This window comes from Uloborus diversus, chromosome 3 (genome assembly GCF_026930045.1).
Source record: "Uloborus diversus isolate 005 chromosome 3, Udiv.v.3.1, whole genome shotgun sequence".
In the NCBI taxonomy this organism is placed as follows: domain Eukaryota; kingdom Metazoa; phylum Arthropoda; class Arachnida; order Araneae; family Uloboridae; genus Uloborus; species Uloborus diversus.
In genome coordinates, this window is record NC_072733.1 from 107,062,532 (window position 1) to 107,133,379 (window position 70,848).

The window sequence follows — 70,848 nt, forward strand, 5'->3', positions numbered from 1 at the left end:
ATTTTTATGATCGAAGACCGAATGCCCTCCTATTGTTCATCCGAGTAAGGAATTTTCAGAAAAGATGATAACAAAGGTGGGTCTCCATTCTTACTTCAGCCTGCCCCGTTAGCCGGAGAAGGCAGCTGACAGAGACATTTCGAAAATAAATGAAAGCGATGCATTTTTATCGCTTCAGAAAGTAATTTACCGCATCCCTGATTTCGATCGGAATGCTGCAATAGGCATTATAAGGGAGACGGTGTTCAATAACATCTAAAATATTTAGATTGAATATTCGTATGAGAAAAAAAAGCCGCAATTTTTGAGGAAATATGGAATAAATTAGGGAATTTAAGAAACTGCTTGTAGGTACATAGTAGTTTGATTTTTTTTTTTTTTTAAGAAACGGAAACCAAATGAAAGAGATGAAAATTGTCTTAATTTTTTTTATCATAGAAACATTTTGTTTTTTTAATTTATGTTCTCAAAACACATTCGTCAGTTATACAATTTTATATAATTGTAAATCTTTCACTGTCCAAACATGGATAATACACCTTTTTGCAGTTCCGAAGAGTTGAAAATAACATTTAATTAAAAAATAATATCATAATATGTTGCAATGAAAAATTATTTTTTATTGTAGAAATTATGTAAAATCAAATCTTAAAATTAGCTATGATCGAGCACATTTGGCAATATATCAAAATTCTGTTGTGTCTAAACGTTTTATCAGAATTTTCAGTGTGACTCCCCCCCCCCCCCTGAAATACCACTCCTTATTTTCAACCGTATTTACACCACATTATTTTTTTTCCCCCTTCTTTCAGATTTTTGAAAAATACACTTTTGAAATTATTCAAGACCAAATAAGGCTTTTCAAGGCCTTAAAATATTTAAGTCGCATAACCTTACTGACTTACCATATAACGGCCTATTTCAAGAGCTTTAAAGCGACACCACGTGAAATGTTCTAGCTTCTACAGGAACTGAGAAAAAAAAAATGTTGTGAATACCGAGTTTCCATTTTTGCAGTTTTTCGAGTTATTTAGGAAGTAATACAGAAAAAAAACCTCTTAGATCGCTATCTTTGACAAGACATGAATAGAATCATACCTGAAGCTTTAGAATTACTAGACATGACTGTAAAATATTGTTTCGGTAATTTGACATCGAACGACCAATATGCTCGTTTCTAACGTTATAATATTTCTTATAATTTCTATAAAAAGTTTGTTGATTTGGTATTTTCGTTAAGATTATCTGTAAAACTGGCGAAAAATTCATTTGAAATTAATGAAAATATCCGTCTATATCAATGGTGCTCATGAATGTGTAAAACGGAAATTACTTAACAGTCTGTGCAATCCTTTTCATACTTTATATGTAACTATTAGAAATACCCTTCAGCTATTCTATAAACAGCTTATTATAAAACTTATGGTTTAGTCTTTGTATTAGTGGTGTAAACGACCCAAACAGCTATAGGTAACATATTTCAAAGATGAGAAACTGAATTCTTGCGGTTATCAAGATCCAGCAATGTATTATCGTGACTTCTTCAGTAGTATATAGGTGACTAATGTTTTTGGGCACTAAGCAATGGCTCCTGCAGGTGCAGGTAAAAACGCCCTAGCCTATTCCAAAAGCCCCTACAGAATAAGGAATGGGCAGATTGGGCACGGGCATTGCTGAAGTCTTGAAAAAATCGACTGTTTCTATATCGCAGTATAGCAAATAATTTAAATTTAGAAAACAACTCCCCTTAAAATATTAATTACTCATATAAATCCCAAATCCCCAGGATTAACACTATTTTTAAACAATCATTAAATTTGAAAGTTATACAATGCATACTTTTGATACTTTTTGTCCTTTTGTAATGAGGAAAAATTTTATGGCATCTTCATTATTATGTATATTTATCAAATATATTATTTCTATTTTTATGGTCACTATTCTTACTTATATTACTAAAATCATGTGATGTAATACAAAACATCTCTAAATTAGACCTCGTTCCTATATAACCCATAGGGATCAAAGTCGTTTATTACTTCGTTGCACATAACGTTGGGAGAAGGTAGGCTTGCCAGACGTCCCGGTTTTGAAAAAAAAAATCCCGGTGTCCCGGCCGGTTTACTTCACGTCCCGGTAAAATAGTAGATGGGCTATGGTAGAAAATATAGTCGGAAACTGCATTTTGTGATCAAATCATGAATCTTTGCATGCATGTAGACAATGTATTTACAAACATTTTTGGAAGGGGTGACATTTGAAAATCCCCCCAAATCCCCCTGGCGGCCAGTTTTGGTCAAGAATAAAAAACTTCTTTTATTTTTAGAAAAACGCCCACTGTATCTTCTTGTGTGAGTTCTATTATGCTTACTAAAGCGTAAAAAGCCATCCAAATATTTCTAAACCTCCTAATTTTAATAATAGTAATTTCAAAAACTTTAATTTTTTTAACAAAACTTTAACACTTAAGTCTTTAAAATTTCTGGAAAGGTTGTTTAATAAATGTTTTTTAATGTCTTTTAAAGCACTATGTTAAAGAATATTAATTCATAGTAGAACTCAATAATCCGAATCCCAAAAATCTGAAACATTTGAAAATCCGAACATGTGTTTTCAAATTTACTGATAAAAATTGTGATTATAAAAATAAAAATAAAACTAGGAAAAAAAATCATAAACAAAGCTAGTATTTTTTTCAAAACTTGAAAAAAAAAACATTTGAATTATTGAATGAATACAATACCTTGATTAGTGAAAAAGAAATCAAATTTCATTATTGGCAAAAAAAAAAAAAAAAAAGGAAACTTCAAACACATTTTTCACATTTTTTTGGAAGTTTGACTCACATTGGGCAGTTTTATAAGCCATATTTGCACTAGCAAAAGGGGGGGGGGGGGCACGGATCATTTGTTCATAGAACTTCAAAATTTATTATCGAATACTTTAACAAAAAAAATTTTTTTTTCTCATTAGACGATTTGAAGTGTTTGTTCTATGTTTTGAACGATGTAAGAATAATAAGTTATTGATAACAGCAATAAGAAGTTTAGTGCTATGTTAATAAAACTAACAATATTGTGACTATTAATAGAATTGTTATTGATTGAAATATAACTCACTATTACAAAAACTACAACTAAAACTTCAACAAATCTGAGTAAATGATGCGTACAATGATTATATAGTAGAAGGTATTTTAAAACGCTTGAATTTACTAGTAATTTACACAGATACATAGCATTTTCCATTGCAGTACTTACACATCGCTCAGCAAATAAGTCCATTTTTGAAGCACCCACAAGTTATTTGAGAGAAGTTGTTTTTTTACACTTGCATGACGTAAATTCACTTGAAACTGCGCGCAAACTCAAACAAACAAGAACGTGCTTCTCATCAGTTACTGTAAATCTCAATCATGAATTTACGTTCGGGCTAAATTTTGAGGCATACTGCCCCATTGACATCTACCTTGATAAGCCTTAAAAGAGTTGTCTAAGAGCTTAAATTGTGGATGATAAGTTAATCATTGATCTTTGTTTACTGGTGGAAAAGCATTTTCTAGCTTCATTTACGGACGGAAGTTGCATGAGGACGAGTAGCAAAGAAATTGAATTTTTGAAGATGTTTGAAACTTTTAATCAGGTATGTTTTTTTTTTTTTCTTATGTTAGGATAAGCATAAAAATGCACCAATAACGTCAGGATAGTCTTTCCTTCTTTTCCACATCGTCACTTTTCTCTGACCTGCAAAAAAAAAAAAAAAAAAAAAGATCGTGTCACATCCTGAGAATGAGTGGAACCGTCTTCGAGCAACTGCTTTTTGCTGACCGAATCTGTGAGCAAAATCTTGGACTAGTATAAATCAAAAGTGTTTTCCAGCTACAAATTTAAACCCTATCTTTTTTCTCTCATTTTTATATAGCTCATGGAAATATGATATGTCTAAAATAACAGCAGGGGCCAACAGCTCCTATGCAGGTGCGCCTGTATCCTCTTTCTGCAGCATCCAAAACATGTACGAAGATCCTGCAATCAGCTTCGTCTTGATTTGATGGATCTAGAGGTGTGGTATTCAATGAAAATCACCGTCGAATCATCAAGAAGAGAACAAGATGGTATAGGCAGTGCAATGATGAAAAACAATTCTGTCTTCTTATCTACGTTCCAGAGAAAACTGATCCAGTTCTCAGGAATAGGTTTTCTCCAAAATATCTTTCTAATATTCCTCTTATATGTCTTGCATCTGTATCCTAAATAGACTTCAGATACTCTACCAAAAAATTTTCGGTCATAGGTCGTTTTATGTGAACGATGAAAGAACCATCACAGACAATAGCATTACAATGTATCTCTGCACTTATTCTAAAACTAGCATTCATCATTTTCATCTTCGGCAACCCTTCTCAACTCGTTTTCGTCTTCTCTCGAGTAGTCTTCATCAGTAAGAATACTATTACTTAATTCATTGAGCAGGAATGTAAATGACTGCACTTATTTCTCGTTCAAAGAGCTCCAATTATTGAAATCGACGGAGGGTGCGGTTGATTTTCATAGTGGAGAAATTCATCCAGGTTTAAATTTACGATATTGCAAATAATGAAAAGCTTTGAAAATGAATCTGCATCGAATCTTAATCTTTTCATTAAGCAGACTTATTGTTTTTTTTTTTTTTTTTTGTAAAAATGAAAGACTAAAAAAGTTTTTTTTTCTACCCGTGAATATGAAGTGACTTTTGAGTCACAATTCTTTTCTCTATGAATTTGTTGTAACTGTTTTTTGTCCCAACTTGCCCAATCTTCATGCGTTGCTCCACATATTCTTCGTCTACTGCTGTATTCGTCTCTAATGAGAACAATTCTTTCGAAGTTTCTAAAAATGGATTTCCATTTTCAGCTACTTCTCTTCAAGGCCTGACTCTTCAAGACCCTTCTTGAAAACAGGCTTTGGAAACTTAACATTTCTTCAATTCAAATGTATAGCGTTTCCTTAAATGAGTAGAGGTAACTTTTTCAAATTGTGTAACTAAATCGATAACTTCAAGATCAACTAACATCCATATTCCTAACGCAGTTGAATCTGTGATAGACCAATTATACCCCCGTCTCCTTCCACCACCGCATTGTTTTGCTTGTAAGCATGGTACAATCCAATTACAGAAAACACGTTCATTGTCTTTTTTACAACAAGCGTTCCTTCTTCTAAGGCTTTGTGTACGTCTGGAAGGTTTGTGGGTTACAGAACATCTTTTATGAAAACTGGTAACCATCGAGCATATAGTTACTAAAAAGTATATGTACATCGTTTAGTATAGCGATAAAATGGAAAAAAAAAACACAGAATGAACTCCTTCAAAGTTTCAGTCAAGATACTAAAGTTGGTTGAAAGCTGTGATCTAATAAACATTAACATTAAAATCCCCAGCTTTAATACAGTGCTTCAAAATTTGAACATTGTGATGGTGCTTTCTTTCTCGGATTTTTAAGTTATAAAAACTTCTCTGTCAGAAGTGTCTTCATTGCATCGATGTGAATGTTGTAGTTAGAAACATTTTATTATACACTTTAGGCATGTTTTTCTTTCTTTTTTTATAAAATGAGTAAAAGCTTACTAATGGTCAATCGGGTAACGGAGAATGAACAACAGCAACAATAGTAATAATAGTAATAAGAAGAAGAAATTAAAAATTCAAACTTTAAATTTCTTTCTATTAGAATTATGTTGTCTTGACATTAATTTCACCCATTTTCCTTGAAGTCCTTACTCTCTTATACCCTTTGGAAATAGTTTCGATTATGCGTGTTCAGTCATAAAAAACGAGGTATATCATGGCCGGATAATTGGACAGTTCGAGCAATAATAGTTCGGATAACTGGAACTCTACTTTGATATAACCCTAATTAAATGTATTTTTAAATTCAGAAACCATTAATTATGTTATGAGGGGGGGGGGGAATTCACGTCGGAGAATTTACAATTTAAAAATATTGATATTTTTTTAAAAACCACTATTCGTGAAGTTATTTCTAAAACTGGACGTTTCATGGAGCTTTAAACGGTAAAAAATACAACTAACATCTATGGAGTGACACAACCAATGATTTAAAAATTATAGTAAAATTAAAAAAAAAAATCTCCATTTTTCGTTTTGGACCAAAAATGGCCGACAGGGGGGTTTGGGGGGGATTTTTGAATGTCTCCCCTTCCTAAAATTTTTGTATATAAAATGTCTACAAACATGCCAAGTTTCATAATTGTGTCACAAAATGCAGTTTCTTCCCCCGTAGACCCCTGACTAAAAGATTAATTTGGTTACCGATGACCAAAAAAGTCCAATAATATATAACTGTAAAGGATTATTCATGATAAATAATTTGTCATTTGTAACATTAATTTGTAGAACTAATATCAAATTAGATTGTGACCATTTTTACAAGAGGATAAAAAACGAAAAATGACTTTGTAAAAAAAAGTGCTATCCAATCAAAATTACGTGTACATTTTGTTCACATCTTTATTCATCATTCAAAGTGTTTCTTCTTAGTTCTATCATTTATTATACATATGTAATTAACATGTAGTATACCCGTGATTAACATTCATATTAACCATTTATTCATAGCATTAAGAATGAACTGTCCTCTAAAAGAGCCTAAAAAACAGCCAAGGGTGTGTACCCTTTTCAATACTCAAAACGTTGGAGGTGGGGAAGGGGGGGGGGGTATTCCTGTGTCCCAGTTAAACATTTCATAATTGTGGCAAGCCTAGGAGAAAGGTACTAAGTTACAATTCGTGCCCAGTGTTCTCCGAAATCATAATCGGACCTGTAGATGCCGCTGGAATATTCGGCGGCGAGTTTGGCCGTTATACAATGTGAAAAGCGGGTCCTGATACGAACGAGCAATTCAGTTAGGAAAGAAAAAAAACATTTAGTTAATTAAGGCGTAACTAAATTGAATATTTACATCATATAAAGTGTTAAGGAAATATGAATTATAAAATAAACGTAAAAAAGCTTTTATGTTTTCTGCTACAATTAAGAAATCACTTAAAATTTCTCAATACCTCAAGGTTTTTTTTTTTTTTTCATTATTCTCCCGGTTGTGAAAAGCATATTTATTTTCTAAGTCATCGGAGAACTCTTTCCCGTTACTCTCGTAAATAACATAATTCTCAACTGTTACATTAAGTGAAGCGTAAATAAATAAGTGCTTATTTTGATGAATCTCTTTCGCTCTAGAAATGAAACGAAGCATGAAATCCGCAAATATTTAAATATAAATATATACTGAAATTAATACGCATTGTGTGTTTGAGGAGTTAAAGTTATCTCAACGCCTCAGAACATAATCAGTAGACGTTGATAATTTCTTACTCAAACTTACATGTTCGGAAAGATACACGGTAATTTTAATTATCTGAATAGTTTCAGAGTGTTGGCATTCGAATTAACATTCGATGGGGAGAAGCTCTCGAAAGTTTAACGATAAACACTTTTAAATCGCGTGAAGAAGGTAGACGTTTCTTAGCTCTCAGATTAACATTTTAGAATGTAGTCTTTAATATAGTGTGGTTTAAGGAGTGCATTAATGAATAGGAGAGTTTATTTCCAGGATCTTTTGAATAATTAAAATGTTTTGTCGCTTGAAAACGGCAAAATAACTTCAAGTAATAATTTTAGTCATGAATAAATTGCACTCAGTTTATTTTCCCCCATTTTACGAATGCGTTTGTTTTACAGAAATTATAAATTAATTGCAAGAACATGAAATTGGTTAAAAACTTAGTAATTTAATAAAGGAAAAGATTGAATTTTAAAATGACGACATGTTCTGCTTTTAACTCTAACAGTTTAAACAATTTAAATGTAAGAGGTTTGAAGTAGGTAAAGCTTCTATAAGTTCGTGCATTTGTGGTTTTTTGCTGTAGTCATTTTCTAGCAGTGTCCTTTTCTTCAAATTAAGGAGCAAAGAATTTTTTTATTTTGTGTTTTATTAAGTTGTATAATACACAGAGTTGCATTAAAGCGGTAATAAAAATGTATTGTATACCGGAAACAAATAAAAGGAATGATTTGTGTTTTAAATGTTAACAATAGAATTCAATTTTTACAGTAACACATGTTTTTTTTTTTTTTTTTTAATCTAATGGAACTGCAAAAGTATAACCGATTATTAATGTTTTGCAGTATGTTTTGGGCAGCTAACAATAATCTAACTTTAGATTGCAAAATTCTAGACCGTTATAAGTCATCAAACAAACAACTCTACCCTAAATAACGGGTACAGTTTAGAGCTTCATTTCGTAGGATTTAATCTCATCATAAACAACCCTGTTGTAAAAATTTCCCCGCCAAGAAACCCTTTAACTTTTCCGCACAAAAAAGAAAACCTGCATCCTAAACCCAAAAACCCTCAGTCATAAAAAGTTATGATACCTAGTTTGCCCGCCAAGTATCTGCCAAACTATCATCCTCCCTCTTCTCCTTTTTCATCACAGCTACTTCCATTAGAACTTCCTCCCACCTTCAACTCCTCAGAAATATGGATAGATCTTTTAAATTGTTTATCTTGTTTGGCGGGAAGCTTTTCAAAGTGAAGTGGTTGCTTGGTGAGCAAAAAGCTTCCCGCCAAACAAGATAAACAATTTAAAAGATCTATCCATATTTCTGAGGAGTTGAAGGTGGGAGGAAGTTCTAATGGAAGTAGCTGTGATGAAAAAGGAGAAGAGGGAGGATGATAGTTTGGCAGATACTTGGCGGGCAAACTAGATATCATAACTTTTTATGGCTGCGGGTATTTGGGTTTAGGATGCAGGTTTTCTTTTTTGTGCGGAAAAGTTAAAGGTTTTCTTGGCGGGGAAATTTTTACAACAGGGTTGTTTTTGATGAGATATCACATCTTTTTGCATTGATATTATCACTTTGTCTGTATTTTTAGAATTGAGAACTTCAAGTCAGAAAATTTTCAATTGAAACAACGCTGTTTTGTGTTTTTAAGGAACAATAATGGCTAGCATAATTTTACGTCAAGTTATTTTCTGACTATTAAGATTCTATGCTCATTTTGCGAGAATTGGGTGGTTTAAATTTTATTGCAATTCTTGTATCCTCTCTGTTGCAAAGAAAACTTCTTGGATAATAAAATACTATATTTTAAATTATATTGTTTTGGAGTATTTTACAACTTCGCAATAAATTCTATTACAGTTTCTTTATTTGACAGATTATTCAACATTTTCATGAAGGTTACTTTAAATGTTTTACAGCTTGAGGACTATTTTAATCTAGCTTTTCACTTCTTGTTTAATTACATTTTTTTCTTAAATCGTGGATTATTTTACGTTTTATGGGATAATTTTAATTGTTTGGTGATTTATCTTTTTCTTGATAGAAGTCTTTGTCTTGTTTAATACCTAGTTTTGTTTAACAGTTCATTTAAAAAACGAAATAACGCATGTTATCACCAAGCAAAAAAAAAAAAAAAAAAACTAAGCCATTAAATATTTTAAATTTGAATGTGTCAGAAGATCTATACAACTTTACTCGATGTCAAATCGTGGATATCCCAAATTTGCCATAGCCATTTTTCCAGTGCTATTTTTTGCTTTCAATTAAAAAGTTATATGTGCCGTATTCATACGCGTACAGTTTCGTATAACTTGTCACGTAAAATATTGTAATGGTTTAACCCCAGTTTCGCGCCGACATTTAAAATTTCTTCCCTCCATAAATATATCAAAACTGAAAAACAGTGGGAAGAAAATTTCGTATTGGCAAAACTTTGGGGGGGGGGGGGGCGGAGGACAGCATTCTAATCTCATTCATTAATTTGTTTCTCTGCTTAAGTATAAACAAATAACGTAGAATCTGAAAACAGAAAGCCCAATGAGCTAAGTCTGCGCGCATGCGCAGTCGCTGTGGCAAATTTGGGATATCCGCGATTTAACGTCTATATGCAACTGTTAGATATGTCTTGATTGAATTTCATTTCCTAAGACAATTTTGGAATTCTGTTCTAACCTTGCAATTGCAGTCCGAGATAAACAAACCGTATGAGCTGAGAGTAAGTACATAAGAATTTAGGGAAAATTAGTGATTTTCGAACTTCAATTACTCCGGCCCATGATGTCCCTGGGGGTTGAATTTTTGTATATGTGCTCAATGGCCCCCCAAGAATATGTATACAAAAAATCATTACAATAGCCCCCCGGGGGGCTGTGATAGAACCCCGGGAAGGTACAATTTGGGGGTAAAAACGAGGGGGGAAAGGGAGGGGGGGTCAAATGGCACATCAGTAAGGCACAAGGAATGTATGTGCGAAATTTCAGCTTGATTCCTTTTTTCGTCTGAGCTGTAGCCCTGTCAAAGAAAGCGAAAACTTTTTTGAACAGCGATTTTATAACTTTAATACCTCCTCCCCCTGATGGTCCAGGGGATTGTATTTTGGTTTATGTTTTCAGGGGTCCCTAGAGATTGAGTTTACCAAAAATCAACTCCGGGGGTCTTCATGGGGCTGAGATACAGAGGGTTGAAAAACCCAAAAAAACCCAACTTATTCTGTCGTGTAATCTTGTTCTTGGTCGCTTTTATTTCTTTCGCCTTTGGCGGTGGATTTGCTTCTGTTGGCTGCTGACGTTTGGTTTCCTTGGCGGGGCGGGACGCTCCCGCGTCCCGTGATCTTGGTCGCTTTTATTTCTTTCGTCTTTGGCGGTGGATTTGCTTCTGTTGGCTGCTGACGTTTGGTTTCCTTGGCTGGGCGGGACGCTCCCCCGTCCCGTGATAAATTTAACAATATCTTTAGCTTCTTACTTATTTATCGAAGGGAAAACAACTAGCTACCGCATATGTCTTGTCATCAATTTCAAAGAAACATTTAGCAACACCTTTGGTAATTACTGGACTGGTCTCCGCAGCTATTGACACATAGGAACACCCCTAAAGGATATTTAATGACCAACACTTTTAATTCGGTTAAATGGTCCTAGTATTCGGTTGAAAGGTCCTTTAAATTAGAGTAATATAAAATTGCTGACACGTGCGAAGTATTTGCACTTTATCACGCTTCGTGTACTCTTACTCCCAGTACACAGTGCGTGTGGGAATAAATCTGATATGGAGTACTTGTACCTGAAGAATACAAAATAACACATTTTTTTCTAAATCCAATAAACATTTTAACAATTATTTAAATCATTTACACAGTTACAGCACTTTTCTTATGACAAAACTGATTAGCTTTACCTTCACGAAATTACTTTTACCGTTATTGCTACTCCCTATATGATACTTTTGATCTGCCTCTCAAAAAACAGTCCAGATGTGAAATGCTTCTTTATTTGTGGCAAATAGCAGGGACTTTAAAATGATGCCTTAGAACTGACATTTTCAGAAGTATTAAGGAAATTATGGCACACCCACAAAAAATAAATAAATAAATCTATGTAAATAAAACAGAGAATATATATGTATGTGTGTATGTTCCCTATGCAAATCTACAGTTTACGTCAGATCTCGACCAAATTTGGCAAGAAGGTACATGAGTAAGAGGGTATTTGAAGGAGGGGGCACTTAAAGGAACGTAGGGAGGGTTTTGAAAGCCAAAAATGAACCGAACCGTTCGAACTTTAATTTTAGGGGTCGAAAACGGCATTAAATGGCTCTTTCTACCCGAAATAATTATCCGAGAAGTTCGATTTGGGCGCAATCCGAAAGCACGTGAAAAGTACCCATAAAGACCATTCATTTCCTTCGAATTTAAAAAAAAGACTAAAATCACCGGGAAAAAATCAAAAAGCACTGCAAAGCCTAATGGAACACATATTTTAAATCAGAAAATTTTCGTTTGAGCGATCTAATTTTAAATTAGCGTTCAGAAGGTTACCACGTTTTTTTTTTCTCGGCTGTGACTAAATAAATTTTGTTTTCGTTTCGAGATAAAAATTTCCCCTTTAGATTATTATTTGGTGATTTATCTTCTTTTTACTTCTTTTTACAAAAAAGGAAGTATTGTATTCGCGAAAAAATTTCACTCAAAAATCGGCCTTAATTTTCATTTTTCTCACCCCGAATGAATGTCGAGTTTTTTTTTTTTTTTTTTCGACCCGATCACACGTGGATATATGCCTAAGAACGTACAGACACCCGAAATATCCATTTTGACGACTCCCGAGTTAATTACAACGAATTTTCTCGTGACGTTCGTATGTACATATGTATGTGCGTATGTGTGTGTGTGTGTATGTATCTCGCATAACTCAAAAACGGTACGTCCTAGAAAGTTGAAAATTAGTACGTAGACTCCTAGTGGGGACTAGTAGTGCACCTTCCCTTTTGGTTCCACTCGGATGTTCCTAAGGGGGTCTTTTGCCCCTTTTTGGGGGGAAATCATTGTTAATTTCGATGTAAACTCAAGTTGTGTTATAATTTGTCGGACACTTGTCGTTATAGAGCCAGTCTTTTGGTCGCCAAGTTTTGTCGCCAACTTGGTGATAAATTTGGAGATAATTCTTTTTTTTAACTTGGTTTCACTTTGTCCACTGTTGGTGATATTTAGAGAGTAAACAATTGAATCACATTAAAATTGCCAATAATGTGGAAATGACATTAAATTGGAGTAAAAGGAAGTCATGTGATGCACACATCAGCTCGTTTTTTTTTAAGGATTTTAGCTGTATTTATGAAGGGTTGCGTTTAATTTTTTCGCGAACTTTTGATTTACCGTTTTCTTTCTTTGAGAATGATCACTGACGAGAAATTTAAAAGTATTTTTTTTTTCTCTAATTGAAGCCTGATTGTTGAACACGCGTCACTTGACATAGCGTTTATTTTCGAGATAGACCGTGTGAAGCAGGACAATGCAGCCAAAAAAAAAAAAAAAAAATAGAAGGAAATAAATCTTGATCAATAATATAGGTAATAGGTAGTAGGTATAGGTAATAGGTAAATGATTCTAGGGGACAACGGGATTTCAGAAAGCATATTTTGAGACGCGAATCCTTTTCCCAATCTTTCGCTTAAAATTTGTAAATTGGATATAAATAAAACTTTCTTCTCTACTTTTACTTACTTTGAGGTTTACATAGGGGAATATCCAGGGAATTAGATATTGATTGTTTCATTTTTCTGCTCACTAATATAAAACACTCTAATCAAAACAATACCAAATTATACTCTTAAATTTGGAAATTTTAAAGATAGATAATATGAAAAGGAACTCGGCTTCTGCAAGCCTCTGTGGCGCAATCGGCTCGTGCGTTCGGCTCTTAACTGAAAGATTGGTAGAGCGAACCAACTCGGGAGTGTGAAATGGTTTTTATTTCTTAAAACTTTCATAAATATTTTTCTTAAGAACCAATTGAGCAATTCAGCTTCTGAAATCCTCCGTGGCATAATCGACTTCCCCATTTGGCTGTTTACCGAAAGGTTGGTGGTTCGAGCCCACCCGAGAGGTTAAATGTGTTTTTATGCTTTAAAACTTGCATTAATATTTTTTTAAGAACAAGTTTAGGCATTCAGCTTCTGCAAACCTCACTGGCGCAATGGGGTGGTTCGAGCTCACACGGGGGCGTGCAATACATTTTCATGCTTTAGAACTGCCATAAATATTTTTCTTTTACCAACCAATTAAGAATTTCATTTTCTTTAAGTATCTGTGGCACAATTGGCTAGCGCATTCGACTGTTAACCGAAAGGTTGGCGGTTCGAGCAAACCTGGGGGGGTGTTATGTTCTTTACGCTTTAAAACATGCGTTAATAGTTTTTTAAGAACAAGTTTAGGAAATCTGCTTCTGAAAACCTCCGTGGCGCAATCGGTTAGCGCGTTCGGATGTTAAGCCAAAGGGTGGTGGTTCGAGCTCACACGGGGGCGTGCAATGTATTTTGATGCTTTAGAACTGTCAGAAATATATTTTTTTACGAACCAATGAAGGATTTCAACTTATGGAAGCATCTGTGGCACAATTAGCTACTGCATTCGGCAGTTAACCAAAAGGTTGGTGGGTCGAGTCCACCCGGTGGAGTGTTATGTCTTTTTAATACTTTACAACTGTCATAAATATTTTTTTATGAAACTATTAAGATTTCTGCTCCTGCAAGCCTCCGTGGAGCAATCGGCAAGCTTGTTCTGCTCTTATCTGAAAGGAGGGAGGTTCGAGCTCATCCCGCGGCTTGCAATGTTTTTTTATTGCTTCGGAACTGTCGTAAATGTTTTTTTTTTCTCGAAACGATCATTGAGCCCACCCGGGCTTGTGTAATGTAATTTTCATGCCTTAAAATTTTCATAAATATTTTTTTAGAAACATATTAACCATTTCAGCTTTGCAAACCTCCTTGGCGCAATCGGCAAGCGTTCGGCTGTAAACCGAAAGGTTGGTGGTTCGAGCCCACCCGGGGGCGTGCAGTGTTTTTTTATGCTTTAAAACTTTCATTAATATTTTTTAAGGAAACACATTATGATTTTAATTTCGCAAGTCTCCGTGGCACAATCGGCTATCGCTTTCGGCTTTTAACCAATAGGTTGGTCGTTCGAGTCCACCCGGGGGCGTTAGGGATTTCGTATACCGGTATTTTTTTATTAATATATTTTTTTAAGGAATAAATTTTGGATTTTCGCTTTTAAAAGCCGCCGTGGCACAATCGGCTATAGCTTTCGGCTGTTAACCGAAAGGTTGGTGGTTCGAGCCCACCCGGGGGCGTGTAGGGTTTTTATAAGCCTTAAATCTTTCATTAACATTTTTTAAGGAAACAAATTAGGGTTTTAACGCGAGAAACTTCCGTGGTGCAATCGGCTAGCGCGGTCGACTGTTAACCGAAAATTTGGTGGTTCGAACCCTCCCGGGGGCGGGTTATATTTTTTTATGCCTCAAAACTCTCATTAGTACTTTTTAAGAGCCTAAAATAATATTTAAGTTTCACAAGCCTCCTTGGCGCCATCGGCTAGCGCGTTTTGCTGGTAATAGAAAGGTTGGTGGCTCCAGCCCATCCGGGGGCATGTAGTGTTTTTTCTCCCTTAAAACTTTTATTAACATTTCTTGGAGAACTAAATTAATATTTAAGTTTCGCAAGCCTCCGTGGCGCAATCGGTTAGCGCGGTGGACTGTTAACCGAAAGGTTGGTGGTTCGAGCCTACCCGGGGGGCGTGTAGTGTTTTTTTTTATGCCTTAAAATGTTCATTAATATTTTTTAAGGAACGAAATTAATATTTTAGCTTCGCAAACCTCCGAGGCGCAATCGGATATTGCGTTCGGCTGCTAACCGCAAGGTTTGTGTTTTTAGCCCACCCGAGGGCGTGTAAAGCTTTTTACGACTTAAAACTTTCAATCAGTTTTTTTAAAAAACCAAATTAGGTACTTATTTTCGAAAGCCTCTGTGGCGCAATTGGTTAGCGCGTTCGGCTGTTATACGAAAGGTTGCTTGTTCGAGCCCACTCGGGGGCGTGTAGTGTTGTTTTATTCCTTAAAACTTTTATTAACATTTTTTAAGGAACTAAATTAATATTTTCCGTTTCGCAAGATTCCGTGGCGCAATCGGCTAGCGCGTTCGGCTGTTAACCGAAAGGTTGGTGGTTCGAGCCCACCCCGGTGCATGTAGTGTTTTTTATGCCTTAAAACTCTTATTAACATTTTTTAAGGAACTAAATTAATATTTTAGCTTCGCAAGCCTTCGTGGCGCAATCGGATAGAGCGTTCGGCTGTTAACCGCGAGATTTGTGTTTCGAGCTCACCCGAGGGCGTGTAATGATTTTTTACCGACTTAAAACTTTCATTAATATTTTTAAGAAACCAAATTAGGATTTAAATTTCGAAAGCCTCCGTGGCGCACTTGGTTAGCGCGTTCGGCTGTTAATCGAAAGGTTGGTGGTTCGAGCCCACCCGGCGGCACGTGGTGTTTTTTCTGCCTTAAAACTTTTATTGACATTTTTTAAGAAACCAAATTACGATTTTATTTTCGAAAGCCTCCGGGGAGCAATTGGTTAGCGCGTTCGGCTGTTAAACGAAAGGTTGCAGGTTCGAGCCCACTCGGGGGCGTGTAGTGTTGTTTTATGCCTTAAAACTTTCATTAATATTTTTTAAGAAACCAAATTAGGACTTAAATTGCGCGAGCCTCCGTGGCGCAAGCGGCTAGCGCGTTCGGCTGTGAACCAAAAGGTAGGTGGTTCGAATCCAGCCAAAGACGTGTAATGTTTTTTTATGCCTTAAAACTTCCATTAATAGTTTTTAAGGAAATAAACTTCGCCAGTCTCCATGGCGCCTTCGGCTAACGCGTTTGGCTGTCAACCGAAAGGTTGGTAGTTCGAGCCCACCCGGGGGCGTGTAGTGTTTTTTTCTGCCTTAAAATTTTCATTAATATTTTTTAAGTAACCAATTTAGGACTTTCGTGGCGCAATCGGTTAGCGCGTTCAGCTGGTAACCGAAAGGGTGGTGGTTCGAACTCATTGGGGGGCGTGTAGTGTTTTTTTATGCCTTAAAACTTTCATTAATAGTTTTTAAGGAAATAAACTTCGCAAGTCTCCATGGCGCCTTCTGCTAAGGCGTTTGGCTGTCAACCGAAAGGTTGGTAGTTCGAACCCACTCGGGGACGTGTATGGTTTTTTTGATGCATTAAAACTTTTATTAATATTTTTTAAGAATCTAAATTAATATTTTAGTTTTGCAAGCCTCCGTGGCGCCATCGGCTAACGCGTTCGGCTGTTAACCGCAAGATTTGTGTTTCGAGCCCACCCGAGGGCGTGTAATGTTTTTTTACGACTTAAAACTTTCATTATTATTTTTAAGAAACCAAATTAGGATTTTACATTCGAAAGCCTCCGTGACGCAATTGGTTAGCGCGTTCGGCTGTTAACCGAAAGGTTGGTGGTTCGTGCGCACCCGAGGGCGAGTAATGTTTTTTTATGCCTTAAAACGTTCATTAACATTTTTTTTAGAAACCAAATTGGGATTTTAGCTCCGGCAGCCTCCGTTACGCAATCGGCTTGTGCGTTTGGCTGTTAACCGAAAGGTCGCTAGTTCGATCCCAATCGGGGCGCGTTGTTTTATGCCTTAAAACTTTTATTAAACTAAATTAGGACGTAAATTTCGCAAGCCTCCGCGGCGCAATCGGCTAGCGCGTTTGGCTGTTAACCAAAATGTAGGTGGCTCGAAGCCAGGCTTGGACGTGTAATGTTTTTTTATGCCTTAAAACATTCATTAATATTTTTTAAGGAACTAAATTAATATTTGCTTTCGCAAGCCTCCGTGGCGCAATCGGATAGAGCGTTCGGCTGTTAACCGAGAGGTTGGTGGTTCGAGCCCATTTGAGGGCGTGTTGTGATTTTTTATGTCTTAAAACTTTCATTATTATTTTTTAAGGAACCAAATTAGGACTTTAACTTCGCAAGCCTCCGTGACGCTTTCGGCTTCCGTGTTCGGCTGTTAACCGAAAGGTTGGTAGTTTGAGTCATCCGGGGCGTGTAATGTTTTTTTATGCCTTAAAACTTTCATTAACATTTTTTAAAAAACCAAATTAGGTATTTAGAACCGAAAGCCTGCGTTGCGCGATCGGCTAGCGCATTCGGCTGATAACCGAAAGGTTCTTGGTTTGAACCCAACCGGGGCGTGTGAGTTGTTTTATGCCTTAAAACCTTTATTAATTTTTTCTAAGGAACCAAATTAGGATTTTAGCTTCGCAAGCCTCCGTGGCGCAATCGGCTAGCTCGTTCGTCTGTTAACAGAAAGGTTTGTTTGTCGAGCTCACCCGAGGGAGCTTAATGTTTTATTACGACTTAAACCTTTCATTAATAGTTTTTAAGAAACCGAATTAGGGATTTAGCACTGGAAGCCTCCGCGGCGCAATCGGCTAGCGCGTTCGACTGTTAACCGAATGATTGGTGGTTCGAGCCCACGCGGGGGCGTGGTGTGCTTTTTTATGCCTTAGAACCTTCATTAATATTTTGTAAGGAACCAAATTTGGATTTTAACTTTGCAAGCCTCCGTGACGCAATCGCCTAGCGCGTTCGGCAGTTAACCGAAAGTTTGGTGATTCGAGTGCACTCGGGGGCGTGTAATTTTTTTTTTTTTTTTGCCCTAAAAACATTCCTTCTTTTTTAAGGAACCAAATTCGAACTTTAACTTCGCAAGTCTCCGTGGAGCAGTCGGCTATCGCGTTTCGATGTTAACCGAAAGGTTGAAGGTTCGAACCCATTTGGAGGCGTGTAGTGTTTTTTATTTCTTAAAACCTTGATTAATATTTTTTAAGGAACCAAATTAGGATTTTAGCTTCGCAAGTCTTCGTTGCGCTATCGTCTAGCGCGTTCGTCTGTTAGGTTTTATGTCTGTTAAGGTTTATGTGTCGATTCCAACCGGGGGCGTGTAATGTTTTCTTATGACTTAAAACTTTCACTAATATTTTGTAAGGAACTAAATTAATATTTTTGCTTCGCAAGCCTCCGTGGCGCAATGGGCTAGCGCGTTCGGAGGTTGACCAAAAGGTTGGTGGTTCGAGCCCACCCGGGTGCGTGTAATGTTTTTTTTTTTTATTTTGCCTTAAAACTTTCATTTTTTTAAGGAACCATATTAGGACGTTAACTTCTCAAGCCTCCTTGACGGAATTGGCTAGCGCGGTCCTGCGGTTAACAGAAAGGTTGGTGGTTCGCGTCCAACCGGAGGCGTGTAATGATTTTTTTATGCCTTACACATTTAATTAATATTTTTTATGGAACTAAATTAATATTTCAGCTTTGCAAGCCTCCGTAGCGCAATCAGCTAGCGCGTTCGCCTGTTAACCGAAAGGTTGGTGGTTCGAGCCCACCCGGGGGCGTGTAATATTTTTTTATGCCTTAAAACTTTCATTAATATTTTTTAAGGAACCAAATTAAGGCTTTAGCTTCGGAAGCCTCCATTGCGAAATCGGCTAGCGCGTTCGGCTGTTAACCGAAAGGTTTGTGTTTCGAGTCTACCTGAGGGCGTGTATTGTTTTTTGTGACTTAAAACTTTCATTAATATCAATAAGGGACCAAAATAGGATTTTGGCTCCGCAAGCCTCCATGGCGCAATCGGTTAGCGCGCTCGGCAGTTAACCGTAAGGTTGGTGTTTCGATTCTAGCCGGGGGCGTGTATTGTTTTTATATGCCTTAAAATCTTCATTTATATTTTTTAAGGAACCAAATTAGGATTTTAGCTCCGCAAGCCTCCTTGGCGCAATGGGCTAGCGCGTTTGGCTGTCAACCGGAGGGTTGGTTGTTCTAGTCCCCCCCCCCGGGGGCGTGTACTGTTTTTTTCTGCCTTAAAAGTCTCATTAATATTTTTTAACGAAATTAATTAATATTTTAGCTCCGGCAGCCTCCGTTGCGCAATCGGCTTGCGCGTTCGGCTGTTAACCGAAAGGTTGGTGTTTCGAGCCCACCCATGGGAACGTAGTGATTTTTATGCCTTAAAACTTTCATTAATATTGTAAAGAATCACTAATGTATTCGCTCTGAATACGCAGCTCGAATCAGGAAGTACTCAGCATTACAGACACCATTTATTGAAAGACTAGCCCAATAAAACATAAAGACTATTTACAAACTTGAAATGAACCAACATAAATTCTCGAAACCTTCTTAGAGGTGTTAATATCTTAATCACATCACCTTTTAAAAATCGGAAATGTAGCTCAAAACTCTGAATGAATTACCTCCGCTCGCTCAACATTGGAATTCTATGAAAAACAAAATTAAAACTCTCCGCCGTTGCCAAATAGCGATAGCAAAACTTTCGGCGGCTTAAAAAAGTGAGATATCAAAAGATGGAGGCGTAGCTCAACATCCTCCCACCTAAGTTAATGTTTATTAACTTAAAGTTCTACACATGATTGTTCTCTCAGCAAGGTCACAAACAAAGTCTTTGAGGTATTCTAACAGTACGTCCGGATCTAGTTTTTCTAGACTCAGAGATGTTATCATCAGGGACAACAGTCTCAGGAGCCGGATTTCTCGCGAATTGTCCTGATTTCTGCACAATGGGATCAGAAGAAGAAATCTCTAAAGGGTAAAGTCTTTGCACGGGCCTTAATATCTGTCCATGAGCTGTTTGAAGTTTAACCAGTCTAACAACTTCTTCTTTGCTCGGTATAACTTCAATAACTTTGCCAAGAGGCCAGTTAATACGCTTCATGTTGTCACTTCCAACTAAAACGATATCACCCACGGATATGTTCAGTTTACTTTTATGCTTGCTTCTTTGTATTAATGCTCCTAAGTATCCTGCTCTAAATCTTTGTCTCAAATCCCTTTGTACATTTTGACGGTATTTAATACGTTTATTAAGACTTTGATGGTCGAGAGCATCAATGTCAGGAACACCAGAGGTTTTAATGTCTTGCAGAAACAAATTAGGACTGAGAGAAAGCAGTTCAGCATCATCCCCAGGCATATACGTCAATGGTCGAGAGTTGATTGTAGATTCACAATCACAAAGCACTGTGATCATTTCTTCATAGGTTAAAGAAGAGCGGACTAAAACTCTCCTCGGTAGCTTCTTCAGAACACCTATCATTCTCTCCCAAAAACCTCCCCACCAAGCAGCGGAGGGAGGGTTGAATTTCCACTGAATAGGAAGGAGAGCAGTGCTAGTGACAATTTTATCCCAGTCCAAATTTCTCAATAAATTTGAAGCTCCTACGAAGTTTGTGCCATTGTCACAGTAAATTAGATTACAACGGCCTCGACGTGAGATAAATCTTCGCAGGGACAACAAAAACGCTTTGGTTGAGAGAGCAGTTACCAACTCAAAGTGTACCGCCCTGTACACCGCACAAGTGAAGATACAAACCCATGATTTTTGATTGTCCTTCAGGTACAAAGGACCAGCTAAATCTATTCCACAAATTTCAAATACTGCAGCATCTCGTATCCTATTCTCGGGAAGGGGAGCTGTAACAGTATCAAGATGGTTTGAAGAGAATCTTTTGCACACAATGCACTTAAACACAACAGATCTCACTGTTTTCCTCCCATTAAGTACCCAAAAACGTTCTCTTAGAATATTAAGCAACATTTGAGTACCTGCATGTGCATTTTTTACGTGGTAATAGAATATTAACCGTTTTACAACTTCATGCTCTGATGGAAGAATTGCTAGCATTCTAAACTCCTCGGTGTCATCTCGAAAAACAAGTTTGGTTTTCAGTCGAATAATATCGTGTTCATCCTTGAAAACTTTTAGGGTCTTCAATTTTTCGTCGTTTTCATTAACGAAACACTCTTTTTGAATCATTCCTATTATTTTCTCTTCAGATTTCATAATTTCTTCTTGATCAAGATTACCATGTTTTCTGTTCTGTTTCAAAGAACGGCAATTGAAAACAAACCGAAGGAGCCAGGCCACGAGATTTACAATCTGGTTATATTTAGAAAAATAGCGATAGTACAAATCTGTCGAAGTGGCAGTGGAAATCAAGTAGTTTGATGATACCACACTCTTCTTTTTCTCTTGGATAACTTCGTTCTCATTAAACTCAATACTACCAGAAGGCCATTCTTCACACGGCAAATATAACCAACTAGGTCCTTCGTGCCATTTCGATCTCAGCAAATATAAAGCTGTACACCCTCTACTCGGTAAGTCCCCTGGGTTTAGTGATCCAGGTACGTGGAGCCATGATTTCACATCGGTTAACTCTCTGATTTCTTTTACTCTGTTGTGAACGAAGATGCCCCATGATTCTTCTTTAGTGATCCACGCTAAAACAGTGGACGAGTCAGTCCAGAAATAAACTTTGTTGCATTCTACTTCAGCCAGAATAGTTACGGAAAGTCGAGCTGAAATTGTGGCAGCAAGTAACTCTAATCTTGCAATTGTAATTTCTCCTTTTCCAGTTGGCGCAGCTCTACTTCTTGCCTGAAGTAATTGGACTTTCACAGAGGCACAGGTTTCTATTCTTATGTAGGCGACTGCAGCATAAGCATTTTTGCTTGCATCGCAAAAGAAATGAATTGAACAGTTCTGAATGTTACTCTTAGCGCCAAAATATCTTGGGAAACGCAGAGAATCAAGATTACGACTATCCGTCACCCATTTCAAAAATTCTTTTCTAGTGTCGGAATCAACTTCATCATCCCAATTCAAGTTAGTTTTCCATGTCTTTTGAAGTAACAATTTAGGTGATAGACTAAAAGGACATGTCACTCCTATAGGATCAAACAATCGATGCGCTGCGGACAAAATAGTTCTTTTCGTTACTTTTTCAAAGCACAACTCTTTCAGACGGGCTGTATTTACACGCAACGTGTCAGATTTTTTGTCCCAAATCATACCGAGCACGTTGGAATCAACGGGCTCTGTAACATTAGGATCATTATGCTCCCACCCTCTAAATATGAATTTTCTCTCAGACATTATCTCAGTTGACACTCTTACAAAAATATCAAGCTCCTTTTCATTTTCAACACTATTAACACAATTGTCTACGTAAAAACTGTTTAAGAGTTTTTCAACAACAGACTTTGGAAACGAACTTTCACCTTTTTCAATTTCACTCAAAATGTATTTCAAATGATGCTGAAGACAAAAACTCAGTAGGAAAGGGCTGCTTGAAACTCCAAAAACTACACGGCAATGCCTCCGCACCTTCAATTCACCATCACTCGTAACCCAAAGAAACCTAAGAAAATTTCTGTCTGCAGGTGAAATTCCGATTTGCGGAAATGCTTTGAGAATATTAGATATTACGCCTATCTTCTCTTTTCGGAAACGTGTTAAAATATTTGGAATCAACTCGATAAGATTTTGTCCTTTCTCCAGATAATCGTTAAGACTAGGCAAGTCTCTTGTTTTGGCAGACGCGTCAAACACCGGTCTGATTTTGGTAGAAGAGTTCTCTTTGACAACTGCTCTGTGGGGAAGGTAAAGTGATGGAACTTGTTCATCATCTTTTACCTCTTCTATGATGCCTTCTTTCAGCCATTCATTTAAAACTGTTTCATAGACTGCATACAAGGACTCTGATTTAAGACGCTTAATTGTACTCTTCAGTCTTTTTAAAGCTAATTCGTAGTAGTCTGGCAGCAATGCATGATTTTCTAACCACGGAAGGTGCACTACAAAACGATTATCCTGTACTGAAACAGTGTCCAAAAAATGCTGCTTAGCTACTTCTTGCAGTTTCATTTGAGTTTTCTTCGTAGAAGGATCTGTAATACCAAGCGTATCAAGTGTCCACAAATCTGTGATAGTATCTGCTCTTGATAGCATTGAAGTCACTACTAATGATACATTCTTACTCTCGGAATTTTGCGGCACTCGACCCATTACCGTCCATCCCAATTTAGTCTCAATTGCAGCGAGACCACACGGCAACAGTTTGTGATGACTTGTCATAAGCTTTCCTGCGACATCGATTATAGCTCAGCAAGCCTCTGTGCCGCTATTAGGGCTCGACCGATGGCATTTTTTGGCCGATGGGCCGATGCCGATTGTTGGCCGATTGTTCAAGGATGGCCGATGGCCGATGGCCGATAGTTTTCCTCCAAATGGCCGATTGCCGATGGCCGATGGCCGATGCCGTTGGCAGATGGCAAAAAAAAAAAAAATCAAACAGAAATAAATTAATAAAATTATCAGGGATTTAAAGGATCTTTGATTCATTCACTTTATTTCCTTTCTATGAATAAGGAATTGCAATCACAAAAAAAAAAAAAAATCATATTTTGGCCTAAATTTCTGTTTTACGATCACCCAATTTAATCTTCACAAGATTTTTCGGCACATCTGTATATGCATATGTACTTAAGAATATATAGATGACCGAAATATCCATTTTGTATGTCTCCTCAGTTAATTATCGCAAATTCTCGTGTGATCTCTTCATGTGCGTAAACTTGTGTCACTCAAAAACGTTATGAAATAGTAAGTTGAAAACTCATACGTACGTAGTATAATCTAAAGTTCGAGGACAAGTTGTATAAAACCTTACCCTGAATAGTTCACATTACCGAAGCACATCTATCTACAAAATAGTCGCCTCGAACGACTATGCACTTCTGCCAACGTTCGTATAGCTTTTAGAAGCACTCCTGAAAGACATTTTTCGCAACCTCCTGTAAGGCATCTTGCGCTGCTGCTTTAACTTCATAGTGGGGAAGAAGGCGACTTTCATGTCGAGGATGCACGGTTCGATTGGTCAATACTCTGATACGACAAACAAATAACGTTTCGTCGGACTCAGCTCCGTGTGACTTTTACCGGTTCTCAGCAAAAAAACATTTGCATGGACGCCACTTTCTTCCGTCAGGAGAAGATAAAGCTGCATTATAGAAGGCTCATCGAAAAATGGCTTCCAGGAGTGCTTCCAAAAGTTATATGAACACTGGCAGAAGTACATCGTCCCTCAAGGTAACCTTTTGAAGGTGGATGTGCTTCGGTAATGTGAACTATTCTGGGTAAGGTTTTATACAGCTTGTCCCCGAACTTTTGGATCGTACTTCGTACAATCTTTATACTTTATAGGGTGTAGCTATGCTTCTCCTTTTTTACTGCTGTATGATGAAAGAGAAAGAACAACAGCTAAAAAAAAAAGAAAAAAAAGGAAGAAAAACAAAGAGATTGTTTAATAACCAATTGATTTGTTTGTTTGTTTTTTAATTGAATATTTACTAAGATTTCAGTAATATTGTACTGATGTATGGATTTAGGTACATTAAACATAGTTAAAAAATATTAAATTATGTTGATTAATCATTAAAAAAAATAAGAATAAAACTATGAAACCGTTAACAAATTACGCAATTAAAGTGGAAAGATTGCACGTAGACATTTTTTACTCATCAAATTAAACAAAAAAAGTAACAGATAAAGTTCAATATTTAATCATAATAGGAATATTTTTATACTTATTTAAAATTTATGAATAGAAAAGTTTGCATTTTTCATAAAAGCCATAACGGTGACATAAATTTTGCTGAAAAAAATAGCCATGAAAAGAGCGATGTTTTTAAAACGCAGCTACAATAAACAAACTCAATATTTACACCAAGTTAATAACTGAATACATATACTACTTGATCTGATGTTTGCACACATAATATTGAAAATGTGATTGTTTAATCTTTTATGAAGCTTTACAAATAAGTTCAAATTAAATTTTTGAACTTAACAATAGTTTTCTGAAATTTAAAAAATTGCATAAAAGAAAATCCTTGAAACTTTTCCATAAAAAACGAAAATAACTTATTCATTGATTTTATACAAATACATAAAAATAGTTACTTACAACAAAAAAAAAATCGATCGCTATTAATGATGCAAAAAAGATGGCGCATTACGAAATATAGGTGAAACAAGTATGAGAAATATGCAAAATGACATTTCTTGACTAAAATAAATAATTGCTTAATATTTAAGAAATGCTTGAAACCTCGAGAGAGGGTTAGGGAAGGGGTCACTCTCTGGTTTTGGAGTAATTCACACATCGGCTCCAACCTCGACCTAAATTTTTTAGTAAAGAACCGCTAAAACCAACGCCTCTGAAGAGTTTCTGAATCTATTTCAGCACTTCCGAAGAAAAAATTAAATAGTCCCTTCGATTTCCGAATTATGTCACCATTCAAAACGTGTTTAAACAATTTCTTACATTAATGCTCTAAATTCCTTGTAAACAATAGATTAAGTTTTTTTTTAAAAATCTCTAATTTTATGAATGGTGTTAGTTTTAAACAACTCAGAAGTACAACTAGAGTTTAATTTCAGAAATTGAGGGAGTAGAAGGAGCACGCAAGTGTTCTCGGAAATTCAAAAAATAAGACTTCAAAATAATCATAAACATTGAACGGAAAAACCCTTTCAAAACTTGCACCCGAGTTTGTTTTGACGTGCAGTGGCGGATTTAAAATATAGCAAATGTTGCAATTGCGCGAGAGGCCAAATAACCATAGGGGCACCGTAGGAGTTACAAAACTGCTTATGATAAATGTTTTACAACTTGTGTGATAGAGAAATAGGGCCCCATAATGTATTTCGACGGGCCTCAAACTTGTAACTCCGCCGAAGCGATACAGAAAAGACTGCATTACTGTGATTCATATTACAAATATCGAAAAATTAAAAATTACCGTCGGCTCAAAGGGAATCTAAAAAAATGACTCAAAAACCGGTTTTGCCATCTCATATTTGTTTCCATAGTCTCCAATTCGGCAATATATCACCAAATGATCGTCAGTCTGAGACGCTTTATTAGTTTTGCATTGAAATAAGTAATTAATAGCCACAAAAAATGAATAAAGAGGCTTTTCAGAATACCCGATCGAAAACAAAAAGGGAAGTGCACAACTGGAACGTACGCACACAACCCACATGCGAAAATTTATCCTTCTACAGCTTAGCAATTTTGAGTTATGACTTATGAGAGATACATACGTACATCCAGCTGCAAAAAACAAAGCAATAATTAACTTGTTTGGTACCTGAATGCAGTATTAAAAACTCTTTCAAAGGGGACTAAAATAGAAAGTCATACTAAAATTTAAGTAAATAATTTTATATGAAAAAAATAACTCCCTATACTTTGCATTAAAAAGTAAAACATCAAAGGGCTTTTTTTTTCCGAAAACATCGGCCAATTCCATCGGCTTTTCGATGTTTTTTAAGGCCGATGGGCCGATGTTTCCTGCAAGTTAGCATCGGCCGCCGATGCCTATGCTGATGGATAAATTGTTGAACCATCGGCTCCGATGCATCGGCCAGGCCGATGCATCGGTCAAGTCCTAGCCGCTATCGGCAAGCGCGTTTGGCAGTTAACCGTAAAGTTGGAGGTTCGAGTCCACCCGGGGCGTGTATTGTTTTTATATGCATTAAAACCTTCATTTATATTTTTTAAGGAACCAAATTAGGATTTGACTCCGCAAGCCTCCGTGGCGCAATCGGCTAGCGCGTTCGGCTGTTAACCGAAAGGTTGGTGGTTCGAGCCCACCTGGGGTCGTATAGTTTTTTTTATGCCTTAAAACTTTCATTAATATTTTTTATGGAACTAAATTAATATTTCATCTATACAAGCCTCCGTGGCGCAATCGACTAGAGCGTTTGGCTGTTAACAGAAAGGTTGGTGGTTCGAGCTCACCCGAAGGCGTGTAATGTTTTTTTTTTAACTTAAAACTTTCATTTTTTTATGGAACCAAATTAGGACTTTGACTTCGCAAGCCTCCTTGACGCAATTGGCTAGCGCGGTCGGCTGTTAACCGAAAGAATGGTGGTTCGACTCCACCCGGAGGCGTGTATTCTTTTTTTATGCCTTAAACATTTCATTAATATTTTTTATGGAACTAAATTAATATTTCAGCTTTGCAAGCCTCCGTGGCGCAATCGGCTAGCACGTTCGGCTGTTAACCGAAAGGTTGATGGTTCGAGCCCACCTGGGGGCTTGTATTATTTTTTTCTGATTCAAAACTTTCATTAATATTTTTTACGGACCAAATTAGGATTATAGCTCCGAAAGCCTCTGTGCCGCTATCGGCAAACGCGTTTGGCAGTTAACCGTAAAGTTGGAGGTTCGAGTCCACCCGGGGCGTGTATTGTTTTTATATGCATTAAAACCTTCATTTATATTTTTTAAGGAACCAAATTAGGAGTTTGGATCCGCAAGCCTCCGTTGCGCAATCGGATAGAGCGATCGGCTGTTAACCGAAGGGTTGGTGGTTCGAGCCCACCCGAGGGAGTGCATGTTTTTTTATGACCTAAAAACTTTCATTAATGTTTTTAGGTGAGCAAATAAGGTTTTTTGCTCCGCAAGCCTCCGTGGCGCAATCGGCAAGCGCGTTTGGCAGTTAACCGTAAGGTTGGTGGTTCGAGCCCACCCGGGGGCGTGTAATGTTTTTTTTATGCCTTAAAACTTTCTTTAATATTTTTTATGGAACTAAATTAATATTTCAGCTTTGCAAGCCTCCGTGGCGCAATCGGCTAGCGCGTTCGGCTCTTAACCGAAAGGTTGGTGATTTGAGCCCACCCGGGGGTGTGTAATGTTTTTTTTTTGCTTTAAAATTTTCATTTTTTTAAGGAACCAAATTAGGAGTTTGACTTCGCAAAGCCTCCTTGACGCAATTAGCTAGCGCGGTCGGCTGTTAACCGAAAGGTTGGTGGTTGGAGCCCACCTGGGGGTGTGTAATGCTTTTTTCTGCCTTAAAACTCTCATTATTATTTTTTAAGGAAATTAATTAATATTTTAGCTTCGCAAGTCTCCGTGGCGCAATCGGCTACCGCGTTCGGCTGTTAACCGAAAGGTTGGTGGTTCGAGCCCACCCGAAGGCGTGTAATGTTTTTTTTTTTTTTTTTTTTGCCTTAAAACTTTCATTGACATTTTTTAAGGAACCAAATTAAGGCTTTAGCTTCGGAAACCTCCATTGCGCAATCGGCTAGCGCGTTCGGCTGTTAACTGAAAGGTTTGTGTTTCGAACCCACCCGAGGGCTTGTATTGTTTTTTTATGACTTAAAACTTTCATTAATATTTTTTACGGAACAAATTAGGATTATAGCTCCGCAAGCCTCTCTGCCGCTATCGACAAGCGCGTTTGGCAGTTAACAGTAAAGTTGGAGGTTCGAGTCCACCCGGGTGCGTATAGTGTTTTTTATGCCTTAAAACTTTCATTAATATTTTTTATGGAACTAAATTAATGTTTTAGCTTTACAAGCCTCCGTGGTACAATCGGCTAGAGCGTTCGGCTGTTAACCGAAAGGTTGGTGGTTCGAGGCCACACTGGGGCGTGTGATGTATTTTTATGTCTTAAACATTTCATTAATATTTTTATGGAACTAAATTAATATTACAGCTTTGCACGCCCCGGGGCGCAATCGACTAGCGCGTTCGGCTGTTAACCGAAAGGTTGATGGTTCGAGCCCACCCGGGGGCGTGTAATGTTTTTTTATGCCTTAAAACTTTCATTAATATTTTTTATGGAACTAAATTAATATTATAGCCTTGCATGCTTTAGTGACGCAATCGGCAGTTAAACGAAAGGTTGGTGGTTCGATCCCACCCGGGGACGAGTAATGTTTTTTTTTTCTTTTTTTTTTTGGGTTAAAACTTTCAATTTTAAGGAACCAAATTAGGACTTTTACTTCGTAAGCCTCCTTGACGCAATAGGCTATCGCGGTCGGCGATAAACCGAAAGTTGGTGGTTCGAGCCCACACGGGGGCGTGTAGTGTTTTTTTATTCCTTAAAAACCTTCATTAATATTTTTTAATGAACCAAATTAGGATTTCAGCTGTGCAAGCCTCCGTGGCCCAATCGACTAGCGCGTTCGGCTGGTAACTGAAAGGTTGGTGGTTCGAACCCACCCGGAGGCGTGTATTTTTTTTTATACCTTAAAACTTTAATTACTATTTTTTATGGAACTAAATTAATATTATAGCTTTGCATGCCTTAGTGGCTCAATCGGCAGTTAATCGGAAGGTTGGTGGATCGAGCCCAACCGGGGGCGAGTATATATATATATATATTTTTTTTTTTGCCTTAAAACTTTCACTTTTAAGGAACAAAATTAGGACTTTTACTTCGTGCCTTAAAACTTTCATTAATATTTTTTATGGAACTAAATTAATATTCCAGCTGTGCAAGCCTCCGTGGCGCAACCGGCTAGAGCGTTCCGCTGTTAATCGAAAGGTTGTTGTTTCGAGACCACACGAGGGCCTGTAGTGTTTTTTTATGCCTTAAAACTTTCATTAATATTTTTTATGGAACTAAATTAATATATCAGCTTTGCGAGCCTCCGTGGCGCAATCGGCCAGCGCGTTCGGTTGTTAACCGAAAGGTTGGTGGTTCGAGCCCACCCGAAGGCGTGTAATTTTTTTTTTTTTTTTGCCTTAAAACTGTCATTGACATTTTTTAACGAACCAAATGAAGGCTTTAGCTTCGGAAGCCTCCATTGCGCAATCGGCTAGCGCGTTCGGCTGTTAACCGAAAGGTTTGTGTTTCGAACCCACCCGAGGGCTTGTATTGTTTTTTTATGACTTAAAACTTTCATTGATATTTTTTACGGAACAAATTAGGATTACAGCTCCGCAAGCCTCTGTGCCGCTATCGGCAAGCGCGTTTGGCAGTTAACCGTAAAGTTGGAGGTTCGAGTCCACCCGGGGCGTGTATTGTTTTTATATGCCTTAAAACCTTCATTTATATTTTTTAAGGAACCAAATTAGGATTTTGGCTCCGCAAGCCTCCGTGGCGCAATCGGCTAGCGCGTTCAGCTGTTAACCGAAAGGTTGGTGGTTTGAGCCCACCTGGGGGGCGTATAGTGTTTTTTATGCATTAAAACTTTCATTAATATTTTTTATGGAACTAAATTAATATTTCATCTATACAAGCCTCCGTGGCGCAATCGGCTAGCGCGTTCGGCTGTTAACCGTAAGGTTGGTCTTTCGAGCCCACCCGGGGGCGTGTAGGGCTTTTTTATGCCTGAAATACTTCATTAATATTTTTTAAGGAATCAAATTAGGATTTTAGCTTCGGAAGCTTCCGTGGCGTAATCGGATAGCGCGTTCGGCTGTTAACTGAAAGGTTTGTGTTTCGAACCCACCCGAGGGCTTGTATTTTTTTTATGACTTAAAACTTTCATTAATATTTTTTACGGACCAAATTAGGATTATATCTCCGCAAGCGTCCGTGACGCAATCGGCCAGAGCGTTCGGCTGTTAACCGAAAGGTTGGTGGTTCGAGCCCACCCGGGGGCGTGTAATGTTTTTTTCTATCTTAAACATTTTATTAATATTTTTTATGTAACTTAATTAATGTTTCAGTTTTGCAAGCCTCCGGGGCGCAATCGGTTAGCGCGTTCGGCTATTAACCGAAAGGTTTGTGTTTCGAGTCCACCCGAGGGAGTGCATGTTTTTTTATGACCTAAAAACTTTCATTAATGTTTTTAGGTGAGCAAATAAGGTTTTTTGCTCCGCAAGCTTCCGTGGCGCAATCGGCAAGCGCGTTTGGCAGTTAACCGTAAGGTTGGTGGTTTGAGCCCACCCGGGGGCGTGTAATGTTTTTTTTAATGCCTTAAAACTTTCATTAATATTTTTTATGGAACTAAATTAATATTTCAGCTTTGCAAGCCTCCGTGGCGCAATCGCTAGCGCGTTCGGCTGTTAACCGAAAGGTTGGTGATTTGAGCCCAACCGGGGGTGTGTAATGTTTTTTTTTTTTTGCTTTAAAAATTTCATTTTTAAAAAAAACCAAATTAGGAGTTTGACTTCGCAAAGCCTCCTTGACGCAATTAGCTAGCGCGGTCGGCTGTTAACCGAAAGGTTGGTGGTTGGAGCCCACCTGGGGGTGTGTAATGTTTTTTTCTGCCTTAAAACTCTCATTATTATTTTTTAAGGAAATTAATTAATATTTTAGCTTCGCAAGTCTCCGTGGCGCAATCGGCTACCGCGTTCGGCTGTTAACCGAAAGGTTGGTGGTTCGAGCCCACCTGGGGGCGTATAGTGTTTTTTTATGCCTTGAAACTTTCATTAATATTTTTTATGGAACTAAATTAATATTTTAGCTTTGCAAGCCTCCGTGGCGCAATCGGCTAGCGCGTTCGGCTGTTAACCGAAAGGTTGGTGGTTCGAGCCCACACGGGGGCGTGTAATATTTTTTTATGCCTTAAAACTTTCATTAATATTTTTTAAGGAACCAAATTAAGGCTTTAGCTTCAGAAGCCTCCATTTCGAAATCGGCTAGCGCGTTCGGCTGTTAACCGAAAGGTTTGTGTTTCGAGTCTACCTGAGGGCGTGTATTGTTTTTTGTGACTTAAAACTTTCATTAATATTTTTTACGGAACAAATTAGGATTACAGCTCCGCAAGCCTCTGTGCCGCTATCGGCAAGCGCGTTTGTCAGTTAACCGTAAAGTTGGAGGTTCGAGTCCACCCGGGGCGTGTATTGTTTTTATATGCCTTAAAACCTTCATTTATATTTTTTAAGGAACCAAATTAGGATTTTGGCTCCGGAAGCTTCCGTGGCGTCTTCCGTGGCGTAATCGGATAGCGCGTTCGGCTGTTAACTGAAAGGTTTGTGTTTCGAACCCACCCGAGGGCTTGTATTTTTTTTTATGACTTAAAACTTTCATTAATATTTTTTACGGACCAAATTAGGATTATAGCTCCGCAAGCCTTCGTGACGCAATCGGCCAGAGCGTTCGGCTGTTAACCGAAAGGTTGGTGGTTCGAGCCCACCCGGGGGCGTGTAATGTTTTTTTCTATCTTAAACATTTTATTAATATTTTTTATGTAACTTAATTAATGTTTCAGCTTTGCAAGCCTCCGTGGCGCAATCGCTAGCGCGTTCGGCTGTTAACCGAAAGGTTGGTGATTTGAGCCCAACCGGGGGTGTGTAATGTTTTTTTTTTTTTTTTTTGCTTTAAAAATTTCATTTTTTAAAAAAACCAAATTAGGAGTTTGACTTCGCAAAGCCTCCTTGACGCAATTAGCTAGCGCGGTCGGCTGTTAACCGAAAGGTTGGTGGTTGGAGCCCACCTGGGGGTGTGTAATGTTTTTTTTTGCCTTAAAACTCTCATTATTATTTTTTAAGGAAATTAATTAATATTCTAGCTTCGCAAGTCTCCGTGGCGCAATCGGCTACCGCGTTCGGCTGTTAACCGAAAGGTTGGTGGTTCGAGCCCACCTGGGGGCGTATAGTGTTTTTTTATGCCTTGAAACTTTCATTAATATTTTTTATGGAACTAAATTAATATTTTAGTTTTGCAAGCCTCCGTGGCGCAATCGGCTAGCGCGTTCGGCTGTTAACCGAAAGGTTGGTGGTTTGAGCCCACCTGGGGGGCGTATAGTGTTTTTTTATGCCTTAAAACTTTCATTAATATTTTTTATGGAACTAAATTAATATTTCAGCTTTGCAAGCCTCCATTGCGAAATCGGCTAGCGCGTTCGGCTGTTAACCGAAAGGTTTGTGTTTCGAGTCTACCTGAGGGTGTGTATTGTTTTTTGTGACTTAAAACTTTCATTAATATTTTTTACGGAACAAATTAGGATTACAGCTCCGCAAGCCTCTGTGCCGCTATCGGCAAGCGCGTTTGGCAGTTAACCGTAAAGTTGGAGGTTCGAGTCCACCCGGGGCGTGTATTGTTTTTATATGCCTTAAAACCTTCATTTATATTTTTTAAGGAACCAAATTAGGATTTTGGCTCCGCAAGCCTCCGTGGCGCAATCGGCTAGCGCGTTCAGCTGTTAACCGAAAGGTTGGTGGTTTGAGCCCACCTGGGGGGCGTATAGTGTTTTTTTATGCCTTAAAACTTTCATTAATATTTTTTATGGAACTAAATTAATATTTCATCTATACAAGCCTCCGTGGCGCATTCGGCTAGCGCGTTCGGCTGTTAACCGTAAGGTTGGTCTTTCGAGCCCACCCGGGGGCGTGTAGGGTTTTTTTATGCCTCAAAACCTTCATTAATATTTTTTAAGAAATCAAATTAGGCTTTTAGCTCCGGAAGCTTCCGTGGCGTAATAGGATAGCGCGTTCGGCTGTTAACTGAAAGGTTTGTGTTTCGAACCCACCCGAGGGCTTGTATTTTTTTTATGACTTAAAACTTTCATTAATATTTTTTACGGACCAAATTAGGATTATAGCTCCGCAAGCTTCCGTGACGCAATCGGCCAGAGCGTTCGGCTGTTAATCGAAAGGTTGGTGGTTCGAGCCCACCCGGGGGCGTGTAATGTTTTTTTCTATCTTAAACATTTTATTAATATTTTTTATGTAACTTAATTAATATTTCAGTTTTGCAAGCCTCCGGGGCGCAATCGGCTAGCGCGTTCGGCTATTAACCGAAAGGTTTGTGTTTCGAATCCACCCGAGGGAGTGCATGTTTTTTTATGACCTAAAAACTTTCATTAATGTTTTTAGGTGAGCAAATAAGGTTTTTTGCTCCGCAAGCCTCCGTGGCGCAATCGGCAAGCGCGTTTGGCAGTTAACCGTAAGGTTGGTGGTTCGAGCCCACCCGGGGGCGTGTAATGTTTTTTTATGCCTTAAAACTTTCATTAATATTTTTTATGGAACTAAATTAATATTTCAGCTTTGCAAGCCTCCGTGGCGCAATCGGCTAGCGAGTTCGGCTGTTAACCGAAAGGTTGGTGATTTGAGCCCACCCGGGGGTGTGTAATGTTTTTTTTTTTTTTTTTTTTTTTTTTTGCTTTAAAAATTTCATTTTTTTAAGGAACCAAATTAGGAGTTTGACTTCGCAAAGCCTCCTTGACGCAATTAGCTAGCGCGGTCGGCTGTTAAACGAAAGGTTACTGGTTGGAGCCCACCTGGGGGTGTGTAATGTTTTTTCTGCCTTAAAACTCTCATTATTATTTTTTAAGGAAATTAATTAATATTTTAGCTTCGCAAGTCTCCGTGGCGCAATCGGCTACCGCGTTCGGCTGGTAACCGAAAGGTTGATGGTTCGAGCCCACCCGGGGGCGTGTAATGTTTTTTTATGCCTTAAAACTTTCATTAATATTTTTTATGGAACTAAATTTATATTATAGCTTTGCATGCCTTAGTGGCGCAATCGGCAGTTAAACGAAAGGTTGGTGGTTCGATCCCACCCGGGGACGATTTTTTTTTTCTTTTTTTTTTTGGCTTTAAACTTTCAATTTTAAGGAACCAAATTAGGACTTTTACTTCGTAAGCCTCCTGGACGCAATAGGCTATCGCGGTCGGCGACAAACCGAAAATTGGTGGTTCGAGCCCACACGGGGGCGTGTAGTGTTTTTTTATTCCTTAAAAACCTTCATTAATATTTTTTAATAAACCAAATTAGGATTTCAGCTGTGCAAGTCTCCGTGGCGCAGTCGGCTGGCGCGTTCGGCTGTTAACCGTAAGGTTGTTGGTTCAGGCGCGTGTAGTGTTTTTCTATGCCTTAAATTCTTCATTAATATTTTGTGAAGATCCAAATTAGGATTTTAACTACCCAAGCCTCCGTGGCCCAATCGACTAGCGCGTTCGGCTGTTAACCGAAAGGGTGGTGGTTCGAACCCACCCGGGGGCGTGTATTTTTTTTATACCTTAAAACTTTAATTACTATTTTTTATGGAACTAAATTAATATTATAGCTTTGCACGCCTTAGTGGCTCAATTGGCAGTTAATCGAAAGGTTGGTGGATCGAGCCCAACCGGGGGCGAGTATATTTTTTTTTGCCTTAAAACTTTCACTTTTAAGGAACAAAATTAGGACTTTTACTTCGTACCTTAAAACTTTCATTAATATTTTTTATGGAACTAAATTAATATTCCAGCTGTGCAAGCCTCCGTGGCGCAACCGGCTAGAGCGTTCCGCTGTTAATCGAAAGGGTGTTGTTTCGAGCCCACACGAGGGTCTGTAGTGTTTTTTTATGCCTTAAAACTTTCATTAATATTTTTTATGCAACTAAATTAATATATCAGCTTTGCGAGCCTCCGTGGCGCAATTGGCTAGCGCGTTCGGCTGTTAACCGAAAGGTTGGTGGTTCGAGCCCACCTGGGGGGCGTATAGTGTTTTTTTATGCCTTAAAACTTTCATTAATATTTTTTATGGAACTAAATTAATATTTCATCTATACAAGCCTCCGTGGCGTAATCGGCTAGCGCGTTCGGCTGTTAACCGTAAGGTTGGTCTTTCGAGCCCACCCGGGGGCGTGTAGGGCTTTTTTATGCCTGAAATACTTCATTAATATTTTTTAAGGAATCAAATTAGGATTTTAGCTCCGGAAGCTTCCCTGGCGTAATCGGATAGCGCGTTCGGCTGTTAGTTGAAAGGTTTGTGTTTCGAACCCACCCGAGGGCTTGTATTTTTTTTATGACTTAAAACTTTCATTAATATTTTTTACGGACCAAATTAGGATTATAGCTCCGCAAGCCTCCGTGACGCAATCGGCCAGAGCGTTCGGCTGTTAACCGAAAGGTTGGTGGTTCGAGCCCACCCGGGGGCGTGTAATGTTTTTTTCTATCTTAAACATTTTATTAATATTTTTTATGTAACTTAATTAATGTTTCAGTTTTGCAAGCCTCCGGGGCGCAATCGGCTAGCGCGTTCGGCTATTCACCGAAAGGTTTGTGTTTCGAGTCCACCCGAGGGAGTGCATGTTTTTTTATGACCTAAAAACTTTCATTAATGTTTTTAGGTGAGCAAATAAGGTTTTTTGCTCCGCAAGCCTCCGTGGCGCAATCGGCAAGCGCGTTTGACAGTTAACCGTAAGGTTGGTGGTTCGAGCCCACCCGGGGGCGTGTGATGTTTTTTTTTATGCCTTAAAACTTTCATTAATATTTTTTATGGAACTAAATTGATATTTCAGCTTTGCAAGCCTCCGTGGCGCAATCGCTAGCGCGTTCGGCTGTTAACCGAAAGGTTGGTGATTTGAGCCCACCCGGGGGTGTGTAATGTTTTTTTTTTTTTTTTGCTTTAAAAATTTCATTTTTTTAAGGAACCAAATTAGGAGTTTGACTTCGCAAAGCCTCCTTGACGCAATTAGCTAGCGCGGTCGGCTGTTAACCGAAAGGTTTGTGTTTCGAGTCTACCTGAGGGTGTGTATTGTTTTTTTGTGACTTAAAACTTTCATTAATATTTTTTACGGAACAAATTAGGATTACAGCTCCGCAAGCCTCTGTGCCGCTATCGGCAAGCGCGTTTGGCAGTTAACCGTAAAGTTGGAGGTTCGAGTCCACCCGGGGCGTGTATTGTTTTTATATGCCTTAAAACCTTCATTTATATTTTTTAAGGAACCAAATTAGGATTTTGGCTCCGCAAGCCTCCGTGGCGCAATCGGCTAGCGCGTTCAGCTGTTAACCGAAAGGTTGGTGGTTTGAGCCCACCTGGGGGGCGTATAGTGTTTTTTTATGCCTTAAAACTTTCATTAATATTTTTTATGGAACTAAATTAATATTTCATCTATACAAGCCTCCGTGGCGCAATCGGCTAGCGCGTTCGGCTGTTAACCGTAAGGTTGGTCTTTCGAGCCCACCCGGGGGCGTGTAGGGTTTTTTTATGCCTCAAAACCTTCATTAATATTTTTTAAGAAATCAAATTAGGCTTTTAGCTCCGGAAGCTTCCGTGGCGTAATAGGATAGCGCGTTCGGCTGTTAACTGAAAGGTTTGTGTTTCGAACCCACCCGAGGGCTTGTATTTTTTTTATGACTTAAAACTTTCATTAATATTTTTTACGGACCAAATTAGGATTATAGCTCCGCAAGCTTCCGTGACGCAATCGGCCAGAGCGTTCGGCTGTTAATCGAAAGGTTGGTGGTTCGAGCCCACCCGGGGGCGTGTAATGTTTTTTTCTATCTTAAACATTTTATTAATATTTTTTATGTAACTTAATTAATATTTCAGTTTTGCAACCCTCCGGGGCGCAATCGGCTAGCGCGTTCGGCTATTAACCGAAAGGTTTGTGTTTCGAATCCACCCGAGGGAGTGCATGTTTTTTTATGACCTAAAAACTTTCATTAATGTTTTTAGGTGAGCAAATAAGGTTTTTTGCTCCGCAAGCCTCCGTGGCGCAATCGGCAAGCGCGTTTGGCAGTTAACCGTAAGGTTGGTGGTTCGAGCCCACCCGGGGGCGTGTAATGTTTTTTTATGCCTTAAAACTTTCATTAATATTTTTTATGGAACTAAATTAATATTTCAGCTTTGCAAGCCTCCGTGGCGCAATCGGCTAGCGAGTTCGGCTGTTAACCGAAAGGTTGGTGATTTGAGCCCACCCGGGGGTGTGTAATGTTTTTTTTTTTTTTTTGCTTTAAAAATTTCATTTTTTTAAGGAACCAAATTAGGAGTTTGACTTCGCAAAGCCTCCTTGACGCAATTAGCTAGCGCGGTCGGCTGTTAAACGAAAGGTTACTGGTTGGAGCCCACCTGGGGGTGTGTAATGTTTTTTCTGCCTTAAAACTCTCATTATTATTTTTTAAGGAAATTAATTAATATTTTAGCTTCGCAAGTCTCCGTGGCGCAATCGGCTACCGCGTTCGGCTGGTAACCGAAAGGTTGATGGTTCGAGCCCACCCGGGGGCGTGTAATGTTTTTTTATGCCTTAAAACTTTCATTAATATTTTTTATGGAACTAAATTTATATTATAGCTTTGCATGCTTTAGTGGCGCAATCGGCAGTTAAACGAAAGGTTGGTGGTTCGATCCCACCCGGGGACGATTTTTTTTTTCTTTTTTTTTTTTTTGGCTTAAAACTTTCAATTTTAAGGAACCAAATTAGGACTTTTACTTCGTAAGCCTCCTGGACGCAATAGGCTATCGCGGTCGGCGACAAACCGAAAATTGGTGGTTCGAGCCCACACGGGGGCGTGTAGTGTTTTTTTATTCCTTAAAAACCTTCATTAATATTTTTAATAAACCAAATTAGGATTTCAGCTGTGCAAGTCTCCGTGGCGCAGTCGGCTGGCGCGTTCGGCTGTTAACCGTAAGGTTGTTGGTTCAGGCGCGTGTAGTGTTTTTCTATGCCTTAAATTCTTCATTAATATTTTGTGAAGATCCAAATTAGGATTTTAACTACCCAAGCCTCCGTGGCCCAATCGACTAGCGCGTTCGGCTGTTAACCGAAAGGTTGTTGTTTCGAGCCCACACGAGGGTCTGTAGTGTTTTTTTATGCCTTAAAACTTTCATTAATATTTTTTATGCAACTAAATTAATATATCAGCTTTGCGAGCCTCCGTGGCGCAATTGGCTAGCGCGTTCGGCTGTTAACCGAAAGGTTGGTGGTTCGAGCCCACCTGGGGGGCGTATAGTGTTTTTTTATGCCTTAAAACTTTCATTAATATTTTTTATGGAACTAAATTAATATTTCATCTATACAAGCCTCCGTGGCGCAATCGGCTAGCGCGTTCGGCTGTTAACCGTAAGGTTGGTCTTTCGAGCCCACCCGGGGGCGTGTAGGGCTTTTTTATGCCTGAAATACTTCATTAATATTTTTTTAGGAATCAAATTAGGATTTTAGCTCCGGAAGCTTCCCTGGCGTAATCGGATAGCGCGTTCGGCTGTTAGTTGAAAGGTTTGTGTTTCGAACCCACCCGAGGGCTTGTATTTTTTTTATGACTTAAAACTTTCATTAATATTTTTTACGGACCAAATTAGGATTATAGCTCCGCAAGCCTCCGTGACGCAATCGGCCAGAGCGTTCGGCTGTTAACCGAAAGGTTGGTGGTTCGAGCCCACCCGGGGGCGTGTAATGTTTTTTTCTATCTTAAACATTTTATTAATATTTTTTATGTAACTTAATTAATGTTTCAGTTTTGCAAGCCTCCGGGGCGCAATCGGCTAGCGCGTTCGGCTATTAACCGAAAGGTTTGTGTTTCGAGTCCACCCGAGGGAGTGCATGTTTTTTTATGACCTAAAAACTTTCATTAATGTTTTTAGGTGAGCAAATAAGGTTTTTTGCTCCGCAAGCCTCCGTGGCGCAATCGGCATGCGCGTTTGACAGTTAACCGTAAGGTTGGTGGTTCGAGCCCACCCGGGGGCGTGTGATGTTTTTTTTTATGCCTTAAAACTTTCATTAATATTTTTTATGGAACTAAATTAATATTTCAGCTTTGCAAGCCTCCGTGGCGCAATCGCTAGCGCGTTCGGCTGTTAACCGAAAGGTTGGTGATTTGAGCCCACCCGGGGGTGTGTAATGTTTTTTTTTTTTTTTTTTGCTTTAAAAATTTCATTTTTTTAAGGAACCAAATTAGGAGTTTGACTTCGCAAAGCCTCCTTGACGCAATTAGCTAGCGCGGTCGGCTGTTAACCGAAAGGTTGGTGGTTGGAGCCCACCTGGGGGTGTGTAATGTTTTTTTCTGCCTTAAAACTCTCATTATTATTTTTTAAGGAAATTAATTAATATTTTAGCTTCGCAAGTCTCCGTGGCGCAATCGGCTACCGCGTTCGGCTGTTAACCGAAAGGTTGGTGGTTCGAGCCCACCTGGGGGCGTATAGTGTTTTTTTATGCCTTGAAACTTTCATTAATATTTTTTATAGATTTAAATTAATATTTTAGCTTTGCAAGCCTACGTGGCGCAATCGGCTAGCGCGTTCGGCTGTTAACCGAAAGGTTGGTGGTTCGAGCCCACACGGGGGCGTGTAATGAATTTTTATGTCTTAAACATTTCATTAATATTTTTTATGGAACTAAATTAATATTTCAGCTTTGCAAGCCCCGGGGCGCAATCGGCTAACGCGTTCGGCTGTAAACCGTAAGGTTGGTGGTTCGAGCCCACCCGGGGGCGTGTAATGGTTTTCTATGCCTTAATTTCTTCATTAATATTTTGTAAAGAACCAAATTAGGATTTTAGCTATGCAAGCCTCCGTGGTGCAATCGGCAAGTGCGTTCGGCTGTAAACCGAAAGGTTGGTGGTTCGAGTCCACCCGGAGGCGTGTATTGTTTTTTTTATGCCTTAAACATTTCATTAATATTTTTTATGGAACTAAATTAATATTTCAGCTTTTCCTGCCTCCGTGGCGCAATCGGCTAGCGCGTTCGGCTGTTAACCGAAAGGTTGGTGGTTCGAGCCCACCCGGGAGCGTGCAATGTTTTTTTTTATGAATTAATACTTTCATTTTATTAAGGAACCAAATTAGGACCTTAACTTCACAGGCCTCCTTGACGCAAGCGACTAGCGCAGTCGGCTGTTAAACGAAAGATTCGTGGTTTGAGCCCACCCGAAGTCGTGCATTGTTGTTTTATGACTTAAAACTTTCATTAATATTTTTTATGGAACTAAATTAATATTTCAACTTTGCAAGCCTCCGTGGCGCAATCGGCTAGCGCGTTTGCTCTGCTAACCGAGAGGTTTGTGTTTCGAACCCACCCATTGGCGTGTATTGTTTTTTTATGCCTTAAAACTTTCATTAATATTTTTTAAGGAACCAAATTAGGTTCGAATTTCGCAAGCCTCCGTGGCGCAATCGGCTAGCGCGTTCGGCTGTTAACCGAAAGGTTGGTGCTTCGAGCCCACCCGGGGGCGTGTAATGTTTTTTTATGCTTTAAAACTTTCATTAATATTTTTTATGGAACTAAATTAATATTACAGCTTTGCATGCCTTAGTGGCGCAATCGGGAGTTAAACGAAAGGTTGGTGGTTCGATCCCACCCGCGGACGAGTAAGGTTTTTTTTTCTTTTTTTTTTTTGCCCTAAAACTTTCACTTTTAACCCATTAAGCGCCGCTATATGAACCACATTGAAAATACTTAAGTTTTCATATGTTTTGATGTTCAATGCACATCTCTAATCATATGTAGGTGAAATTTCGCAAAAATATTTATTAGGTTAGGAGATATGGTAAGGTCCAGCAAAAAGGTTTAGGATTTTCATACGCAAAAAGATAAGAGGCAGATTTTTTCTATTAACCATGTCGGGTATCGAGCAACGGTAAATGACAATTACCCGAAGCGATTTCCATTAAAGTTTGTTTTCTCAACTATCTGAACAAAATTTGGCAATTTACAAGCAAGTGATACTGCACTCATCTTCTTGTTTTAAGCTTAAATATATTATTTTAATATTGTTTGAAGCTCGTAGCAAAGTCAAAAATTCTAACGACATTTTTGATTAAAAAAAAAGTGAAGAAATTTCTCTATTGAAATTCAACCTCCCTTATTGAAGGGGGAGCCCTCAAGGAGGAGGGGAGCATGGTGCTGACTAAGATACAAAATATTTTTATTGGGGGGGGGGGAGGAATAGTTTTAAAGGGAATTTTGATGTCCTTTTACGGGAATGTCTTTCGTGATCTGTAGAAATTCAGAGAGATGCGTCATTCTCCTTAGGGAGGATTGGCACCCCTGTTTTTCCAGAACTTTCTTCTAAACGAATGGAATGTCATTTGTTTTGATAAAAGCACCTGCTCTTGACCTTGAACAACAAATGGGTGTTTACAATGAGAAACTACGAAGGGGGCTGTGGCTTCAACCGGAAAAAAGGGGAGAGTTCATTCATACAAAATAGGTGAAGACAATTTCTACTAGGCATGACTTGCTCTGCTAATCAGAACACGCCAAGTCTCCCATTTTGGGACTTTAGTAAATAAAGTCATATAAAACTCCTTTAAATTATTTTTCTTGGCCCCTGTTTGTTGTGATTTGAAAAAAGGTCTATTGAGCTTCATATTCCATGTTTCTAATTTCCTGCATTCACATTAATTATTTTTAGGGAATTTTTTTCCCGTGTAATGCGAAAACAAGAAATTTTTGCAAAATTAAATTTTTAAAAAAAAAATAATTTAAATTCCAAACCTTTTTGAAAAAATTACCAATAAAGTTTGGTTCTCTATCATTCATTTTTAAAAATTTCAAAATGATATCTTAATTACTTGATGAAGAAAAAAATCTTAATTGAAGGTTCCCAAAATGGGAGACTTGGCGCTTAATGGGTTAAAAATTAATATTGCAGCGTTGCAAGCCTCCGTGGCGCAATCGGCTAACGCGTTCGGCTGTTAACCGAAAGGTTGGTGGTTCAAGCCCACCCGGGGGCGTGTAGTGTTTTTTATACCTTAAAACCTTCATTAATATTTTTTATGGAACTAAATTAATATTTCAGCTTTGCAAGCCTCCGTGCCTTAATCGGCTAGCGCGTTCGGCTGTTAACCGAAAGGTTGGTGGTTCCAACCCACCCGGGGGCGTGTAATGATTTTTATGCCTTAAACATTTCATTAATATTTTTATGCAACTAAATTAATATTTCAGCTTTGCAAGCCTCCGTGGCGCAATCGGCTAGCGCGTTCGGCTGTTTACCGAAAGGTTGGTGGTTCGAGCCCACCCGGGGGCGTGTAATGTTTTTTTTTTTTTTTTTTTGCCTTAAAACTTTTTTTAAGGAACCAAATTAGGACTTTGACTTCGCAAGCCTCCTTGATGCAATTGGCTAGCGCGGTCGGCTGTTAACCGAAAGGTTGGTGGTTCGAGTTCACAAGGAGGCGTGTAATGTTTTTTTATGCCTTAAACATTTCATTAATATTTTTTATGGAACTAAATTAATATTTCATTTTTGCAAGCCTCCGTGGCGCAATCGGCTAGCGCGTTCGGCTGTTAACCGAAAGATTGGTGGTTCGAGCCCACCCGGGGGCATGTAATGTTTTTTTTTTTTTGCCTTTAAACTTTCATTTTTTTAACGAACCAAATTAGGACTTTGACTTCGCAAGCCTCCTTGACGCAATTGATTAGCGCGGTCGACTGTTAACCAAAAGGTTGGTGATTCGAGTCCACCCGGAGGCGTGTAATGTTTTTTTATGCCTTAAACATTTCATTAATATTTTTTATGGAAGAAAATTAATATTTCAGCTTTGCAAGCCTCCGTGGCGCAATCGGCTAGCGCGTTCGGCTGTTAACCGAAAGGTTGGTGGTTCGAGCCCACCCGGGGGCGTGTAGTGTTTTTTTATACCTTAAAACCTTCATTAATATTTTTTATGGAACTAAATTAATATTTCAGCTTTGCAAGTCTCCGTGCATTAATCGGCTAGCGCGGTCGACTAAGGTTGGTGGTTCGAGCCCACCCGGGGGCGTGTAATGTTTTTTATGCCTTAAACATTTCATTAATATTTTTTATGGAACTAAATTAATATTTCAGCTTCGCAAGCCTCCGTGGCGCAATCGGCTAGCGCGTTCGGGTGTTAACCGAAAGGTTGGTGGTTCGAGCCCACCCGGGGGCGTGTAATATTTTTTTATGCCTTAAAACCTTCATTGACATTTTTTAAGGAACCAAATTAAGGCTTTAGCTTCGGAAGCCTCCATTGCACAATCGGCTAGCGCGTTTAGCAGTTAACCGTAAGGTTGGAGGTTCGAGCCCACCCGTGGCGTGTATTGTTTTTATATGCTTAAAAACCTTTATATTTCTTAAGGAACCAAATTAGGATTTTGACTCCGCAAGCCTCCTTGGCGCAATCGGCTAGCGCGTTCGGCTGTTACCCGAAAGGTTGGTGGTTCGAGCCCACCCGGGGTTGTGTAATAGTTTTTTATGCCTTAAACATTTCATTAATATTTTTTATGGAACTAAATTAATATTTTAGCTATGCAACCCTCCGTAGCGCAATCGGCTAGCGCGCTCGGCTCTTAACCGAAAGGTTGGTGGTTGGAGCTCACCCGGGGGCGTGTAATGTTTTTTTTTTTGCCTTAAAACTTTCATTTTTTTTAAGGAACCAAATTAGGACTTTGACTTCGCAAGCCTCCTTGACGCAATTGGCTAGCGCGGTCGACTGTTAACCAAGAGGTTGGTGATTCGAGTCCACCCGGAGGCGTGTAATGTTTTTTTATGCCTTAAACATTTCATTAATATTTTTTATTGAAGTAAATTAATATTTCAGCTTTGCAAAGCCTCCGTGGCGCAATCGGCTAGCGCGTTCGGGTGTTAACCGAAAGGTTGGTGGTTCGAGCCCACCCGGGGGCGTGTAATATTTTTTTATGCCTTAAAACCTTCATTGACATTTTTTAAGGAACCAAATTAAGGCTGTAGCTTCGGAAGCCTCCATTGCACAATCGGCTAGCGCGTTCTGCTGTTAACCGAAAGGTTTGTGTTTCGAACCCACCCGAGGGCTTGTGTTTTTTTTTATGACTAAAAACTTTCATTAATATTTTTTACGGACCAAATTAGGCTTATTGCTCCGCATGCCTCTGTGCCGCTATCGGCAAGCGCGTTTAGCAGTTAACCGTAAGGTTGGAGGTTCGAGCCCACCCGTGGCGTGTATTGTTTTTATATGCTTAAAAACCTTTATATTTCTTAAGGAACCAAATTAGGATTTTGACTCCGCAAGCCTCCTTGGCGCAATCGGCTAGCGCGTTCGGCTGTTACCCGAAAGGTTGGTGATTCGAGCCCACCCGGGGGTGTGTAATAGTTTTTTATGCCTTAAACATTTCATTAATATTTTTTATGGAACTAAATTAATATTTTAGCTATGCAACCCTCCGTAGCGCAATCGGCTAGCGCGTTCGGCTCTTAACCGAAAGGTTGGTGGTTGGAGCTCACCCGGGGGCGTGTAATGTTTTTTTTTTTTTTGCCTTAAAACTTTCATTTTTTTTAAGGAACCAAATTAGGACTTTGACTTCGCAAGCCTCCTTGACGCAATTGGCTAGCGCGGTCGACTGTTAACCAAGAGGTTGGTGATTCGAGTCCACCCGGAGGCGTGTAATGTTTTTTTATGCCTTAAACATTTCATTAATATTTTTTATTGAAGTAAATTAATATTTCAGCTTTGCAAGCCTCCGTGGCGCAATCGGCTAGCGCGTTCGGCTGTTAACCGAAAGGTTGGTGGTTCAAGCCCACCCGGGGGCGTGTAGTGTTTTTTATACCTTAAAACCTTCATTAATATTTTTTATGGAACTAAATTAATATTTCAGCTTTGCAAGCCTCCGTGCCTTAATCGGCTAGCGCGTTCGGCTGTTAACCGAAAGGTTGGTGGTTCCAACCCACCCGGGGGCGTGTAATGTTTTTTTATGCCTTAAACATTTCATTAATATTTTTATGCAACTAAATTAATATCTCAGCTTTGCAAGCCTCCGTGGCGCAGTCGGCTAGCGCGGTCGGCTGTTTACCGAAAGGTTGGTGGTTCGAGCCCACCCGGGGGTGTGTAATGTTTTTTTTTTTTTGCCTTAAAACTTTCATTTTTTTAAGGAACCAAATTAGGACTTTGATTTTGCAAGCCTCCTTGATGCAATTGGCTAGCGCGGTCGGCTGTTAACCCATTAAGCGCCGCTATATGAACCACATTGAAAATACTTAAGTTTTCATATGTTTTGATGTTCAATGCACATCTCTAATCATATGTAGCTGAAATTTCGCAAAAATATTTATTTGGTTAAGAGATATGGTATGGTCCAGCAAAAAGGTTTAGGATTTTCATACGCAAAAAGATAAGAGGCAGATTTTTTCTATTAACCATGTCGGGTATCGAGCAACGGTAAATGACAATAACCCGAAGCACTATATAAAAAGGCTCTTACAAAATGGAACTAAGGTATTTTTGGGCTCCCTGACGGTGTATTTGTGTTATTATAAGCAAATGTTTTTTTTAGTCAACATTTCGGTTGCTTCACAACATGTTTGATGCCAGATGATTTATGCATCATCATAATGTTTCTAGAGATAAATGTCCATCATGCTTCACATTGAGGATTTATCAACGGTTATAGCTCCGATTTCATCCAACAAATTACGATAAGTTGTAAAAAAGTAAATTTACTGTTTTCGCATTATCTGTGATCTAAGCGATTTCCATTAAAGTTTGTTTTCTCAACTATCTGAACAAAATTTGGCAATTTACAAGCAAGTGATACTGCACTCATCTTCTTGTTTTAAGCTTAAATATATTATTTTAATATTGTTTGAAGCTCGTAGCAAAGTCAAAAATTCTAACGACATTTTTGATTTAAAAAAAAGTGAAGAAATTTCTCTATTGAAATTCAACCTCCCTTATTGAAGGGGGAGCCCTCAAGGAGGAGGGGAGCATGGTGCTGACTGAGATACAAAATATTTTTATGGGGGGGGGGAGGAATAGTTTTAAAGGGAATTTTGATGTCCTTTTACGGGAATGTCTTTCGTGATCTGTAGAAATTCAGAGAGATGCGTCATTCTCCTTAGGGAGGATTGGCACCCCTGTTTTTCCAGAACTTTCTTCTAAACGAATGGAATGTCATTTGTTTTGATAAAAGCACCTGCTCTTGACCTTGAACAACAAATGGGTGTTTACAATGAGAAACTACGAAGGGGGCTGTGGCTTCAACAGGAAAAAAGGGGAGAGTTCATTCATACAAAATAGGTGAAGACAATTTCTCCTAGGCATGACTTGCTCTGCTAATCAGAACACGCCAAGTCTCCCATTTTGGGACTTTAGTAGATAAAGTCATATAAAACTCCTTTAAATTATTTTTCTTGGCCCCTGTTTGTTGTGATTTGAAAAAAGGTCTATTGAGCTTCATATTCCATGTTTCTAATTTCCTGCATTCACATTAATTATTTTTAGGGAATTTTTTTCCCGTGTAATGCAAAAACAAGAAATTTTTGCAAAATTAAATTTTTTAAAAAAAAATAATTTACATTCCAAACCTTTTTGAAAAAATTACCAATAAAGTTTGGTTCTCTATCATTCATTTTAAAAAATTTCAAAATGATATCTTAATTACTTGATGAAGAAAAAAATCTTAATTGAAGGTTCAAAAAATGGGAGACTTGGCGCTTAATGGGTTAAAAATTAATATCTCAGCGCTGCAAGCCTCCGTGGCGCAATCGGCTAACGCGTTCGGCTGTTAACCGAAAGGTTGGTGGTTCAAGCCCACCCGGGGGCGTGTAGTGTTTTTTATACCTTAAAACCTTCATTAATATTTTTTATGGAACTAAATTAATATTTCAGCTTTGCAAGCCTCCGTGCCTTAATCGGCTAGCGCGTTCGGCTGTTAACCGAAAGGTTGGTGGTTCCAACCCAACCAGGGGCGTGTAATGATTTTTATGCCTTAAACATTTCATTAATATTTTAATGCAACTAAATTAATATTTCAGCTTTGCAAGCCTCCTTGGCGCAATCGGCTAGCGCGTTCGGCTGTTTAACGAAAGGTTGGTGGTTCGAGCCCACCCGGGGGCGTGTAATGTTTTTTTTTCTTTTGCCTTAAAACTTTTTTTAAGGAACCAAATTAGGACTTTGACTTCGCAAGCCTCCTTGATGCAATTAGCTAGCGCGGTCGGCTGTTAACCGAAAGGTTGGTGGTTCGAGTCCACAAGGAGGCGTGTAACGTTTTTTTATGCCTTAAACATTTCATTAATATTTTTTATGGAACTAAATTAATATTTCATTTGTGCAAGCCTCCGTGGCGCAATCGGCTAGCGCGTTCGGCTGTTAACCGAAAGATTGGTGGTTCGAGCCCACCCGGGGGCATGTGATGTTTTTTTTTTTTTTTTTTTTTGCCTTAAAACTTTCATTTTTTTTAAGGAACCAAATTAGGACTTTGACTTTGCAAACCTCCTTGACGCAATTGGCTAGCGCGGTCGGCTATTAACCGAAAAGTTGTTGGTTCGAGTCCACCCGCAGGCGTGTAATGTTTTTTTATGCCTTAAGCATTTCATTAATATTTTTTATGGAACTAAATTAATATTTCAGCTTTGCAAGCATCCGTGGCGCAATCGGCTAGCGCGTTCGGCTGTTAACCGAAAGGTTGGTGGTTCGAGCAAATCCGGGGGCGTGTAATGTTTTTTTTTTTTTTTTGCCTTTAAACTTTCATTTTTTTAAGGAACCAAATTAGGACTTTGACTTCGCAAGCCTCCTTGACGCAATTGATTAGCGCGGTCGACTGTTAACCAAAAGGTTGGTGATTCGAGTCCACCCGGAGGCGTGTATTGTTTTTTTATGCCTTAAACATTTCATTAATATTTTTTATGGAAGAAAATTAATTTTTCAGCTTTGCAAGCCTCCGTGGCACAATCGGCTAGCGCGTTCGGCTGTTAACCGAAAGGTTGGTGGTTCGAGCCCACCCGGGGGCGTGTAATGTTTTTTATGCCTTAAACATTTCATTAATATTTTTTATGGAACTAAATTAATATTTCAGCTTCGCAAGCCTCCGTGGCGCAATCGGCTAGCGGGTTCGGGTGTTAACCGAAAGGTTGGTGGTTCGAGCCCACCCGGTGGCGTGTAATATTTTTTTATGCCTTAAAACCTTCATTGACATTTTTTAAGGAACCAAATTAAGGCTTTAGCTTCGGAAGTCTCCATTGCACAATCGGCTAGCGTGTTCTGCTGTTAACCGAAAGGTTTGTGTTTCGAACCCACCCGAGGGCTTGTGTTTTTTTTTAATGACTAAAAACTTTCATTAATATTTTTTACGGACCAAATTAGGCTTATTGCTCCGCAAGCCTCTGTGCCGCTATCGGCAAGCGCGTTTAGCAGTTAACCGTAAGGTTGGAGGTTCGAGCCCATCCGTGGCGTGTATTGTTTTTATATGCTTAAAAACCTTTATATTTCTTAAGGAACCAAATTAGGATTTTTACTCCGCAAGCCTCCTTGGCGCAATCGGCTAGCGCGTTCGGCTGTTACACGAAAGGTTGGTGGTTCGAGCCCACCCGGGGCTGTGTAATGTTTTTTTTTTTTTTTTGCCTTAAAACTTTCATTTTTTTTAAGGAACCAAATTAGGACTTTGACTTCGCAAGCCTCCTTGACGCAATTGGCTAGCGCGGTCGGCTTTTAACCGAAAGGTTGGTGGTTCGAGCCCACCCGGGGGCGTGAAATGTTTTTTTATGCCTTAAACATTTCATTAATATTTTTTATGGAACTAAATTAATATTTCCGCGTTGCAAGCCTCCGTGGCGCAATCGGCTAGCGCGTTCGGCTCTTAACCGAAAGGTTTGTGTTTCGAGACCACCCGAGGGCGTACCTTGTTTTTTTTTTTTTTTTTGACTTAAAACTTTCATTAATATTTTTTGGGGAGCAAATTAGGATTTTGGCTCCGCAAGCCTCCGTGGCGCAATCGGCTAGCGCGTTCGGCTGTTAAGCGAAAGGTTGGTGGTTCGAGTCCACCCGGGGGGTGCAATGATTTTTATGCCTTAATTTAATTTTTTTAAGGAACCAAATTAGGACCTTAACTTCACAAGCCTCCTTGACGCAATCGGCTAGCGCGTTCGGCTGTTAACCGAAAGGTTGGAGGTTCGAGCCCACCCGTGGCGTGTATTGTTTTTATATGCTTAAAAACCTTTATATTTCTTAAGGAACCAAATTAGGATTTTGACTCCGCAAGCCTCCTTGGCGCAATCGGCTAGCGCGTTCGGCTGTTACCCGAAAGGTTGGTGGTTCGAGCCCACCCGGGGGTGTGTAATAGTTTCTTATGCCTTAAACATTTCATTAATATTTTTTATGGAACTAAATTAATATTTTAGCTATGCAACCCTCCGTAGCGCAATCGGCTAGCGCGTTCGGCTCTTAACCGAAAGGTTGGTGGTTGGAGCTCACCCGGGGGCGTGTAATGTTTTTTTTTGTTTTTTTTGCCTTAAAACTTTCATTTTTTTTAAGGAACCAAATTAGGATTTTGACTCCGCAAGCCTCCTTGGCGCAATCGGCTAGCGCGTTCGGCTGTTACCCGAAAGGTTGGTGGTTCGAGCCCACCCGGGGGCGTGTAATGTTTTTTTATGCCTTAAACATTTCATTAATATTTTTTATGGAACTAAATTAATATTTCAGCTTTGCAAGCCTCCGTGGCGCAATCGGCTAGCGCATTTGGGTGTTAACCGAAAGTTTGGTGGTTCGAGCCCACCCCGGTGCGTGTACTTTTTTTTGCCTTAAAACTTTCATTTTTTTTTAAGGAACCAAATAAGGACATTGACTTTGCAAGCCTCCTTGACGCAATTGGCCAGCGCGGTCGGCTATTAACAGAATGGTTGGTGGTTCGGGCGTGTAATGTTTTTTTATGCCTTAAAACTTTCATTAATATTTTTTATGGAACTAAATTAATATTTCAGCTTTGCAAGCCTCCGTGGCTCGATCGGCTAGCGCGTTCGGCTGTTAACCGAAAGGTTTGTGTTTCAACCCACCCAAGGGAGTGAATTGTTTTTTTATGACTTAAAACTTTCATTAATATTTTTTATGGACCAAATTAGGATTATAGCTCCGCAAGCCTCTGTAGCGCAATCGGCAAGCGCTTTTGGCAGTTAACGGTAATGTCGGTGGTTCGAGCCCACCCGGGGGCGTATATTGTTTTTATATGCCTTAAAACCTTCATTTATATTTTTTAAGAAACCAAATTAGGATTTTAGCTCCGCAAGCCTCCGTGTCGCAATCGGCTAGCGCGTGCGGCTGTTAACCGAAAGGTTGGTGGTTCGCTCCCACCCGGGGGCGTGTAATGTTTTTTTATGCCTTAAAACATTCATTAATATCTTTTATGGAACTGAATTAATAATAGCAGCTTTTCAAGCCTCCGTGGCGCAATGGGCTAGCGCGTTCGGCTGTTAACCGAAAGGTTGGTGTTTCGAGTCCACCCGGGGGAGTGTAATGTTTTTTTTTTTTTTTTTTTTTTTTTGCCTTAAAACTTTCATTTTTTAATTCATTCCATGATCTGCCCGAAACCCCTTAACGCGCATGCCGCTGATAACGAACGGAGTTGCTTTTTGCTACGTTGTAATAGCGCTTTTCTCCCCATTTTGCTATCGGGATTTTAATGTTGTTTTTGTTGTTCAGCTTGCATTCCAAAATCGCTTCGTTTTATTAGTTTTTTGGCACTGAATTAAATAGTGCAATAAAATACAAGGTTGCTAATATGTGCTGAAATATTCATTAAATTTAGTCATTACATAACGGGAAAATAATAAACAATAGAGGATAGGACGAAAAGCAAATATTTTTATAACACTAATTATTTTATTGATTTATTTTTCGTTTTGCTTTTATCTCAGTATATCATATTTTTTTTTATACACTTAAGAAATGAAAACTGTTAAATGTAAGATGATCTATCTTTCAAAAGGGCTCAACAAAACTCATGTTTTTTACGAAACAGTTAAGAATTCCAGCTTTTTGAAACGTCTGTGGCACATTTGGCTAGAGCATTCGGCTGTTGAACGAGAGGTTGGTGGTTCAAGCCCGCCTGGAAGCGTGTAAAGTTTTGTATGCTTTAAAACTTTCATTAATATTTTTTTAGGCACCAGTTTAGGATTTCTCTCTTGCAATTATCTGTGGCTCAGTCGGCTAGCGTGTTCTGCTGTTGATCGAACGGTTGGTGGTTCGATCCCAAGAGGGGGGTGAAAATATGTGTTAATGTTCTAAAACTGTCAAAAAAATGTGTATAACTAACCAGGTAAGCAATTCAGCTTCTGCAAACCTCCGTGGCGCAATCAGCTACCGCGTTCGGCTGTTTACCGAAAAGTTGGTGATTACATCCCACCTGGGGCGTGAAAAGTTTTTTTCATGCTTTAAAGCTTTCATTAATACTTTTTTTGGAACAAGTTTAGGATTGCAGATTTTGCGAGCCGCCGTGGCGCAATCGGCTAGTGTATTCGGCTGTTAACCGAAAGGTTGGTGGTTCGAGTCCGGGCGTGATACGTGTTATTAAACTGTCATAAATATATTTTTTTATTAACTAGTTAAGCAATTCATCTTCTGCAAGCCTCCGTGGCTCAATCGGATAGAGTGTTTGGCTGTTAACCGAAAGAGTGTTGTTTCGTGCCCACCTAAGGCGTGTAACGTCTTTTTAAGCCTTAAAACTTCCATTAATATTTTTTATGCAGCCAGTTTAGGATTTCAGATTTTTTAAGTCGCAGTTTCGCAATAAGCTAGCGCATTCGGCTGTTGACCGTAAGGTTGTTGGTTCGAGCTCACCTGGGTTGTGTAATTTTTTTTTATTGTTTAAAATATTCATGAATGTTTTTTTAAGGAACCAATTTAGGATTTCTCTCCCTACCAGCCTCCGTGGCGCAATCAGATAACACGTTCGGCTGTTATCGAATAGGTTGTTTATTCGAGCCCTACCGGGGGCGTGAAATGTAGATATCTGCTTTAAAATTTTTATTATAATTTTAAATTACCGAGGGCTTTTATCAATTGCAGAACTTAATATATGTAGATATAAAACCAAGTGCCCTCGCCCCTCCCCCAGAAAAAAACAGATAACTTTCGTAAATTTAAACCCTCCACCCCCCCCCAAAAAAAAATAAGCGCGACTTTTCATTAAAGAGACTAAAATCCGTTTAAAATAATCAGTGGCGAAGTCTTTTTCATTATCACCCCCCCCCCCCTCCGAAGCACGGGTACTCCTACTTCAGGTATTATTATAAGAATAAATTACTGAAGTATTTACGGATCAAGTTTTCCGATGACTTTTCAATACTGCAGATCATACAGCTAGGGATACCCAATTCTCCCCCCAGTGCGTTACCCCTCCTCAATTTAGCCCCCACCCCAAAAAAAAACAGGATCCTCTTTAAAGAAACTAAATCCTTTTAAAATAATATCTCTAATTCTTTCAGTTATATAATCTGTCTCATGCATTCCCCCCCCCCCCCTTCCATGGACATATCTCTGCTTTGGCAATTATTTTTGGGATAACCTGCAACTCTATAACAAAAAATCGAAGTACCAGGAAGGAGTGTTCCGATTGAGACGAAAATTAGTGGATAGAAAGACAATGCACAGAATAGTAAATGATTATAAATTCTCAGAACAATTGAATTATTTATGTCAGAGTTAAAGTAACAAGTTTTATATGGTATTGACCCACCTCTAGCCTGGATACAAGCTTAAGTACGGTGTGGTAAACACCGATAAAGCTCCCAGGGGTTGTCCTGCGGTATTTCCGTCCAAAGTCGCTCCAACTGTCGGACGAGGTTAGTAATATTCCTTGCCAAATGCAATCGCCATCCCATCATATCCCAGACATGCTCAATGGGAGAGAGATCTGGCGATCTGGCAGGCTACGGAAGAGTTTGACAAGGTTGCAGACAGTTCATAGCAACACGTGCCGTATGTTATATGGAATTGTCCTGATGAAAACCAGCTGAGGGTACTGCAAAAGGAACGGCTGCAAAACAGGTCTTAGGATGTCGTCGACCGTACCACTGTGCAGTAAGTGTATCTCTAATTACGACCAAAGGTGTCCAGTTATCAAAGGAAATAGCACCCGAGACTATAATGCCTTGTTAAGGGCCAGTGTGGCGTGCAAATGTGAAACCAGGATCCCCCTTCTGCCCTGGGTGTCTCCAAACACGTCTTAGATGATCGTCATGACACCGTTGGAAGCGAGATTCTTAAGACTATACGTCCCCAGTCGGCACCATTCCAACCTGATCGAGCTATGCACCACTGTAATCTGGCTCGGCAGTGTGTAGGCGTCAGTGGCAGGTGGCGTAATGGTCGCTGCGAGCGTAGATTTCGTTGTCCCCAACCGTCTGTAAATGGTCATGATGGACATTGGTGTTTAGGTTGAACGTCTGATGGTTCATAGAGATGAAGAAAGCGCTGTGACAGCTGATCGGAGAATCACTTTGTCATCTCGATTTGTTGTGACCCTAGGTCGACCGCTACCATCCTGACGCTGAACTCTGCCATTTTCCACCCATCCTTCCCAGCATCTTCAAATCGCTACATCGCTTCGACTCAAATGACTTGCGATTCTCCGATTTGACCAACTGGCCTCTTTCAATCCAATGATACAACCTCTTTTAAACTCTGACAGTTGCTCGTAATGAGCACAAACCATGCTGCGAGGCATTTTTAAGTTGTTGAAAGGTAATCTGAATCGCAATCAAACCGAAAGTTTTAACAACTGCTGAAGAACTGCTCTTTAGATACATCTGCTAGATGCGCAGTTTCGATCAGGAGATCAAACTATTCATTCATTGAACACCAAATTTTAATCACTTGCATATCTGGTCAAAACACTCATTCATACAAAATTTCAAAGCATTTGGACGATTGCTTTGAAAGTTGTCTGGTGCGTCGATTTTTTTGTTATAGAGTTTACTTTAATATTCATCTTTCAAACTGTCTGATGGCTTTTTTATACTCAATGTACAAGAAAAAAAAATTAAAGAAGCCCATCCCCCCAAGTGCGACGGCTCCCCTCAATTTCACCGAGCGTCTCCCCCCCCTAAAACGGGCTCCCCTATTAAAGAGTCTAAAATCCTTTGAAAATAACTTCCCTGATAATTTCAAAGGTATAGTCAGCCTCATTTCCTCCCCCCCCTTTCAAATGGGCACCCCAGCTTTAGCTATTATTAGAATAAATTGCTGGAATATTTACATTTCAAGGTTTCCGTAGGCTTTTCTATGTTGCTGACCTTAATGTATAGATAATAATACTAGGGCAGCCAATCCTTAATAAGTGCGACGTCCCCCTCATTTTTATTTTTGCCGATCATACCCCCCCCCCCCAAAAAAAAAACCCCAAGACTCCCTACTTAAGTGGCTAAAATCCTTTTAAAATAAGTTATCTGATAATATCAATGGTATATGCAAAACATTCCCCCGCCACCGAATGTGTAGCCTGCTCTAGCTATTATTAGTCGACTAAATTGCTGGAACACTTGCTTATCAAGATGTTTGATGACTTTTTTGTATTGCAGATATTATAATGCATATGAAGTAGCTAGGTGTGACTATTTTCCTTCCCAAGTGTGGTGACTCCCCTCAATTTTTTTCACACCCGACTAAAAAACTGGTTATAAAAAAATTACGTCATCTTAATTTAACCCCATCAAAGTAAATCTGTTGTTTTGCTTGTTGCATCGTTTCTTGCCTTGTTTGATTTGAGTGAGACAAAATTGCATTTCATTTTTATTTTATTTTTCTTTTGCGTGAATTCGTAGATTTTTCTAAACCAACTTTTATAATACCTATTACACACAGTGACACATATTATAGAATTACAAAGAAATTGATTTCAATGTTTTTTCATAATAAAAATGTGTTTGAATTTTTCCGTTTCACTGTACCCACTCTTCCCCTATTTACGATAGTTGAAGGGGAGAAGTTGGTACAGTGAGACAGGGAGCACAATAAGACGAATGCAATATATTTTCTGTTTGTATATTTCTAGCCTGGTATAACTTTTGAAAAGTCAGGTGGCGATACTGTGAAAAACATTAAAGAAAAAAATTGCTTTCAAGTATCATAAATAAAAAATTACTATGTCATTATAGTTTGAGCCCATCGAAGTAAAATTATCTATATTGTGTGTTGCACTGTTTTTAAACTGTAAGATAAACTTTACATATTGGTATTATTAATCTTACATTGGCTTATTAATTAACGCTCATTTTAGCAAAGGATTGGGTTGTTAATTTTCTTTGTCTGAGATAGGCAGGCATTAAGTTTATGTTTTGAAATGAGGGAACAGTGAGGCACCATTATTTGTTGCTCACTGCTCCCATGGCAGTTTTACATTAAAAGTGGATACATTATACAATGAATTGCATTTAATTACAACTAGACTATTGAGGCAAGTTATAAAAAAAAGTCTGAAAGCCCTGCATCAACACAATAAGGATACTCGAATGAAATTATGACTTTCATTGCTATTCTATATCACATAAATATTTCCACTTCGTATTTATTCTATTTATATTACATTTTTTATTGTTTTACTGCAATATTCTAAATGTAATGATATTTTTTCACATTTCAAAATTTCAACATGCCTAGAAAAGGGAAGTCAGACAATTTTTTTTGAAGATTTTCTGAAAGAAACAGAAAGAAGCTGTTGTACTAGTAATAGACGAAGGCTATAGTGAAATCATTCTATACTTATCTAAAAATACATTAAAATATGACATTTTAGGTAATTTTACCTACCCAGAGTCATCTAAATCATTCTATCTCAGTCACAAACAAATTCGTGGTGGCTGTCACAACTGTGTGTCAAAACGGCATGAAAATTCATCTTGCCAAATACAATAGCTCATGCCATAACCAAACTATAACAGACAAATTTGCTAATTCAAAAAAAAAAAAAAAAAAAAAAAAAAAAAATAAATAAATAAATAAATAAATAAATAAAAATAAAAATTCTCTTTTCCCACTTACCAGGACAACAATGACACAAAATTGCATTTCGTTTATATTTTGTTTTCCCGTTTTTGTGAATTTGTAATTTTTTCTAGATCCACTTTTATAATAAATATCACAGTGACAAGTATTGTACTATTTGAAAAAATGTTATTTCTGTATAAAATAATTGAATTTTCGTGTCTCACTGTACCCACTCTTCCCCTGTGTTACATTCTTATGATTTTACAAGGGATCAACTAATTAGTTTTGATTTTTTTAAATGAGGGTTTTAAACATCAAACTTGTTTCAAACGTTTTCCATTACTATGAACATATTACATTTTTCGCCCGTTGCGAGTCATTGTTACGGAGATTCACAAGATTTGTTTAAAAGTTTACTGTTTATTGTTTTCTTCTACTAAGTGTAACTAGTAATAGTATCATTTTTGCTATTATACATGCCATTATTTTGTAATCACCAGTAAAATTCAAAACTAAAACAAAGTAAATAAATAATGCTAAGGAATGACATGTTTTCTAAGTGTTTATTTTCCCGTCATGTAAATTTTTCAAGCGATTTTAAACCTGTATTTAATGGTAACAAGAAAAAAACTCTCAAGCAGCTTTATTAACTACAGAAAACTTTTTTTTTTCAGATTTCTCTAACATAGATCTTCAGATTTCTCTAACATAACTTTGATCTTAAATTTACATTTATGTATAGTTATATATATCAAAAATTTTTTTTTTACAGTTCCAGTAGGGGTCGTGGTAGCCCGATCGGTAGAGTGTCGGATTTGGGGCCGGAGGGTCCTGAGTACCTGGAAGTTCTCAAAGGGGCTTAAACAATTGTCGCCTCTTTCGTTTGATTTTAAAAAAAAGGCTTATCAAACAACTTCAATAATGAGAACGTTTATAGTTGTTTTCGCTACGACGATAATGTTTTCATTATGTTTAAATCACATAATTTTCAGAACTATATTTTAATTGAGCTGAACCTAACGGAAATTTCCTTAGCAAATGAAAAAAAAAACGCATTATTTCCATTTGAAAAATTGTTCGTTTTTCTTGTTTTTCCTTTAAAGGATTAATTAATTTTGAAGTACTCATTAAGTTTAAGTAAATAATTAGTAAAAGGAAAAAATATTATAAATTACTACGCATAGACCAGAGATGGTCTTCTTGCACCTTTATAGCTGAAAGTTTCCGATGCGTTAAACCTCTATTGAAAAATGAATGATTTTCCTCAAGAAAGAGCATATTGTACAGCTATTTTTTTTCTTTTCATGAAAAGAAAACACAGCCTTATTCATCATTTTAAACTGTACTGATATCAATCTCAAATCTGTACTTTCTACAGAACGTAAAGTTCACTAAATTTCCCACCTAAGTGAACATGTAAAAAATGCATGAAGATTCGTTCAATACTAATTAACAAACTTCGTTGGAACTTTTTTCCTATGCTCCCCGATTACAAGACTACACCTGGACTGATTAGGAAACTTCTTTTTCTGTTTGATACGGTGTTTCAATCGTATAAAATGTAATGCGCATTAAGATGTTTTCTTTTTTCAACCAACTTCAAAAAGACGTTCTCAATTTGTCGGAATCTTTTTATGTATGTCCCCCGATAAATCGAACACGCATAGACCAATTTGAAAATTCTTTTTATTTATTTTTTTGTTTGTTTGTTTGAAAAGGAAAACTTCCCAGGTGATGCCATGGTCAACAGGTCAGTATCTCAAGATGTGATCCTTGAAAAAACAAGAAAACTCTTCAAGTTCTATTAGCAAATAAATCGATTTCTGTTAGTGACTCGTGATTTTTTTTCGGAAAGTATATTTTGATAAAGTCAAACTGATGATGAAGACAATTTTCTTTGTAAATAATTGCGCGTTTGAAAAAGCCTTTCTGCACAGTCTTCCGAAGAGTCCGAGACGCTGTGCTCTATTTGTTTCTCAATTTTGCTCATCTTGGCTGTTTTCAGACTCCTGTGCTCGACGCTTTTTCACTCGAGATGTACGTAAGGAGTGTACCACATACTCTACATTACGTACTTACTTTATATTTACACCACTAAAAAGTACACAATAAATTATTTTCAAATAAAAATAGAACCGACTTCAAAAAACAAAGATGAACTAAAATGTAAAAAATAATTGGTCATACCTGCATACGATTTCCTACCCAAACGTATATATCAAATTTTTTTTTACAGTTCCAGTAGGGGCCGTGGTAGCCCGATCGGTAGAGTGTCGGATTTGGGGCCGGAGGGTCCTGAGTACCTGAAATTTCTCAAAGGGGCTTAAACAATTGTCGCCTCTTTCGTTTGATTTAAAAAAAAGGCTTATCAAACAACTTCAATAATGAGAACGTTTATTTACATGCTATTTAAAAAACTTTTATTGTGAAAGAATAAGAAAGTTCTTCATTTAACTACATTTTCATAACTTGTGAATTGCTTATTAAAAAGCTTCTGCCTCGTTTAATTTATTTTCAATTTAGCTTCTATTTTCCTTTCTAGCTAAAAATGCATTAAACAAATATTAACTCCGAATCAAACAAAGATACAGTTGTTTTCGCTACGACGATAATGTTTTCATTATGTTTAAATCACATAACTTTCAGAACAATATTTTAATGGAATTACTTAACTGAAATTTCCTTAGCAAATGAAAAAAAAGAAAAACGCATTATTTCCATTTGAAAAATTGTTCGTTTTTCTTGTTTTTCCTTTAAAGGATTAATTAATTTTGAAGTACTCATTAAGTTTAAGTAAATAATTAGTAAAAGGAAAAAATATTATAAATTACTACGCATAGACCAGAGATGGTCTTCTTGCACCTTTATAGCTGAAAGTTGCGATGCGTTAAACCTCTATTGAAAAATGACTGATTTTCCTCAAGAAAGAGCATATTGTACAGCTATTTTTTTTTCTTTTCATGAAAAGAAAACACAGCCTTATTCACCATTTTAAACTGTACTGATATCAATCTCAAATCTGTACTTTCTACAGAACGTAAAGTTCACTAAATTTCCCACCTAAGTGAACATGTAAAAAATGCATGAAGATTCGTTCAAAACAATATTCGTTACTGCTAATAATGGTTTCTGTATTTTTAACATAACAAAAATGAGCCGTTCTTTTTTGTAGATTTCTGCAACAAAGAGAACAGAAGTTCAAATAATAATTATAGCAATGCTAATTATAATGACGCAAAATGTTTAAGTATATTGAAAAGAAGCATTTCAATTTAAAAAAATGGAAGAAAACAAAATTATATTCCATTTTCTGTGTTTTAAACCCTGTAAAGTGCAATTAATTTAAAGTGCAAATCAAACTTCATAAGTAGGGCATCATTTTGAGGTTTTTGTTTCCAACGGTTTTGGTTTTTTAATACGCATTGAGCTAATGTAAAATGCCCCATGAGTGAAGGATTATGGCTCAATTGGTTAGAGCGTTGTGCTAAAAAAAGCGAAGATCGTGGAATCCATCCCACTGCCGGTTTTGTCGTTTTTGAATGACTTTTGCATTAGAATAATTTTGATTGAAATTTCTAAGAATATGTAATCTTAAGTTATTGCAAGATTCTGAAACACAGTGGTACTGTTGCATTAAAATCAGAAAAAAAACCGCAACATTATTAATAATGTGTCTTAAATGTGGTTTATCCAATGCGAAAGGATTTTATTCCTTAATACTTCATAAAATTACAAAAGCAAGGCATAATTTTATATTCTTTTTCACCGCCTTTGGTGAAAAGTAAACGAAAAATTCCTTCTTATTGTTTCTTGAGTAGTTTCCGCAAAAAAAGGACTGTCCTCACTTAGTTTGGCTCCCTCGTTAGTTTGTGTTCCTATAATCTATACCTCTCTGTTCTCACTACTGGGGGAACAGTGCGAAAAAATTGTATCTCGTTTTTCTTTTATTTTTCATTTAAGTGTAATCGTATTTTTTCTTGATCCATTTTATAGTACCTATTATTAACCGACTTCAAAAAAGGAGGTTATGATTTCGTATTGCGACTTTTTATGTATGTTTTCGTATTAAGCCTAGAAGACTGGACTGATTTGAAAAATTCTTTTTTTTGTTTGGAACTGTATACTTTCCAGATGATCCCATGATAATTTTGTCTGGATCTGATGAGGGGTCCCGGAGAAATCTAAGAAACTTTAAATTACACGTGGTGTGGCTACGTAGACATGCTTTCATCAACTGCGCGACACGTGACGGGTCACGTGGTTTTGGCGTGAGCGGTGCATTTTTTCGATGGAGGAATCTTAACTTGAACAATATTCTCACGCGTCGAGATGTTTGATTTTCAGTGTCGCCTGTTAATTTTAATTATAGTGTTACTAATGTATTTATTACTTATGTAGCTAATCAGTAAATTAAATGTATTTTGTTACGAAAATAGTTGAATTAATTATTTTAGTATAATTTTTTTTTTGCTAATAAATAACTTCATTTAGTAATTAAAGTTTTTTTGATTTTTTTAAAAATATTTCAGTTTTGAAATATATTTAGTAGGGTGGGCGGAAAAAACTTTTTTTTAGAAATCTGTTTTTGGATAGTACGGAAAAGTTGCTATATGGGCCCGTTATTATAAATAAAAAATTTCGCTAAATTTGTTGAATATTTAGCCGGCGCTATTTGATCTTGAAAAACTGGAAAAAAGGGCAAAAATGCACTTTTTTTCAAAAAAAAGAGGGAGGGGGGGTTCAAAAATAAAAGTTTGAAGCTAGTTTCAGCAAACATTAGAAGTATCTGTCTGTGAATTAGTTGAAATCCTCGAAGTATTTTATACATTTCATAGAATATTTACCTACGCTCCTTTAAGACTGAAACATGGGAAAAATGAAAAAAAAAAAAAAAAATTAAAGTAGTTTCGAAATAAGTAAATACTGAAATATGACGCAATACGTTACTTAGAAAAAACAGTGAAAATTCAATCAATTTTATGCGACATTTTTTACGCCAATTTTAAAAATACACACACTCAAATAAAAAATAGTTACATAAGATGCTAATTTTTTAATCTTCGGTTCCAATTGTTTCGACTGGATAATAAACGGCGCTCAACTGCTTCTATTATTCCTAAGATTATTTTTTTTACTATTTTATACATGTTTGACATATAGAGCCCTTGAGTATTAAAAAAATGTGAATCCTCTGAAGTCCTTTAAACTGACCAATGAATTGAACGCAAATATTCTTCTTTTTGTCAAGAAGCAACCATCTTCTGCAAGTGTGGCGTGGCCGCTGTAGTTGCAAAAAAAGTTATTGATATTTGGGAGAATGCTTTCCTTCCCGTTGTTTCGATAAGGAGAGTGATTACCATAATTTTATCATATTATTCTAAATATAATAACGCAACAAAAAATGCTATGAATATGAAGACTCAACTTTTACAATCAAAGCTAGGCAAATTTAAAGCAGAGACTACGACTTTGTTTGACATTTGTGCCTTCAAATGCGCAGATTTATATTCGTGTAATTGCAAAAAAAAAAGCAAAAGTCCCTGATAGAGAAAAACAATTTCTAATTGATCAAAGGACAGTAAGAAAAATGGCTATTGGAAAAGTGGATAAGGTAACAACCCAAAAACTACAAAAAAGAGAAAAAAGATGCCGGGAAATTGAAACAAGTGTTGCTTTGGATGAGAAAGACATATCAGTACCCAGCACAAGTGAATTGAGGGTTAAGGAAAGTCATATTACATTGAATGAACCTGAAACAGAGCTTGAATCAGGAGAAAGCACAGAAAATACAGATGACGATTTTAAATTGAATTATCCGCTTTCAAGAAAACGTAAGCGAACTGATGCGCCATCAACAACGACAAGTCAAATGAGACTTTCTATGCCTCATACAGCTTTAGCAGCAGATCTAACTGGCGCTACAAATAGAGCAGTGGCTAAAATTGCTACAGCAGTTCTCGCTGATTTCGACTTAGTTTCTCTTAAGCAAAACAAAAATATATAGTCGATAAAGCAAAGTAAGGAGGGATGTCGATAAAAAAAGGAGCGAGCTAAGAGAAAGGGATTTAAGAGCAGTTAAAGGGGCAGCTGTAAAAAGAGTTTGTATTTTGACGGCTGCAAAGATCACAGACACCCTTCAAAAGACATCTGGCCATCAAAAATTAGCATCTGAAGCACATGTAGCACTGATAGAAGAAGCAGGTAGCAAGTACATCGGTCATTTATCACTAACAGGTGGTGAAAGGGCAAAAGAAATTTCGCAAGGTATTATAGGCTTTGCAAAAAAGTATAATATGAGCTTGCTTAACTTATCGGTTATTGGATGCGACGGAGCAAATGTAAATACGGGATGGAAAGGTGGAGTAATTCGTTTATTTGAGACATATCTCAAAAGACCTTTACAGTGGAACATATGTCTGCTGCATACTAATGAGCTGCCACTGAGGCATCTTATTCTGGAATTGGACGGTTGCACAAATTGGCCACATTCATATTCTAGAGCTATCGGACAACTTCTTAGAGATCGTGAAAAAAATCCGGTGGTCAAAGTTCATAAAATTGACTGCAATCTTCTGGTTTTGGACATGGAAGATATAAAAAATGTAAGTACTGAACAAAAATATTTGTATAGAATCTGTCTTGCCGTAAAAGATGGTAGTTGTCCTTTCAGCGTGGCTGACAGTAGCCTAGGCAAACTCGGTCATGCGCGATGGCTGACAACTGCAAACCGTTTGTTACGCTTGTATATAGGCACTCCATCAGAAAATCTTACAATGCTTGTAAAGTATGTAATGTTAGTTTATACTTCAATGTGGTTTTAAATAAAGATGAAACTGAACTGCCAGCATGGTGCCCAACATTTTTGGAAAATGATTTCGCTTGCAAGGCAGTTTCCAGACAACGTTAATGAGATAATTTCCGAAGTTCTCTCAAATAATGCATATTTTGCTCATCTTGAACAGTTACTGCTGACAATGTTGTTTGACTCAAGAAAATACATTCGGGAATTAGCTGTTAGGCACATTCTAAACTCTAGAAATAAGAAGACGAAGAGCTCGGATGGTGTACGATTTTTTAAGCGTCCTAAACTCAATTTTGAAGCCGTTGATTATGTTGATTTAGTTGATTGGGCAAACTGTGTTGTAACAGAGCCACCTCTTACAATGCATCTAAAAGACCAACAATTAAAAGAAATGTGCAAAGAACAGCCTACAGAGCTCACTTTCGAGAAATTTCCCTGTCACACGCAAGCTGTGGAACGTTGTATGAAACTAATAACCAAAGCTGCAATAAAAGTTCGTGGTGAAACTACAGGAGATGGAAACATTCGTTCCAAACTTCAAGCTAGGAAAGAACTTCCATCATTTGATAACAAGGGATATTATTATTCCAAAAAATAATATTCATTATGCGTGGGGTATTATAAATCAAATTTGAGGATTTCTTTTTCAAAATTTTATTATCTCTATATGTAATTCTAGAAAATGTATGATACTATTGCGTGATAATAACTATGATTAATGGTGCTATTTAATTAATTCGTCTATGATTTAATTTTGAAAAATAATTTTCACATTGGTTTTTAAACAAATTCAATATTTTTTCATTTTTCTCCAATTTTTGATGTCGGAAAGGAGCATTTAAATGCTCATTAAAATCAATGAAACATTTTATGGGCTCGAACTGGCTGATTATATAACATTTTCGGTGCATTCCAGCAAAATATTTGGAATTTAGTTTTTTTAAAAAAACTTGGACAAAAACTCATTTTTCTCTTTTTTTTTCGGTTTTTCAGTGTCAAATTGCGCCGGCTAGATATTTTTTAATATCCAAGAAATTTTTTGCGAGTGCGAACTAGCTCACTATGCAACTTTTGCGCGCTATCCAAAAATGGATATCGAAAAAAAAATTTTTTTTCGGCCTATTTCGGCCCACCCTAATATTTAGTGTTTAATTCAAGAGAAACTGAAGACCCCCCCCCTCCGACGGTAAAATTTATATTCCTTATTAAATATATCGTAACTGGTGTCCAATTTCTGAAGTTTGACAAGTATTCTAGATTTAATATTTCATGACGCCGTCAGTTTAATTTACAGTTATGGCAATACTAATTAACAGACTTCGTTGGAACTTTTTTTCTATGCTCCCCGATTACTAGACTACACCTGGACTGATTAGGAAACTTCTTTTTCTGTTTGAAACGGTGTTTCAATCGTATAAAATGTAATGCGCATTAAGATGTTTTCTTTTTTTAACCAACTTCAAAAAGACGTTCTCAATTTGTCGGAATCTTTTTATGTATGCCCCCGATAAATCGAACGCGCATAGACCAATTTGAAAATTCTTTCTTTTTTTTTTTGTTTGTTTGTTTGAAAAGGAAAACTTCCCAGGTGATGCCATGGTCCACAGGTCAGTATCTCAAGATGTGATTCTTGAAAAAACAAGAAAACTCTTCAAGTTCTATTAGCAAATAAAGCGATTTCTGTTAGTGACTCGTGATTTTTTTTCGGAAAGCATATTTTGATAAAGTCAAACTGATGATGAAGACAATTTTCTTTGTAAATAATTGCGCGTTTGAAAAAGCCTTTCTGCACAGTCTTCCGAAGAGTCCGAGACGCTGTGCTCTATTTGTTTCTCAATTTTGCTCATCTTGGCTGTTTTCAGACTCCTGTGCTCGACGCTTTTTCACTCGAGATGTACGTAAGGAGTGTACCACATACTCTACATTACGTACTTACTTTATATTTACACCACTAAAAAGTAAAAAATAAATTATTTTCAAATAAAAATAGAACCGACTTCAAAAAGCAAAGATGAACTAAAATGTAAAAAATAATTGGTCATACCTACATACGATTTCCTACCCAAACGTATATATAAAAAATTTTTTTACAGTTCCAGTAGGGGCCGTGGTAGCCCAATCGGTAGAGTGTCGGATTGGGGGCCGGAGGGTCCTGAGTTCGAACCTCGATGGTCGAAGACCCACCGTCGTCATTAAAGGGGACTGTGCGACGTTAAATATGCTCGTGGTCTGAATGTCCTCCAAGTGAAACTATACCTCTGGGGGTGCTAGCACCATGCAGCTATTAGCTCCTGATCTAGTTCTAAATTCTCATTAACTGTTCGATCCGGTGATGGTGCTGCCATCTATCGGTATAAAAAATAATGGAGGCAAGGCACTTGCAGTCCTCGACATAAATACAGGTGTAGTCAGTTGTGACTCGGAATCGGAACAGTTCCAGTACAAAAATCAACTGAACTAAACACCCAATTATAAAATAAAGACTAATTTTAATTACTATACGATGAATTTTTTTAATACCTAACTAATTATATGCGATCTCTTAACTTTTAATAACCATTTGAAGTCGGGACCTCCTATAAACTACTACCAATCGTAACTGAGTAGGTGTAGTTTTAAAGACTTTCGCGTTTTGTTAAATTAGTGTTCAAACTCAGGATTTGGTAGGCTGTCAGTTGTAATATTGCTAAATATTGCACTATTGGAAATAAATTAATTTCTATGTTTCTAATAATAAAAATAGTAACTGAATTTTCATGCCTTACTTTACCCACTCTTCCTCCACGTGGCTTTGGACTACTTTGTTTTATACAAATATAAAATCTGGAAGAAAATACATCTGGTTGGGTATAAATGGTTTTGAGCGAAATTCAAATACTTTTTAAATAAAACTACTTGTTTGTTGGCCAAAATGCCAAATGAAAAATTTTCATTGCTTTGCAATCGAAGGATGGAAGCTTTGCTCAATTATCTGACTATCATACGATATTTAAATTGCATTTTTTGTATACGATATCGGATAAAAACCCTTTATTCAGCGAGATCCTGATTCATAAAATACTAAGTATTGATATGCAAAGTAATTCTTAAAAAAAAAAAAAAAAAAAAAAAAAAAAGTAAATAACTATGTCAATACAACTTAGTCAAAAAATATCGCCCATTCAGTTTCGATCTATTACTGGCCCTAGGTAATTGTTACAAGTATGAGTGTATTTTGTTAAAAATAATATGATCTGGTTGCATATTGGATTCAACAATCGAGATATAGTAGGTGAAAATAATTTAAATTCTAAAATTTCATAAAATTTTCATTCAATCAACTTTATTTTGGCTCTTGTATAGAAAAGAATCAAGAATAGACGAAACCTACAGAAACACATTTTTTAAGTAAATCAATAAATAACTTCTAGTTTAACTTTAAGGACTAGATGTATGGAAGTAGCAGTTTATTATGTGAATTATCTCTTCCAAACTTGCTGACTGTTTAGCAAATGCGTTTTATATCCTGCGTATTCATACTACTACACAAGAACTATCGAATGAAGGACAGCCGAGATGAGCAGGGGAGTTTATGCATGAACGTGGTTTATAATAAAATCGAATCACAATTGAACAGAAGGATCATGAAATACTCAGAATGCAATACAAACATTATGTTATCTTACACGCAAAGCATCTTACACGCAAAGAATTTCAAGCTAGTTCTGTATACATCACCATTTGAAATGATCACTAATTCGGTCATGATGAAACGATCATTATTGTAGTGCTACTTGGCTTGGAATTGAATATGCTAGAATTTGAACTCCTTGAGATTTTTAATACAAGAGTTGACATAGGAAAAAAAGTTTATACGTTCAGAATTTCTGTAATCGGCACAATTTTTAGATGCCTATAAGTCATTTTTTAACCGAATTCAAAAAAGGAGGTTATGATTTCGGCTTGCGGCATTTTATGTGTGTTTTCGTATTACTTCAAGAATACTGGACCGATTTGAAAAACTCTTTTTTTGTTTGGAAGGGTATGCTACCCAGATGGTCCCATGTTAATTTTGTCTAGATCTGTTGAGGGGTCTCGGAGAAATCTAAGAAACATTAAATTACACACGTTGTGGCTACGTAGACCAGCTTTCGTCACTGCGCGATACGTCACAGGAGGTCACGTGGTTTTGGCGTGACCGGTGCATTTTTTCGAATCTTGTTTTAAACAATACGTATATAATTCTCTCGCATCGGGGATTGATTTTCACAGCGCCGCCTGCTAATTTTAATTTTGTCTTACTAATGTATTTCTTACTCATGTAGTAAATCAGTAAATTAAATGCATTTTGCTACGAAAATAGTTGAATTAATTAATTTATCATAATATTTTTTGCTAATAAACAACTTCATTTAGTCATCAAAGTTTTTTTTTTATGTTTCAGTTTTGAAATATATTTAGTGTTAAATTCAAGGGGAATTTAAGACAAAAATCCCCCCGCCGCTCCCTCCGAAGGTTAAATTTATGTTCCTTAATAAATATATCCTAACTGGCGTCCGATTTCTGAAGTTTGACTAGTATTCTGGATTTAATATTTCATGACGCCGTCAGCTTAATTTACAGTTAGGGTAATATTAATTTACAGACTTAGTTGGAATTTTTTTATGTACTATGCTCCCTGATTACTAGAAGACACCTGTACAGATTAGGAAAATTATTTTTCTGTTTGAAACGGTATACTTCTCCCTGTTGTCTAATGGTCTTCAAGTCCGGGTATAAGGGATCCTGGAGAAATCGAGGGAGAGGATAGATTTAAAGACTAATTTCGCGTTTAGTTAAATTAGTATTCAACTCAGGTGCGTTGTCAGTTACGTTATGTAGTACTTTATAGGAGGCCCCGACTTCAAAAGGTTATAAAAAATTAAGAGATCGTATATAATTAGTTAGGTATTAAAATATAATTCATCGTATAGTAATTAAAATCAGTGTTTATTTTATAACTGGGTGTTTAGTTTAGTTGATTTTTGTACTGGAATTATAAAATAAATTTCATACTCGCGCTTTGTTGTTTGTAAACTCATAGCGTCTCACTTAAAGAAACGATTTTTATGGCTTTTTCTTTTTCGTTTAATGCAAAGAAGGGATCTAACTTAAGACCCAAACCTTTGGTTCACCATATTTGTTCTTTAGAAAAATGTTATGGGCAAAAAACAATGAACTTCATTCAATTTCAATATCAAACGATTAAATATAAATTCCATTGTTAAAGAAAGTGCTCCCCCATAAAACAAAGGTACTTTCTTTACTCAGTGTTAAAAAAAGTACCATAAAACATTAATATTAGTCAGGGGTGCCCCTTTATGGGCTAGGAAGGGTGCTTTGAGGGGTATTTTTCCTTTTTAGGGGGCGCTTCCTTTGGGGGAGTACCCTCATCCCTAACTATTTCCCCTGCATTAATCATTCGTAGTCATATCGCAATTTTTGAATAAAGACTCCTCTGAAGCAAACAGGAAATTCATTTAGCATCACTGTTCCAGTAGTATTTTGATCTTCATATATACAACATCACAGTAGATACTTTGTTTCTAGTTGTGGTATTGATCTATAATGGGGCCTAGTAAAGAGAAATGTGATTTTTTTCACGCGTTACGTGACACGTATTATTGTGAAATATAAAATAGTTAGGAAAATCATTGATATTTGAATGGCTCTAACTAGATTAACGCACAAATAAATCTTGTAGAGGAACAAAGATTAGTTTTTAGTGCCAATCGTATGAAATGTTATGCGCATTAAGAATTTTTCTTTTTTTAACCGACTTCAAAAAGGACATTCTCAATTCGTCAGAATCTTTGTCCCCTGTAAACTCAAACACGCATAGACCAATTTGGAAAATTCTTTTTTTTTTCTCTCGTTTGAAAAGATATATACTTCCAGGTGATCCCATGGTCATCAAATCAGTATCTGAAGCTGGAATCCTTGAAAAATCAAGAAAACTCTTCAAATTCTATGGGCAAAGTCAAAGCGATTTAGGTTGTTTTTTAGTGACTCCTGAATTGTTTTCGGAAAGCATACTTTAATAAAGTTAAACTGATGATGAAGACAATTTTCTTTGTAAATAATTGCACATTTGAAAAAGCATTTCTTCGCAATCTTCGGAAGTCTCCGAGACGCTGTGCTCTTTTCCTTTCTCTATTTTGTTCATCTTAGCTGTTTTCAGACTCCTGTACTTTCTCACTCGAGATGTACGTAAAGAGTGAACCACATACTCTACCCTACGTACTTATTTTATATTTACGCCACTAAAAAGCAAAAAATAAATTATTTTCAAATAAAAAAAGAACCGACTTTAAAAAACAAAAAGGAGCTGAAAAGTAAAAAATAACGGATCATACTTACATACGATTTTTTACCCAAGCGTATAAATCAAATTTATTTTACAATTCCTGTACAAAAATCAACTAAACACCCAATTATACATTAAACACTGATTTTTATTACCGTACGATGAAATATTTTAATACCTAACTAATTATATACGATCTCTTAACTTTTAACAACCTTTTGAGGTCAGGGCCTCCTATAAACTACTACCTAACGTAACTGACAACCCACGTGAGTTGAACACTAATTTAACTAAACGCGAAATTGGTCTGTAAATTTAAACCTACTCAGTTACGTTAGGAGGCCTCGACTTCAAAAGGTTATTAAAAATTAAGAGATCGTATATAATTAATTAGGTATTAAAATAATTCATCGTACGGTTATAAAAATCAGTGTTTAATTTATAATTGGATGTTTAGTTTAGTTGATTTTTGTACAGGAATTGTAAAATAAATTTGATTTATACGTTTGGGTAAAAAATCGTATGTAAGTATGATCCATTATTTTTTACTTTTCAGCCCCTTTTTGTTTTTTGAAGTCGGTTCTTTTTTTATTTGAAAATAATTTAACGTGTTATAGCTTTTTTAATTCACATTTTTTTCGCTGGAAATAACGCTGAAGAAATTTGAAATATGCCTGGTAATGGGGGGGGGGGGGGGGGGTGGTATATGTGAACATAGTATGTTCTACCATGATAACTTGGAGCAAAAAAACTTGAAAAGTCTTCCAGTAATAGCAGTACTAGTCTTACCTAATGGCAAAACTTTTAGAGTTTTGGGATATGTTGTGTTGTTGTGGCGACAATGTCTTTGTTGTAGCAGTTGTTGTATGAAATTTCATCACAGTCTCCTTCAAGTAAAAACAGACTTTAAACTGTCGAATAAGCTAAACCTAATTATTGCCAAACATTGTATAAACATTCAAACAATATTTTTTGCAATATTCAAATTTTATTTCAACGTTTTAGTTTTTTTATTGAACCAAAAATGCATTACTTTTTGCAAGTAAGTCTAAAGTTAATGATAGGCACTTGTGAACGTAACATCTGGGGCACATTTGAACAGTTCCCATACCCTCTTCAAATTCTGAACGTAAGATTAGGTTCCTATAAGTTTTAGAAAAAATCCAAACAACATATATATAATTTCTCAATGGTGTTTTTTGTGACAACGCCATAACTTCACCTATACTTTATCAAAATTCACAAAACACTCATCATTGAAAATGTTTTTTCACCACTTTTGGCAGACAACTAAAGAATCAATTCGTAATTTGGTTGTTTTATCAAAAAAAAAAAAAAACCGTGAGTTTTACTTTTGTAATTTTAACCGAACATTGCTTCAATGCGTAGCGT

General features: G+C 37.5%; 1 protein-coding gene and 16 non-coding genes across 17 annotated transcripts; 16 read left to right on the plus strand and 1 right to left on the minus strand.

Moving 5' to 3' along the window:
• Positions 1–19,841: 19,841 nt before the first annotated feature.
• On the minus strand, positions 19,842–20,507 carry LOC129218883 (uncharacterized). Its single transcript, XM_054853203.1, has one exon. It carries the CDS (start codon positions 20,505–20,507, stop codon positions 19,842–19,844), a length of 666 nt encoding a protein of 221 aa, XP_054709178.1.
• Positions 20,508–29,209: 8,702 nt separating this feature from the next.
• Positions 29,210–29,283, plus strand: Trnat-ggu (transfer RNA threonine (anticodon GGU)). The gene has a single exon. It is a non-coding gene; the product is annotated as a tRNA-Thr (tRNA).
• Positions 29,284–34,308: 5,025 nt separating this feature from the next.
• Positions 34,309–34,382, plus strand: Trnat-ggu (transfer RNA threonine (anticodon GGU)). The gene has a single exon. It is a non-coding gene; the product is annotated as a tRNA-Thr (tRNA).
• Positions 34,383–35,354: 972 nt separating this feature from the next.
• Positions 35,355–35,429, plus strand: Trnan-guu (transfer RNA asparagine (anticodon GUU)). Its single transcript has one exon. It is a non-coding gene; the product is annotated as a tRNA-Asn (tRNA).
• A 2,439-nt stretch (positions 35,430–37,868) lies between these two features.
• Positions 37,869–37,942, plus strand: Trnat-ggu (transfer RNA threonine (anticodon GGU)). The gene has a single exon. It is a non-coding gene; the product is annotated as a tRNA-Thr (tRNA).
• A 645-nt stretch (positions 37,943–38,587) lies between these two features.
• On the plus strand, positions 38,588–38,662 carry Trnan-guu (transfer RNA asparagine (anticodon GUU)). The gene has a single exon. It is a non-coding gene; the product is annotated as a tRNA-Asn (tRNA).
• Positions 38,663–40,366: 1,704 nt separating this feature from the next.
• On the plus strand, positions 40,367–40,440 carry Trnan-guu (transfer RNA asparagine (anticodon GUU)). Its single transcript has one exon. It is a non-coding gene; the product is annotated as a tRNA-Asn (tRNA).
• A 1,871-nt stretch (positions 40,441–42,311) lies between these two features.
• Trnan-guu (transfer RNA asparagine (anticodon GUU)) lies at positions 42,312–42,385 on the plus strand. Its single transcript has one exon. It is a non-coding gene; the product is annotated as a tRNA-Asn (tRNA).
• Positions 42,386–42,604: 219 nt separating this feature from the next.
• Trnan-guu (transfer RNA asparagine (anticodon GUU)) lies at positions 42,605–42,678 on the plus strand. The gene has a single exon. It is a non-coding gene; the product is annotated as a tRNA-Asn (tRNA).
• A 222-nt stretch (positions 42,679–42,900) lies between these two features.
• Positions 42,901–42,974, plus strand: Trnan-guu (transfer RNA asparagine (anticodon GUU)). Its single transcript has one exon. It is a non-coding gene; the product is annotated as a tRNA-Asn (tRNA).
• Positions 42,975–43,195: 221 nt separating this feature from the next.
• Positions 43,196–43,269, plus strand: Trnan-guu (transfer RNA asparagine (anticodon GUU)). The gene has a single exon. It is a non-coding gene; the product is annotated as a tRNA-Asn (tRNA).
• Positions 43,270–43,481: 212 nt separating this feature from the next.
• Positions 43,482–43,555, plus strand: Trnan-guu (transfer RNA asparagine (anticodon GUU)). The gene has a single exon. It is a non-coding gene; the product is annotated as a tRNA-Asn (tRNA).
• A 660-nt stretch (positions 43,556–44,215) lies between these two features.
• Trnan-guu (transfer RNA asparagine (anticodon GUU)) lies at positions 44,216–44,289 on the plus strand. The gene has a single exon. It is a non-coding gene; the product is annotated as a tRNA-Asn (tRNA).
• Positions 44,290–45,097: 808 nt separating this feature from the next.
• Trnan-guu (transfer RNA asparagine (anticodon GUU)) lies at positions 45,098–45,171 on the plus strand. Its single transcript has one exon. It is a non-coding gene; the product is annotated as a tRNA-Asn (tRNA).
• Positions 45,172–47,106: 1,935 nt separating this feature from the next.
• Trnan-guu (transfer RNA asparagine (anticodon GUU)) lies at positions 47,107–47,180 on the plus strand. Its single transcript has one exon. It is a non-coding gene; the product is annotated as a tRNA-Asn (tRNA).
• A 510-nt stretch (positions 47,181–47,690) lies between these two features.
• Positions 47,691–47,764, plus strand: Trnan-guu (transfer RNA asparagine (anticodon GUU)). Its single transcript has one exon. It is a non-coding gene; the product is annotated as a tRNA-Asn (tRNA).
• Positions 47,765–48,292: 528 nt separating this feature from the next.
• On the plus strand, positions 48,293–48,366 carry Trnan-guu (transfer RNA asparagine (anticodon GUU)). The gene has a single exon. It is a non-coding gene; the product is annotated as a tRNA-Asn (tRNA).
• Positions 48,367–70,848: the final 22,482 nt, after the last annotated feature.

Bases quoted from the DNA above. Each gene is read 5' to 3' on its own strand.
- LOC129218883 (XM_054853203.1), bottom strand. From the start codon at position 20,507: ATGATAGGTGTTCTGAAGAAGCTACCGAGGAGAGTTTTAGTCCGCTCT.